The 72,089-nt window shown below is 35.1% G+C and overlaps 3 protein-coding genes across 3 annotated transcripts; 1 reads left to right on the top strand and 2 right to left on the bottom strand.

The window, feature by feature from the left end:
* Positions 1–15,000: 15,000 nt before the first annotated feature.
* On the top strand, positions 15,001–24,761 carry LOC132550781 (serine-rich adhesin for platelets-like). Its single transcript, XM_060214870.1, has 6 exons — positions 15,001–15,051; positions 17,036–17,390; positions 18,865–18,906; positions 19,358–19,464; positions 20,506–20,579; positions 20,831–24,761. The coding sequence occupies exons 1-6, from the start codon at positions 15,001–15,003 to the stop codon at positions 24,759–24,761; spliced, it is 4,560 nt and encodes a 1,519-aa protein (XP_060070853.1).
* A 4,197-nt stretch (positions 24,762–28,958) lies between these two features.
* LOC132550791 (excitatory amino acid transporter 3-like) lies at positions 28,959–43,216 on the bottom strand. Its single transcript, XM_060214880.1, has 11 exons — positions 43,154–43,216; positions 39,145–39,335; positions 38,370–38,444; positions 37,141–37,263; positions 35,850–35,931; positions 35,421–35,587; positions 33,414–33,540; positions 32,323–32,556; positions 30,924–31,118; positions 29,586–29,720; positions 28,959–29,249 (listed from the first exon to the last, which is right to left on the bottom strand). The coding sequence occupies exons 2-11, from the start codon at positions 39,326–39,328 to the stop codon at positions 29,081–29,083; spliced, it is 1,491 nt and encodes a 496-aa protein (XP_060070863.1). The 5' UTR covers positions 39,329–39,335; positions 43,154–43,216; the 3' UTR covers positions 28,959–29,080.
* A 4,787-nt stretch (positions 43,217–48,003) lies between these two features.
* On the bottom strand, positions 48,004–61,279 carry LOC132550792 (receptor for retinol uptake stra6-like). The gene is made up of 17 exons (XM_060214881.1): positions 61,203–61,279; positions 60,077–60,140; positions 59,010–59,095; positions 58,033–58,166; positions 57,601–57,767; positions 56,836–57,038; positions 55,689–55,768; positions 55,364–55,425; positions 54,914–55,085; positions 54,451–54,526; positions 53,199–53,277; positions 52,477–52,525; positions 51,786–51,900; positions 51,167–51,268; positions 49,456–49,619; positions 48,631–48,813; positions 48,004–48,203 (listed from the first exon to the last, which is right to left on the bottom strand). The coding sequence occupies exons 1-17, from the start codon at positions 61,277–61,279 to the stop codon at positions 48,004–48,006; spliced, it is 2,013 nt and encodes a 670-aa protein (XP_060070864.1).
* Between the last annotated feature and the right edge of the window lie 10,810 nt (positions 61,280–72,089).

Below are 72,089 nucleotides of genomic sequence, written 5' to 3'. Positions count from 1 at the left end.
ATTGAATCAATATTTTTGCATTGTATAAAGTAATTCGTGTTGCCGTGAACAGTCTAGTAGCCGTTTCTTGGCTAGAGGCTTCATTCTAGGACGCACCCAATGGTCCTAATTTTCTCACTTCTTTGGGCGTGAAATTTTCTGTAACTTTTCATTCGCTAATTTCTGCTATCGCTTGTGCTGCGAAGTTTATTAAGATTTTCAATTTTATCGATATTGGGTTGTTTATTTCTTTTCCTGCTTGCAAACAATAGGAGCTGTTAAAACGCTTATATAGACAATGAATAGCATTGCGTTGTATTCTTTTGAAAACAAATCTACATCCAATGCAGTTGTTTCTTTGAAATTTCTAATCACAATTTCTAATATACAAATACATAGCACGGATCTATATTCTCCAAATTAGTTTATATAAGTGTTCATCACTTGTTTCTGAATCCTTTTCTTTTGTATACCTAAGTACTCTGTAATATGTTATGTAATAAGAATGAAATAAAGTTTAAACTAATTAGTTTACCCAGGAGACTATCTGTACGTGGCTTTCTTTTGACCCTTCCTCACCCACATCCCACCCCTTTTTTCACCAAGCTTAATTAAGCTTATCAAACCTTTGGATATATCGATCTTTTAATAGCAAGCCATGTATTGACCATGTCTATCGTAAAGGTCAAATGGAAACCAGTGACACAACATACTCTTGTCTCGGTCGTTTTTCATAACCAGACAAACTGGTACAGCCCTCCATCGAGCTGTATCACAAACATCATTATTTCTATTGTTGATTTTCAATTTCTAGAATTAACCAGGATCCCTAACTGATATTTACTTGTCTAAATTGATTCGATATATACTGACATGTTTTCAATATCACGATAGTTGTTAGATGGCCATGGTGAATTTGTCGGTTGCTAGCATGATCCTATTGTCTAATGGTCTTGTTGTTAACTTGTTCTCATTTGAGGAACGTGACATTTCTTATCTGGATGGACCAATATTTACATGGCAGGTGTCGTCGCTGAATCTGAAGACTCTTGTTCTTCCAGAGCACCTGGTCGTATCATTATAGTGTTTATACAATAATCCTCTCGCAAATCTTGTACATATTTGTGTCCCTGATGTTCACATAATTCTCCGCATTAACGACGGGCGGGAACACATTTGGAAACGTTTATGTGTATCTCAACACATTCTTCAACAATAGCCATGATGTTGAAGCTGTCTCACAGCAGGAGGCTTGGTTATTTATTGTTACAGTTCTGAAACATATACATATATAGATCAAACACGTGGTTGAAAAGCAGTGATCATACCTAAGGTACAACACGACCAATGACAATCAGAGTGATTGTCAATGACCCTATTTGGCCACACCAAGAGGTCATTTTAGACAGTTATGTCCACTTAATGTAACACCATTGCCCGCATGCGACATATTACTGACCACCTAGTTAAGGATGATGTGACGAAATCCTATATATTGCCATCAGAACCTGTCTGTCCCCTAAGGAATGACGGCGCGTACAACTGGAATGCTCTGATCGTGTTATTGCCTATCTATTACCGATGCGGTTTCAATTCTTCATAAATTAATTATATAGCTTGCATTTGTCTGTAACCGAGAAATGGTGAACCCGTGTGCTCGTTTTTATTGTGATAGTACACTTGATTTTCAGTGTAAGTTGATATAAGATGATTCAAACTCAGGATCATACATCAAATCTTATGTAACTCTTTTACCAAATCGTGTTTTATAAAATGCAAAATATCTTATTTTCCTACCACAAAATACGATTTCTACAATAAGGCTTAGTGCAAGTCGAACTTTCACAAGATTCACAAGAATGAAATCAAAGTGGTACTGTTTTTTTGATAAGATGTCTGCTTGGATATTTACATGCAAATGTAAATCAAAATGAGATACACTTGTATTTACGTTTTCTAAAAGAATTGTGGACACTCCCAGATATATATTCTTTCTTTCATTCAATCTGAAAGCGAGTCTGACAGGACACACGTATCACTGTTAACATACACGGCAGTCCCACAGGCGACAGTTTCTTAGTCATGAATATTAATTACATGTGAGGGTCGGCGACTTTGATGTTAGGGACTAATTAGGTTGTCACTGACAGTCTTATAAGGCCTGTTAACACACTAACCTGTACTAAACGGGGTTATGTTTTTATTACTGAAGGAAACCTGTCAACAAATCAATACTGGCATTGTTTGAATTAATTTGTGATCTTTCTGATAGGTACTAAATCACTATCCTGTTTGATTGGATGTATAATTGTTTGGTCCACAATATGAAACAACCTCGGAAAGACTTGTGCAGCTATCTCTTAAAAAAATCGACCATTCCAAATTATTTACCATGATCCTAACGTAACACACTTAACATTGCTTCTTTACGTAAACATCAACTTAACAAGTATGACAACGCATTTTCAAGTGATCATAAAACTTTTATTTATCTTTTAAAACCTTACGTCACCTTCTTGGGAAATGTTTTACACCCCTTTTAGCGTCTCGTAATTGCCGAGATATCCACTATAAATGTACTTTTTAGCGTTGACATTAACCACCCATGTTTTTGTGTCTCGGGATTTAGCAGCTTCAGCGTTAACTTCAAACTTCATAAACTACTTTGCTATAAACGTGAAGAAAATTAAGCAAATGTTCATACTTTCACTTACAGCTAGATAATGCGATGATTTTTAAAATCTATGTATTTTAGATATAATTTCTCCAGATTTTTCACTTTTGAGTGATGTCTAATTGGTTGTAATAAGTTGAAAACTTTGTATCTGCGTAGTTTAGCGATCGGAACGGGAAAGAGCAAGGACATTCTGTCGCTGGTCAGACTAATGCAAAGTAAATAACGAACAAAATATATATATATAGACATGATAGATTAGCTTTTACATTCTTACACCTGTAAGAGATCATTCGATGACTAATGAAATCAAACTGTTGAGAAATTTGACACAGTATATCATTCAAACTACGACAAACATTTTTTGATTTAATAAGAAGACCTTAAAGTCAGGCTATACATCAATATCAGAGATTTCTTATGTTTAATTAATTAAGATATTGATGGTGTTGACATTTTATTGAAACCTACGTCTGTGTATTACACGCTAACGTAATATTTCCTGTAATGTGACGTAATATTTCCTGTTAATTTTCTACTTAATATGAAGTTGATACATAATTTACAGAGAAATTCCACATTGATTATGTCATGACGTGGATATGAATTGACAAACAAATATTCATTTAAAGGTTTTCTAGAACAATGTAACAAGGTCAAATATTCCTTTTAATTCATACGATTTCAATAGAGCATTGCGAAATATTTTTGGTTAATAAACAACAATTCAATCAATTGAAATAATCGACCAAGAAAGTGTCATTTACAAACTATTAATACGTACAGCACAGACCTGTTTATCTATGAAAGCCTCTCAGGGCAACAATTATATATACTAAAGATGATTTCAACCATGATGTTATGAAATTATATAAAGCGCTCGCCAAGCCACAAACTTGTATCACAATGTCAACAGCGTATGTGTTAATGGTGTTCGATAATATATCGTTTCAACGCCGTCTCTAACCTTAGGCGATATTCTCTACAGACCAGACTGTGTAATGTAGGTATGGGGAAATAACTCGCATAGGGCAACAGGTTAGAGAGGTATAACTAGCTATTTATAAGTACATAGGTATGTAACATCGAGTCATGCTTCGGATGAAGTGGAAATGCAAACATTATGTAAACATTTCAACTTGTTTGCGAGGCACAATTATAAACATAACCACAGAGGGTTACTAGGAAATAACAACTGAACTAATACGAATTTCAACTCTATTAAGCTTCCTACTAATTAAATGTATCGGAAGTATTTCCCTCGTAAATATAAAGACCAAGAGAACTGATATAATCCACACTAAGATACAATAAGACTAAATTAAATAATGATGTAGAAACAACGGGAAAATCTGTCAAATGAAACGTCTCGCATCGAAAACTTGTCACGTTTTGGAATTTTAATCCAACTGAGGAGTATGACAGATAGTAGAGAAGTTCTTATAACACAATCAGTAGAAGATTTGAATGTGGTGTTTCAATAATTACCAGATTACCTTCATCAGTTTGATGGAGGTAACATTGTTATCATCGAAACACCGCACTTTAATCTTCTACTGGTTTTGTTATAAAAAAATCTATTCTAGTGACATTACCAACCCGAAGAAAATGTTCCGAAATATGACGGGGTTAGAATTTCGGCGCGATAGTTTGGGTTAATTAAGGCGACGTTTGTATCGAAATAAACTTAAAAAAAACTAATTATAGATATGACTCATAATTTTAATACATATACCGTCTAACAAGAGGATTAAACTGACAGGACATCATGTCCTAAACTACTGTCAGATTAACTAGACGATGCTGTATATAGAAGCTCTGTGTCTAACTTAACCGTTAATGTCAGATATTGGTATGTCTTTGTGACACATCGTTTGGCTTCAACTCAATTTTTAAAACAAGGGAAATAGTGTTAACAAGCTAAGCATTTCCTCCGATGACTTGTACCGATTACGTAAGAATAATATCACTACCTCACGGAACTATTCAATTACTGTGGCCAAAAGGGAAATGATTAATCAACTAGCTAGTCACGAAAATTCATGACTTTCTCCCCGACACATTCTATCTCTACACCACGTGATGAAGGGGATACTTCCTATCCTTTATACCATAACTCAATCAAGTATAGGTTTTTTTTATCTTTCGGGTTATTTGATGTGATATACGTTTATGATATAATAAAGCATTTTTAATTGCACGCTGTATGCTAAGAGAAAACTGTATATCACAAATAATGGAATGGAGCGGTTTGTGTTGTTTGAGGTGATGCTTTCAACTTGTTTAATGTGTTACTAAAACCGCTCTGTAATTTGGTCTAGTACATTTTAGCTGTTTAGGGAGTTGTATGTTCATTTTACACTATATTTCTAGCGTTTTTTAGTTTCGTTTTTTTTTATTTTCCACGCGGTTTGTGCATGTTAGTTTCGCTAGCGTTTACTTTTCCAGTACTGAAAAAGCATATTCATTTCAGAACGACGACTGGTGAAAAAAATAGTTGTGAGGCAATGCCCGACTATACTTCACCAATATCCTGAAATGTTTATGTTAAAAGGCATTTTACGAGCTCCCATATAGTCCTTTGGTATTATAGATGTTTCAGAACTATGTTAATATCACATACTTCACGCCTTTCATATCTTGAAAAACAAAGTACAATAACGTCATAGCGTGCAACATGTGAGGATAGTGAGGGAGATCTTTGTTTCATCACTGGAGATTTCATCCTGCTGGGTATTTTATCCTAAACAAAAAGTGTATGAGAACAGTAATTCTAATTCCAAACAAATGAAATGAGGAAAACTGAACAATAAAAATAATACAATGAGGGTATCCTCAGTAATCACCACGGCAATGGACTAGGTACTACTTTACTTCATGTAAAAATCTGGAGCAAATCCAAGTTATGTGACTCACAACGAAACCACAATCTACAATTTCTAGCTTGTTATCCAATCCTACTTTAGTCTTCTTATTTATAATTGTAATTGTGTAATGTGTCAGCGTTGGGAATCACATACTGTTTCAAAAAAAAAAAAGAAAAAAACAAAAAACAACCCCCCCCCCCCATAAAAAAAAAAAAAACCACGGATATCGCCAATAATTTTAACACACAGGACAAAATTATATATAGAAAAAATCAACAAGAAAATACAAAGATGTCAACATCATTAAAATCCAATCTCAAATTCAATCAAACTAGGGTCAAGTATGAACAAAAGAAAGATTTACACGTATACTCCTGAAATGGTACAAAGAGAAAAAAAACAGGTGTTCCGGAAGAGTAAGCGTCTTCTGCTTCATCGACGACACCCGACATGTAAACATTTGTCAATGGAAGTAGGTAATACCACTTTCTCACTTTCTCAAATGAGAACAAGGTATACAACAACGGAACCAACAGGCAAACGTACGAGCGTCAAACACGTCCAGCTTCATGTCACACAAAGAAATAAAATATTTCTCAATCATATCACTATGGTGACCGTAAAACTTAAGCATAATTGTCATCATTTGAAAACCGTTTATTACGAGTTTGTCCGTAAGTAGACGATTTCTTGCACGGATATCGTGATAATGGGAACGGCACTTGGATATAGAAACAACTTCGGCATGCAAACACGTATTGGTATGCAGGAAGATCGCTATCCAGAAATGAAAAAAATCACAATAAAATTGGTTTTGTTGTAGGAAAAGATCGAGACAAGCGGGTAGTGAATTAGAGCCGATCGTGTCTATGATTTCCTATTCTGGTGGGTATAAACGATGGAATTGGTTAATTAGTTTCTAGATATGTAAAGACACGACGTCATCAATATATATGAGAATGAAATCAGTTATTTACCTATACCGGGCATTAAATGTTGCTATTTAAAAGATAAAAAATGTTTATAGAATAGAAGTTCTTATAAAGATAATCCTTTGTTCAAAAGAATAAATATCTCACAATCTATGGTGAGAAATACTCGGACGGTACCAGGTCGGTGAGAGATATTATAGGCTTACGCGTCTGTGTTGATTCTTAACAAGTTACTAGTCAACGGTATTTACGTATCACCAATTATCTGTGTTAACATATCACGATAGATAACTTAGCTCTTGTGACTGTTTATCAGTCATTACACAAATACAGGGTATGACAGATCGGACCTAATTTATCATAATAGATTGGACTTTTATATAGAATAGAATGATGACGATGTTTCTCGGCGTTTTCTGCACCGTTGCCGTGATATGATCAATGATTTCGGGCCTCGCCCCAATTTCCTGCCAGCACACCTTGACATCGGCATTAATGAAACGCTTATGTTACAGGAACTGTGCAATGTTTTATAGTTCAGCTGACATTGACACATGACATCTACATCTGTATAATATTATTTTTAAACCTCACGAAAAATATCTTAATCTGTAGGCGTGCCCACTTTATGAATATTCGTTAAGTGTCCGTTATTTTCACTATTGTATTTGTTCAGGAACGCCAAACAAGAAGTAATGACATCACATTGATTCTAATTAAAAGTCCTATTTGTATGAACGTGTACGTCCAGTCTACATATCACGTTTTAATTCATTCAAATAGGGGCACGAATCAGAATATGTACATGCATTAGAAGGTTTTCTGAAATAATCAGATATATGAACAATAAAAATAACGAAATTGATTAAATTACCTGGCTATATAGTGCAAGACCATTCAGCAGTGAAGAGTCATAGAAGGACGAAATAGCTTTATGATCTATTAAATTCAATGTATAGCGCTACTGTACCAAATTAAGAATTCGTATTAAGACGTGATATTCACTTGCGTGTGTTAATTACAATCATGTAGATTATAAGACGTCACTCATGAACCTCGTCTACAACTTTGTCTCAAAACTCTGACTATTTATCATCACGGTGTATTGTAAACAGGAGGTGCCACATACAGCAATCAGACAGATACAAAATGACCAGAAGGCATGTGTCGGTCATCATATCAGTGAACATGTCCGAAAATATCTTGTTATAGTAGGCACGAACAACCTAAATATCGTAGAATGACCTCCACATATCAAATATCTCTGACCACGGTCGAATAAAAAGTACATGGCAAGACGGTGACAGAAAGAAAGAAAACCACGGTAAAAAAGTACTCCCGAATGAATAAATAAAATGTGATAATTAGAATAGGACTCACTGTCAAACTTTTAAAACAATGAGACTGTGGACATTTTCTACGCTACAGAGTTAAACACATTTTGTCGACATTGAAGACAGTAGGTTTCAACACTACGGCGATCGATTATAAAAGAATATTTCTGTCCGTGAGTAAAATAAATTTCAGCAGGTATTTTTAGTAATTTACAAAAAAGCTGTAAGGGTTTCGATTTCACAGAAAGCGGTACATGTATCCCCGGATGCTCTGAGACGATTGAGTCAATGTTCATGTAGCCAAGGGCTACTACGGAGACTTGTTTCTCATTTTACAAACTGTCACAAACTTTGTATCTTCATGTCTTTTTTACCGTTCGGATAACTTGTTTACGGTATTTTTTTTTTGTTTGTAATTTTTCAAATTCAACTGTGCACCACAATTTATCATTAACATGCAGAGATATTCTAACATGATCTGCTGATAACTCTCAATCATCTTTCTAGACTCCACACTACACATACATTACATAACCGGTTAAAGAATGATATGACTGTCGTAACATACTCTTCAAATTACCGATAAAATAAAACACCGTCGAGGGAAAAAAGATCGTTTCGATCGTCTTTCGTTTCAAAGAACACGAGCAGGAAGCTATTTTAGATAAAGGCTATGTGCTCCCTCTAACAGCGTCGCTGATTTTAGCGTATCTTACAGATGCAGTTTTAAGCTTTTGATATAAGACCATACGTATTCAACAGCAGATGATTTGTTGATTTCGTGAATTGCTCACAAAATGTTTCTTAGAAATCAATTTTACTCGTATCATTTTATTATTTATGTAAAAATAGAATGGGGTCATTTTACATCTTTATCTATTTTTTACTGATATTGAACATTTACTAATTTACAAAGGACAGTGTATCTGTTTACGGCACAGAATGTGTAAAGTATATGGTCATTTCAAAGTTAATGGAATATGAGACGAACGCAGTCAACAGAAATAGTGTAACATATTGCGTAAAGTTTAACAACTTAATATTGACACACCTTATTAATTACACACTTATATATTTGGTATTGTTTATGTTCGCAAATTAAAACTTTGAGACGAGTTTCCTAATATCTCATACGAAATGAACACACATTTTAAGTAACTGTTATTACACAACTCAGAATTATTACATTTTGATATTTAAAAAAAAATCAAAATGTTCACACCAACATCAAATGCAAATTTCCAATCTAACGTTATTTTCCATATTAAGACATCACGATTAATTTCTGATTGGCACAGCCAATGACAAACGCTTCAGGGTATAATACACTAGTAATATATATATATACGTTTTGTTGGAAATGGGGCGATAAAATGGCTTTTTCCTGTAGCAAGGCGTTTCAACATGCCAAGTCATTAGTGGCGTAACATGCAGGTGGTAGGTTACCCAGTGAAAACGGCAGGAGTTGGGGTGACCAGCAACGTCTTACTAAGGAACGACACTGGATCAGCCAATTCCAAACCTGCTACCCACTCGGCATGAACGAGAGATGATCCTGCTACTACAGGGGGGTCCAGTCAGATATACCTTGCAGTCGGTACATCTCAACCTACCACTGAGGCAATGAGTATAGTATCATCAACCTATCCGTCCTCAACCCCCCCCCCCCACTCCCCCCTCCCTCGCAATTTTTTTTTTTTACTAACTTACTAAATTTATTTATTCTAATTTTCATTTAGGTCGTAATTCTGCTTTCCTTCCTATTTCCAATTGGCGCCGATTATTAACTCCAGTCCGCCAATAGAAAGTTTGATTTTATGGTTTTATGGGGGAAACGTTTCCGTGGGCGAGTTGACGAATCTGGAGCCTATCTGACCATTTACAAACTTGTGCATTTAAATGGTAATTTTTAGCAAATTACTTTGTATGGTAACTACAACTACATTCATTATTTCTTTTTACAATAAACTTTCTTATTTTTGATAACACAATTCCTCATTTAGAATGTGACCGAGATGTACCCATATATTACATTCCTCGGAGTGTGACATGTGATGGTTTTCGTTGTGATCACATATAAACCCAGTGCCATGACTGCAAAACATACTGAGATTGATATAAAATATTTTTGGTATTTTAATCACTATCTTCCATATAGCAACTTGGAATAGTTTTTTGTCTGTTATAAAGGGCCTTCGCCGTCCATCGGCCGAACGGATTATCGAGACACCTAAATTTATGTCAAACAAACGGTGCAGGTGACATATGGTTGAACTGCACGTGAATTTCATGACCTAAAAACAGGATGATTTTTATCAAAGTTATAAGCAGCGGTGGTGGTATGGTAGAAAAATAATTTGAATCTTACGTCATCAATATTGATTTCCTTATTAACAAAATCGTGTGTTGCTTTCAACTAAAAAGATAAGTATATAATATATCGGGTCCGTTGATAAGGAAATACTACATATTATGGTTAATTACACAGGAAACGGTAAACATTATCAATAAAGCGACGCACTACCAGTGCTATTAGTACTGATATAGCTCTAGTGTCCCCCGGAGCGGCTTGTAACGTATATATAATTCACATGTCCGATGTCAAGATTTTGCAGATCCGTGATAATGAGTGATTGATGTGTGATTCTGACTCACCTCTTTGTCAGAGATACGATTGACAGGTGTTTACTATACCACTGTTCAATACACATTCTTTTCTATATTTAGATATATTGTGTTCTGTTCTGATATGTATATCTACAGAAGAGAGAAAACTGACGTTTTCAATAACAATGTAATTATGGTAATTACCAGGTATTGACACACAACTTTTAGTACATATGGAATCCTAAATAAACAGATTTTACAAAAGACCGTAATTGAAATCCTCTATCAATACAAAAATAAATAGAAATAGTAAATCCATATTATGAATGAAACTTTATCATACAACTGTTACTTCCTTCGGGGACTCGTCAGGGATGCTACATCATACAACTGTTACTTCCTTCGAGGACTCGTCAGGGATGCTACACCATACAGCTGTTACTTCCTTCGGGGACTCGTCAGGGATGCTACATCATACAACTGTTACTTCCTTCGAGGACTCAATAGGGATGCTACATCATACAGCTGTTACTTCCTTCTGGGACTCGTCAGGGATGCTACACCATACAACTGTTACTTCCTTCAGGACTCGTCAGGGATGCTACATTATACAACTGTTACTTCCTTCGAGGCCTCGTTAGGGATGCTACACCATACAACTGTTACTTCCTTCGGGGACTCGTTTGGGATGCTACACCATACAACTGTTACTTCCTTCGAGGCCTCGTTAGGGATGCTACACCATACAACTGTTACTTCCTTCGGGGACTCGTTTGGGATGCTACACCATACAACTGTTACTTCCTTCGGGGACTCGTTTGGGATGCTACACCATACAACTGTTACTTCCTTCGGGGACTCGTTTGGGATGCTACACCATACAACTGTTACTTCCTTCGAGGACTCGTCAGGGATGCTACACCATACAGCTGTTACTTCCTTCGAGGACTCAATAGGGATGCTACATCATACAGCTGTTACTTCCTTCGGGGACTCGTTAGGGATGCTACATCATACAGCTGTTACTTCCTTCGAGGACTCGTCAGGGATGCTACATCATACAGCTGTTACTTCCTTCTAGGACTCGTCAGGGATGCTACACCATACAGCTGTTACTTCCTTCTAGGACTCGTCAGGGATGCTACACCATACAGCTGATACTTCCTTCGGGGACTCGTCAGGGATGCTACATTATACAACTGTTACTTCCTTCGAGGCCTCGTTAGGGATGCTACACCATACAACTGTTACTTCCTTCGGGGACTCGTTTGGGATGCTACACCATACAACTGTTACTTCCTTCGGGGACTCGTTTGGGATGCTACACCATACAACTGTTACTTTCTTCTAGGACTCGTTTGGGATGCAACACCATACAACTGTTACTTCCTTCGAGGACTCGTTTGGGATGCTACACCATACAACTGTTACTTCCTTCGAGGACTCGTCAGGGATGCTACATCATACAGCTGTTACTTCCTTCGAGGACCCGTTAGGGATGCTACACCATACAACTGTTACTTCCTTAGATGACTCGTTTGGGATGCTATACCATACAGCTGTTACTTCCTTCAGTACTCGTTAGGGATGCTACACCATACAGCTGTTACTTCCTTCGAGGATTCGTTAGGGATGCTAAACCATACAGCTGTTACTTCCTTAGATGACTCATTTGGGAGGAGGGGCAGGGAGATGAGATGATGGACAGGCAAGGTTTCAGAAAAAGTGTAGGAAGATGAGATGATGGACAGGGAAGATTGGAGGAAGAGAGTAGGGAGATGAGATGATAGACAGAGAAAGCTAGAAACACTTGAATAAGAATATGGAAACGAACAAGGTAAAAGGAAGGCATGGGAAAGACATTAGGTGGAAAATGAAGAGACGGAGGTAAAATCAATACTATTATTGAAAAATCGAAGTTCAGTTTGGTTAGATATGCCAAGCTTAAGAATTAAATAGATACAAAAGTTAGATAAAAATCAATAAAATATTAAAATCATTATTCAATCAAGCAAACAAGGACAAATAGCTCCCCTTTATCGTCGACAGCCGCCATATAAATCACGGCCAATTAAAGTAGGTGAAATTAGAGCAAAGCAAATAACAACGAAATCATCTGACATTTTAACGAGCATCAACCACGTCCAGTCGCACAAGAAAACGTTTATTGTTTTAAGTAACAAACAGCTTGTCTCAAAATAATCCGTCAAACCTACTACCTCTCTACCACAGAGGGAAACAAAGCGACCATAGAGAAGAAACAAAATCAATCTATTTGTGACATGACTTTTTTCTCAAGATACTCATTAAATAATCTGATTAAAACATATTTCCACCTCTTTTTGCGTTGAGATGGATGTGTTCGATGCTCAGTAGTATGTCTGGTGATCTCGCTGGTACATTGACCAAATTTTGCGGATCGCCATTGAAGCGGAAAACGTTTACTCTTTATTTCATCGTATTCTCAGAATATTTGTTTCAACGACATCCTGACTCTTATTTAGATTTGTCGTTTTTGAGTTTCAATCATATAATTGGCTCTGTTCAAACGTTGGTAATACCGAAACACAGTTGACTTCATGTTTCGACAGTATAGCGATGTCTTCCAATACTCGGTATACATTCTCTTAGCGTGACACTACGTATCCCTTTGTAATCGTAGGTGGACTGTATTTACTTTGCAATGCATCATATTTATCCTAAACATCAAACACATATTTAATCAAAGTTAACCGAGGTAATATACCTACAAAGGCGAGCTTTTAGTCAGAAAAAAAATGATGGAAAGGTCGAGATTGCTGTCTCCACTTACGTTGTAATTGACCTGTCGAAAGGTCTGAATATACCAAACTGCGTTCCGTTCTAGCAAACATATAATGAGCTGACATGGAAATACTGTTTGGGAACATAATTGACTGTCGTCTCAAATTCACTCATACTTGAAAGTGTTAAATTGTCATCAGCTGTATCGCACTGGTTGTTTATCTACCGTAACAATATCTGGTTGAGTAACAGCAGTATAATGCTGTGTAGTTGTATATTTAGCACATTGGGTACGTAATAATAATTTTGTATCTTGAAGTGCTATTCACATGTGTGCCTTTTGCACAATCCTTTAACCGTCATATGAGAACCTCCTACACGATACAAGCTTAACAAGTAAATTGATAATGTTACAATAGAATTCCATATCGTGATAATATCTGATAAGAACGAAAATGTTAATGAAAATGCAAATATGGCCCTCACATCACACGACGATAACAAACGGATGCGAAAAATTCCAGGTAATGTTAGTCTCCACAATAAATATGATGCCCAACCCGAATGCCTTCTTATTAATAGTGACGTATTGCGGATACCTGTGAACCTTCATAGTAGGCTAAAACTGAGCAATATACATTTGTAATCTATTCATTCTTATCATTTTCAATACATGAAAATGATATAGCAAAAATCAGTCGTATTCTGTGGCTGAGAGCTGTTGTTATCCACGTGAACTGCTTATTTTAATGGTTATGTGATTGTCAATTTTTAACAATATATCATTTTAAACATGTGTCTGTGCTTATCGAACCACATTTTTGCTTATGTATTCGTCACATATCGATGCTCCTGAATGCCGGGCGCCATTTTCTAGACATTGTGTACATGTTCGAGTCATTCGTGTATTCCACGGAGGGCACTTTGAAATATATCCTTTAATTTGTTACATAAAACCCCATTGTTGTAGTTAAAAGAAACTGATTCGTGTCAAATGATGGATCTGACATTAATTTAATTAATTGCGAAATAGCGATACGTATTTGACAAGTGCATATTGATTTATTGATTTTGTTAAAATAAGGTTTAAAGTTATCTAAAGTTGACAATTCGTGATTGCAGGGTGACGTAATTTTGCAGAAAACTTTTTTTCACAGGTAAAACGCAATTCGTACCAGAAAAATGATATATACAAAATAAAAGATTGATACAAATTCCGATTTAGTAGTCGTTTATTGTTTAGGCGGTATTTCAAAGAAAACAGAAATATTCATATTTTTATGTGATCTTATTTCCGATTCATGATATCTTAAAACAAAAGTATTTAAGGGCGTGAGTTTTCTGTGAAGTGATGAATGACGATGAACTGTCATTAGTATTCTAACGCTTGCTGTGATATAGCTCATCTTACACTCCTGGCTCGTGTGATAGATGGCGTTCTACACAGACGATATAAAGGGGTTCGAGATCTACTAGATATCCCCGTTTAACTCTTCACTTTCCATCTGATGGGCGTATCCCTGCAGAGCACTCCAGTTTATAGCCAATATACACACTGACCATTTCCGTCATGTTTCGCTTAATAAGTGTCATTAACGGTTCAGGTGACCAGTAGATTGAAACTGGTGCCACTGGCCAGAGGTCATTTCAGGCGTAGCGCCTTCAACAGTGTCACACTTACCTGGAATATTCAGGAGAAACATGCACGATGTACAAAGCAATTTGTGAAATAGTTTCTTCCTAACAAAAGGGACGGAGATTACATGCGTGTTTTTCTTTTAACCAATGGTTAACGACGATGTGATTACATTTTAAAAACATAATTTGTGATATAACGAGGAAGTATGGCGTATTATTGGTATGATCGGAGATATAGACCTCGGTTTGTGATGGAGGTGAGTGCGACAGGTATTATGTGTCCTAATAGCCAGGGGTGTAGCTAATTACAGAAATGCCGTATTTGGACATCTCTATCTTCACCTATTGCCTGAAGATATTGACGAGTCACCATTGTGAATGTCTTATCTGACACTGGCGATTAAATTCCAGAGAAATATCTACTCTCTGAATCTGTGTAAAGCAACGATTTTATAATTTTTCCCCATTTAAATTGTTCCTCTTACAACATTTGACAAAAAGGCAAACCTGTACTTGGAAACGATTCTTTAAAAAGGTTTTTGTTCAGCCAACTGATATATTATTATAAATTAAATTTTAAAAAAATCTTTTTAAATCCTATGATTTTTCTTTTTTTGAATTTATGATTAAATATCATGTAAATGTACCACGATAACTTACTTGATTTACGATACTAATTATAAGCTTGTTTTATCGTTTAAACACTAGGAACGGAACATCCCATCCTACCAGTTTGACTGGCGTTGATAACCATTAAATATTAACTATATAATGTGATATTTATGACAAGAATTCGTGTTGATGTGCTGTTATTTTTCTTATTTTCCTTTCATGTTGTTGGGCATCAAAGTACTTCTCATATCTCTACACTACAGACAAAATGAAAGTTATGATACGAGGGTACATGTTACGGTTGGAAACTCGTGTTTTTTAGGTCGCTGAACAACCATCAAAACGCTGATCGCGATCTTATCATCTCTCATTACCATATCTATACATGTCATTTAAGTATTTCAGCATATCAAGGTATTTATCTTTAAGAACAGTGTCTCCGTCTTTTACTCGAACTGTTTTCATATTTTGGTTTTTGATATCAAAGTACAAAAATATCATACAAGTTTATAATTGTATACCATACTTCAGACTATTAAACAGCTGTCAATGTTTTTGTAAAATGTGGTGACAATGAAGGGTAGTTTATCAAAAGAAGAAAGTAAATAAACTTTAATCATGTTAGATACAAGAGCTGTAGGCACGTGTAAAACATGACATAGAAACAACACTATTGAATTGGAAACCGAGTAAATGATAAATGATAGCATACGTTTTTAATGTGTAATTTCGTCTTTTTGCTTTCATACTAAATCCGTATTCGCGTAAAACCATTTATCGGGAGCGATTTAAGTTTATTTCAAAACTTTGATAATTCGCTATGAAACTTCTCCGCTTTCTGAAAATCGTTATAATGATTATACTCAAGGTTAGTGTTGACATTAGATCGACAACAAAACAACTTATTGTTATCTAACACCGGGTTACAGAGGTAGATTAAGATGTACCCACAAGTGTGACCGGGTTACAGAGGTAGATTAAGATGTACCCACACGTGTGACCGGGTTACAGAGGTAGATTCAGATGTACCCACAAGTGTGACCGGGTTACAGAGGTAGATTCAGATGTACCCACACGTGTGACCGGGTTACAGAGGTAGATTCAGATGTACCCACAAGTGTGACCGGGTTACAGAGGTAGATTCAGATGTACCCACAAGTGTGACCGGGTTACAGAGGTAGATTCAGATGTTCCCACAAGTGTGACCGGGTTACAGAGGTAGATTCAGATGTACCCACAAGTGTGACCGGGTTCAGATGTACCCACTAGTGTGACCGGGTTACAGAGGTAAATTAAGATGTACCCACAAGTGTGACAGGGTTACAGAGGTAGATTCAGATGTGCCCACAAGTGTGACCGGGTTACAGAGGTAGATTCAGATGTTCCCACAAGTGTGACCGGGTTACAGAGGTAGATTCAGATGTTCCCACAAGTGTGACCGGGTTACAATAATGGTTCAGATGTACCCACAAGTGTGACAGGGTTACAGAGGTAGATTAAGATGTACCCACAAGTGTGACTGAGTAATAATGGTGGACTTTTAAATAGAAATAGTAAATTGCAGTTCATTCACAAAGATATGAAGTAATCTGCTCCAATTATAAAGTAGTTCTAATCTTTACATTGCAGTGGCCTCGTTTGACGTCGATGTATTCCGGAAGTAGTAGTCGATTGGAGGAACATTCCCGAAACGGAAACGGAAATGGAAAATATGCAGACCCTGTGTTAGCATATGACAATGTGTTCGACCCCATCGATAGCTATGGGGCTTATAACTTTCACATGGCGCCAAGGGAGGAACTTGTTATTGGAACAGACCCCCGCTTGTGGCAACGTAATGGACACAAGCCTGATACCAACACTGGAAGTGATTACACGGGAGAAAAAAGGCCAGATACGTCAACATGTCGGCTAGTCCTATGTGTTTTGCTTGTGATGAGTTTTATTGGTGTCGTGGTAGCGTCAATTGTGTTAGCCGTTATATGTAAGTATAATTATGTAACAGATAAACCAAAACAACATATAATTTATCGATAAACATATGACTTAACTACTCCAGAGTTAAATTCAAAAGACCAAACAACTAATAAACATAGCAATAACTTTCAGATGTTATGTTGTGGGAACTGACAAACACACTCATAACACGATGTTGCAAGGGATGCACTTTTATGAAAATGGTGGAATATTTAACAGTTTTCGTAATATTTTTTTCGATATTAAGTTGGAGGTTTAGTAACTTATTTTTGTTTTGTAAAAGTGTGTTGGCTAAGATACGAGATATATGTATATTGTCAGTGTTGTGATTTGGTAAAATACTTTCTACCGGTGTGTCAGTCGTGATGTAATATATTGACAGTGTTGTAATGTACTTTCTACCGGTGTGTTGGGTGTGATGTAATATATTGAAAGTGTTGTAATGTACTTTCTACCGATGGGTCTCTTGTGATGTAATATAATGACTGTGTTGTAATGTACTTTCTACCGGTGTGTCTGTTGTGATGTAATATAATGTCAGTGTTGTAATGTACTTTCTACCGGTGTGTCTGTTGTGATGTAATATATTGTCAGTGTTGTAATGTACTTTCTACCGGTGTGTCTGTTGTGATGTAATATATTGACAGTGTTGTAATGTACTTTATACCGGTGTGTCTGTTGTGATGTAATATATTGACAGTGTTGTAATGTACTTTATACCGGTGTGTCTGTTGTGATGTAATATATTGACAGTGTTGTAATGTACTTTCTACTGTCTGTTGTGATGTAATATATTGACAGTGTTGTAATGTACTTTCTACTGTCTGTTGTGATGTAATAAAATGACAGTGTTGTAATGTACTTTATACCGTTGTGTCTGTTGTGATGTAATATATTGTCAGTGTTGTAATGTACTTTCTACCGGTGTGTCTGTTGTGATGTAATATATTGTCAGTGTTGTAATGTACTTTCTACTGTCTGTTGTGATGTAATATATTGACAGTGTTGTAATGTACTTTCTACAGGTGTGTCTGTTGTGATGTAATATAATGACTGTGTTGTAATGTACTTTCTACTGTCTGTTGTGATGTAATATATTGACAGTGTTGTAATGTACTTTCTACCGGTGTGTCTGTTGTGATGTAATATATTGTCAGTGTTGTAATGTACTTTATACCGGTGTGTCTGTTGTGATGTAATATATTGTCAGTGTTGTAATGTACTTTCTACCGGTGTGTGTTGTGATGTAATATATTGACAGTGTTGTAATGTACTTTCTACCGTCGTGTCTGTTGTGATGTAATATATTGACAGTGTTGTAATGTACTTTTTACCTGTGTGTCTGTTGTGATGTAATATATTGTCAGTGTTGTAATATACTTTCTACCGGTGTGTCTGTTGTGATGTAATATATTGACAGTGTTGTAATGTACTTTCTACTACTGCTAGTCACATGCTGATGCTATATATTATATTTACAGTATCACAGTCCCAGTCAAGTTCAGTAACTCCTTCACCACAAGGTAATTCAGTGCTGCTATATCCCGATGATAACTTTTTTTTAGTTTTTAGCCGGGTTTTTATATATTATAGATGCTTTTTACTGAGATATATAACAGGTTTGCATTCTTCTGTAACACATGATGAAACAGGTTAGAAATATTTGTTCGATTTGACCATTTGAACAAAAAACCTGTTGCCAAAGCCAACACGTATCGTATGTGCCAATGGAAGTAAACTACAATACTAATCAAATGTTGTAAAAAACTGCAATTACTCTGACAAATAGACTTATATTTTGGTTATTTCCAGCTAATTCGGTATCATTAAAATGTGTATACGTTGGTATATTACAACAGACAAAAATACCTCCATTTTATTCATAAATTGCTGATAGCGTTTCGTCAAATGTAAAGATGGCCAAGTAATAAAATGGTAACATGTTTTTGAAAGTCGAATTTCTTTTGGTTTTAGCGACTTTGCAAGGTGTCCTCACTATGGTAAATAGAAATTTTTCGACTGATCTGAATGACCCTTCAAGTGCAGCGTACAAGGCAGCGGCCAAAGACTTCTGTGAAGCAGTGAGTATTGTTTAATGAAGGGACACAAGTGAAAGTTCAGCACATTCGATATTTAAGACCGGCATTTGATTGGCCGATAAAATAGAAATGTGTGTTCTCCGTATGCTTTGCAAACTTCTGTTCCTGACAATCAGAAATATTTAATAAAATATAAGACGACCTGTTTCAGATTTTTAGGTTCCCATATACAAACTTGATCTCAAATGAAATCATTGTAGCAACCTGCAATCCTCATGTGTATATGAAGCTCGAATGGCGATTGACAATATGACGGCATTAACCACGTGCACATAAACATCCAATGGCGATTGTTAAAATGACCTTGACACATCAAATGGATGTTGTTATTAGAGTAAAACGTTAATAGAATTCAACTTTCAAACAACGGAACATATATTATATAAGTATATGATCATTCTTCATTCCAAGCGAAAGTTCCAATATTTTATAAATTGATTGACGTCAAGAAAATGAGGAATTTTATGTTTAATTTTGAGTTGTTTGTTTAATTTGTCTTCAAAAGGCATGTTACATGTAGATAGTGTCTAAAATGTGTTTTCTCTTATCTTTATCATAGTATTAAATGCATTATTTATAAAAGTACAATTTACTATATCAGATAGTATCTGGCATCAGCCAAGCTTTATGATATAGAACCATGACAGTGGTTTCCTCTTGGATACGTCCATATCATTTACACTAAAAGTAGCTGGAATATTAATGGAGACAAACATATGTGGTATTGTGGAACATTTAATTCTACTGGTTGTAATATAAGAACTTCTGTTCTATTGAATTTGGGATTTGAAATTATTATCTTGAAAATGTTTTGATATCAACTTGAAATAAGATCGTAAGATGAATCTAGCGTCGCAGAATCCTGCTCTGCCTCAAGCAATAGACTTAGTTAAAAACACACCAAAGAACCAACTCATTTTCCCCTCGGGATGGAAGTGTATACTTGATAAAAAACTTAAGTCAATAGAACACAGGAGACGATATTTAATTGTAATAACAAAGTGTCATTATTTTGTTTCACAGATTGCAGACATTCAGAAAGCTGAATCATCTCCATTTCGTGACACTTATCACTCCTGTATCGTTCTTGGATTTACGTAAGTGTGTGTTATATTTCAGGTTTGATCTGTCATTGTTACAACATGGTAACACTAGCACATCACTCTCACCAGCGTTACGTATTAACGGCATATAAACGATGTATACAGCTGTAGCCTATCTTTTATTCATCTATTTGTTTGCTTTCATGTAAAAAGCTCTGTATCAGCGAGGTTAAAATACTTATTGTAATGTTTCCACTTATTTAATAAAATATCGAATTTTTAAAACTGATAATGTTTTATTTCAGACAAGGCAGCGTGGTTGTATCATACAAAATCCTCTTTACCTCGGACCCAGACCCCGTCGAGGTGCAACAGCAGCTTACTCAGTCGATAAACAGAAATGGTCAAGTCGGGTTTGGATCTGGACGAGTGGTCTTCACGAATCCAACCCCTCTAACCATCATTGTGTTTAGTGGCACAACACTTTCAAACACGGCCCTTGATACTACAGTCAGCACATCATCGGCTGTTGCTACGTCAACCTCAGCATCGGTCTTGTCGTCTTCTACGGTTGCTTTTTCAACATCATCATCGGAAGCAGAAGGTTTCACCTCAGCTATGACGGATTTAGCATCAACACAAACAACTGTAGCTTCAACACTTATTTCGTCAGCAGCCGTTGAACATTCGACATCATCACCGGAAGTTGTGGTTACATCATCAATGGAAGCCGTTACACCAATATTGTCATCATCAGCAGAAATGTTAACGCCATCCATGTCAGATTTAGGATCAACACAAGCGACTGTAGCTTCAACACTTATTTCGTCAGCAGCCGTTGAACATTCGACATCATCACCGGAAGTTGCAAGTACATCATCACTTGAAGCTGTTACTCCAATATTGTCATCAGCAGCAGAAATGTTAACGCCATCCATGTCAGATATAGGATCAACACAAATAACCCTAGCTGCAACACTTATTTCGTCAGCAGCCATTGAACATTCGACAGCATCACCGGAAGTTGCAGATACATCTTCAATAGAAGCTGTTACACCAATATTATCATCAGTGGAAGAGACAGCTTCAACACAATCATCTGGAGCTGCAGCAATAACGGCGTCAACATCGGTTGGTGAATCGACGTCGACTGAAGCGATTTCAACATCATATGTGTCTATTTCTCCTTCAGGAATTGCCAGTATTGAATCTTCGTCTGATTCCACAGATAACTCTGTTACAAGATCGCCTTTGTCCGTTATGTCATCGATGAGATCACAAGACGTGTCGCCGTCTCTAATGTCTTATTCGTCTGTTTCGCCTCGGATAGAATCACCATCTTCCCTAGCTGATCATTCTTTGTCTTCGATGCCATCTTCATCTATTGCTTCAATAGACGAATTGTCATCTGCATCTTCCTTATCTGATCATTCTTTTAAACCAGCCACATTATCTTCTTTTTCATCGATAGACTCGTCATCTCTATCATCGTCTTTCGATCTTTCTTCGACGTTTGCTTCAATATCTCCTTCCTCTGTTCTATCATCAATTGAAACTTCATCTATATCAACTTCTGCTGATCTCTCTTCAACGTCTGTATCAATATATCCTTCATTAGCTTCTTCATCGACCGTATTGCCGTCTGCATCTTCCTCTTTTGCTCACTCTGTGCTATCTGAATCGTTTGTTTCGTCGTCTCCATCTACATCTACCACTGTTGCTATTTCTTCTTCGTTACCATCAATATCTTCTTCGTCACTAATGGGATCTTCACCTTTATCTTCCTCTGTTGCCCTAACTTCAATGTCTGCGTCAATATCTCCTTCTTCTGTCTTGTCCTCGATCGAATCGTCATCTCAATCATTCTTTGAAGACGTTTCATTTATGTCTGCATCACTGTCGTCTTCAGTGACTACATCGATGCTTTCATCATCTTCGTCCACCCTAGATCTTACTTCTTTGTCTGCATCAATGTTTCCATCATCTGTTTCATCATTAATAGAATCTCCTTCTGTGTTTTCCACTGTTGATCATTCCTCTATATCTTCATCAGTTTTAGCATTGTCAGAAACTCAATCTTTATCTACCTCTGCTTATCTCACTGCTATGTCCACATCAATGTTTCCTGAAATGTCGTCTCCCCATGCATCATTACCTGTTGGACTTTCGTCAATGTCGTCATCCATTTTCTCTTCGTCAGCTTCATCTGTAATGGACTACTCTTCATTGCCGTCTCCTGTCGGTAGTTCGTCTATGTCTATATCGATATCTCCTTCATCGTCTTCAATGGAATCCAAATCTTTGTCATTATATGTTGATGTCACTTCTATGTCTGCACCTATGCTTTCCTCGTCTATGTTGGCATTGACAGAATCTCCATATTTGGTGTCTTCCATCCATCTTGCATCTATGCAAACGTCGATGTATTCTTCGTTTGCTTCAGCTGCATCTTCCTCAATCGATATTGCTTCTACATCGGCATCAATATCTCTTTCATATGTTTCGCCAATGTTAGAATCCTCTTCATTGTCATCGTCTGTTGGTCTTTCATCTATACCTGTGTCTATCTCGCCGTCGTCTTTGTCGTCTATCGAACATTCCTCCGTTGATATTTCATCTATATCTGCATCGATATCCCCTTCATCAGTGTTGTCATTATCAACTGAATCTTCTTCCGCATATTCTTCTGTCGATCTTACGTCTATGTCTACATCAATGTCTTTTACACCGGTTTCGTCTATGATGGTATCACATTCCGCATCTTTTGTTCTTGATCTGTCGTCTCTGACGTCCTCACCTGTTTCATCAATAATTGAATCATCAAACATTTCCTCTGTTTATCTTTCCTCTATGTCTGTATCAGTATTTCCTTCATCCGTTTCTTCTATAATGGAAACATCATCCGTGTCTCCATCTACTGATATTTTGGCAATGTCTGCATCAATATCTCCCTCTTCTGTTTCTTTCACAATGGGCTCATCATATGTATCTTCTGCTGACATTTCGTCTTTAGCTGCATCAGTATCTTACTCATCTGTGACGGAACCATTTGCCTCAATAACCCCCTCGTCTGTTTCATCTCTAACGGGATCCGTACCTTCTTTTGATTCGTCGTCTATATTCGAATCTTTGTCTTATACATCTATTTCTTCTATGATGGAAGCGTCATCTGCATCTTCTTTTGATTCTTCGTTTATATCTGCATCTTTATCGCCTTCATTTGTTTCCTCTATGATGGAAGCATCATCCGTATCTTCTTTTAATTCTTCGCCTATATCTGCATCTCTATCTCCTTCATCTGTTTCCTCTATCATGGAAGCGTCATCGGCATCTTCTTTTGATTCTTCGTCTGTATCTGCATCTTTATCTCCTTCATCTATTTCCTCTATGATGGAAGCACCATCCGTATCTTCTTTTGATTCTTCGTCTATATCTGCATCTATATCGCCTTCATCTATTTCCTCTATGATGGAAGCATCATCCGTATCATCTTTTGATTCTTCGTCTATGTCTGCATCTATATCGCCTTCATCTATTTCCTCTATGATGGAAGCATCATCCGTATCTTCTTTTGATTCTTCGTCTATATCTGCATCTATATCGGCTTCATCTGTTTCCTCTATGATGGAAGCATCATCCGTATCTTCTTTTGATTCTTCGTCTATATCTGCATCTATATCGCCTTCATCTATTTCCTCTATGATGGAAGCATCATCCGTATCTTCTTTTGATTCTTCGTCTATATCTGCATCTATATCGCCTTCATCTGTTTCCTCTATTATGGAAGCATCATCCGTATCTTCTTTTGATTCTTCGTCTATATCTGCATCTATATCGCCTTCATCTGTTTCCTCTATGATGGAAGCATCATCCGTATCTTCTTTTGATTCTTCGTTTATATCTGCATCTATATCGCCTTCATCTGTTTCCTCTATGATGGAAGCATCATCCGTATCTTTTTTTGATTCTTCGTCTATATCTGCATCTATATCGCCTTCATCTGTTTCCTCTATGATGGAAGCATCATCCATATCTTCTTTTAATTCTTCGTTTATATCTGCATCTTTACTTCCTTCATCCGTTTTCTCTATGATGGAAGCGTCATCCGCATCTTCTTTTGATTCTTCGTCTATATTGTCATTGATATTACCTTCATCAGATTCTTCAACGGTAGAATCACTAACTTTATCATCATCTGTTGTCCTTTCTTCTATGTCATCGTCGATATCTCCTTGAACTTCATTATAACAATATTTTCTATAATCGCCTTTTTATGGTTGACCCCATTAGCATCCATTCTACTTGCAGCATTTGTTGTCTCCTCTTTGTTTCCGATATTTATCTTTCTGTTCTTATTTTCATTACCATTGCTGTAACGTCCCTGGCGACTTAGTTAAATCTACCTCCCATTTCAACAGAAAGTTTCATCAGTTGATCTTTGCTGCTTACTCATTAAAGACGGGGTTAACTTTACCTGGTTCCCTTTGTATCCGTGTCCGTGGTTCAGTCGATTTCTCGATCAACTGATGTGTGTGACGGGATGGTCCAATGATCATTGTCCTCTCGTTTGATGATGTTTGTATGACGGGATGGTCCAATCATCATTGTCCTCTCGTTTGATGATGTGTGTGACGGGATGGTCCAATCATCATTGTCCTATCGTTTGATGATGTTTGTATGACGGGATGGTCCAATGATCATTGTCCTCTCGTTTGATGATGTGTGTGACGGGATGGTCCAATCATCATTATCCTCTCGTTTGATGATGTGTGTGACGGGATGGTCCAATCATCATTATCCTCTCGTTTGATGATGTGTGTGACGGGATGGTCCAATCATCATTATCCTCTCGTTTGATGATGTGTGTGACGGGATGGTCCAATCATCATTGTCCTCTCGTTTGATGATGTGTGTGACGGGATGGTCCAATCATCATTGTCCTCTCGTTTGATGATGTTTGTATGACGGGATGGTCCAATCATCATTGATGTTTCTATGACGGGATGGTCCTGATCATCCTCTCGTTTGATGATGTGTGTGACGGGATGGTCCAATGATCATTGTCCTATCGTTTGATGATGTTTCTATGACGGGATGGTCCAATGATCATTGTCCTCTCGTTTGATGATGTGTGTGACGGGATGGTCCAATGATCATTGTCCTATCGTTTGATGATGTGTGTGACGGGATGGTCCAATGATCATTATCCTCTCGTTTGATGATGTTTGTATGACGGGATGGTCCAATGATCATTATCCTCTCGTTTGATGATGTTTGTATGACGGGATGGTCCAATGATCATTGTCCTCTCGTTTGATGATGTTTGTATGACGGGATGGTCCAATGATCATTGTCCTATCGTTTGATGATGTTTGTATGACGGGATGGTCCAATGATCATTATCCTCTCGTTTGATGATGTTTCTATGACGGGATATTCTCATTTTTCATGATTTTATCGTTTGGAATTATTTCGAGGAAACAATTCACTATGTGAAATCCAGAATCTGAGGAGATAATATTGATATTTCTACTTACCAAACATACTGGTTTAGGGCTTGAAATAAATATATTGGCAATAAAACCTAGATTTGGTTTTACAAAATGACTAACTGACTGACAAACCAAGAGAATCAAAAATTAGTACAGACGATTAGCAAATGCGATGATAAAATTGCGATTCTTATGCTTTATGCATGCAATAACTAGATAAGGTTAGAATCTATTAATGCAAACAGGCATTTATATATTAACTGAACTAATTAAATAATCAAAAATATAGAAAATTGCTGCATAATAATTCCGTGTCTTTTTCATGTTTCCTTGAAATATTGTGTTACAGATAAATATCATGTTTATTTTATTTATTTATCATTACAATATATGAATCGAACTTATTTTCTAATGCAATATGTAGCCAAGACTAGTTGTCAATAGTCATGATGATAAGTTACAGGCTACTTAAATACATTTAACTTAAAAAAAATCAAAATGACACATTATTTTTCCAACATGCAATTGTTCATGTGTGTATTTACAATTAATATGTTTATGAAATATGTTATTTTTGTATGAAATTGAAATTAAGGGCTATGGGTACACAATGTGTACATGCTAGCATATAATACTATGATAAGAATTGTATATGATGCCTTTTTTATTTGATATATGATTTTCATTTATTATCAATCACGAATAATATGGGTGTATTTCTTGATGTGTGATAGTTCAGAGTGTCATTGTAATAAGTGTGTCTCTGACACGGCATGCTCGTGTAACGTACTTCATATTTTATTATAAACTATACGCACTTGTTTTGTAATGAAATCGTATGCCGTGCAGTGATAAGCTACACTACTACACATGTTTTTAGAGGTGCCTATTTGTGTGTAAGGGTGTGTGATTGTGTGTGGGTGTTTGTGGTATATATGTAAGTAATTACTAGAAGGAAAGTTAATATCATTGTTACACTATATGATACCTCACAAAATAACAGTATATGTTTTAGTTATCATGCAACTATCAGTGATGCAAACCTTACAAGAGTTGTCTCCCATATATAACTGTTAATTTGTTTTGAGACGCACTCTTTTTCTATGGAAGCATTAAGTACACAGAGAAATATTTTCAGTAAAACATTTTTAGATTTCTCTATATGTGTGCTTTACTCATCGATCTATATATTTTTTTATTTTGAATTAAAAAATATCAAGAAGCAATCCTAAATGAGGATATTGTGCTTGTAATGTTTATTAACATGATTAAGAAATATATACATTATATATTCATAACAAAAATATAACTTTGAAATGATCAAATGCAATTATTTCCGGTGCTGATTGACTTTGTTTTAAATATGTGTACGTGAGATAATTAAGCTGAACAGTCTGCAGGTCGTTCCAGTATTGATAATTTTCTATTGAATCTGTTTCCACTTTATGATAATCAAAAACAATTAATTTGATAGATCACAAGTTAGGGCAGTGCGATTATCATTGTCATGTATACATTTGTTATTCGTTATTTCATAATTTGATATTGATAACAGGTTACCGAAGAGAAATTAAAACTTTCTCATATAAATCAGCATTTCATATGATTCTGTTTATTTTTATATCTACATAGTAAGGCAATAAACGAATGCATCGTAAAATGTGTTGATAAAATGGAATTGTAATAAAACATCAATCACTCAATAATCGGTTTCAGTTTTCTGTATTCGGTTAACCGAAATAAAATTTAGGTGAAATGCAAGGAACTTTGAATACCTGTTTATAGTATGACCCGTTACCAGTTTGAATTGAAAGGAAATCCGAGGCAAAGGTCGGGACATTAGAAGGCACAAACATAATGTTTAGCCATTTTGTACACAAGACACACAGGTAAATTAACATCCAAATATGAGTTATTTCATATCAACATTTTAGACAACTTACAAACATTTTCTGGAGACATATTCACACAACGGTAGATTACTGAAATAACTAGCATTTAAATATATTGTTGGTACAAATAGAATGACTGGAATCGTACCATTTATGTCATGGTGAAGGTCGTTTAAGTGATACAACGTAGATTCCTTCTCATACACATTCCAGGATGCCACAACTTTACAATTTTTCTCTAGTACCCGACACAGACTGATAACATGGACACTTCAGGAATCAGAACCTGTTGTATTTAACAGACGAGTTCAGTTTATGTCTTGACTTCACCAATAGGCGGATCTTAATCATATAGGGTGTATCCCACGCTACAGACAGCTCGATCTGCCAGTACGAAGTGAACAGCCGAGGACACAGCTGGTAACAGCTTTGACAGCAGAATGTAAGGCTTGACCACATAACCGGAAACACAATCTTAGTCTGAACTGTTGCCGTGAATTGTACTGAACTTTACTTGAATTATTGCATGTCAATAACATTCAGAAGAAATAACACAAAACCAGTTTTACACGGTCATTGATATATTTAATAATTGCTGATTGTCAAAACTTCTGATGTAGCAATTGTTTTCGACATGAATTGGTTGATTATCATATCACAATTATCACACGTATTTACATAGTGCGTACTACAACTTTTTAGACAAAATATCATATTTCGTTAATTAGGTTTATAATATATATTCTTTCGAAGTTAAAACGTAAATAATTAATAGAAAAAAATATGGATATCAACACATCATACTGTACTTTGGATCATCAATTGATGTCAAGTTATTGCATTGAAATGTTGCATATAAAAGTTAATTCTTTATCATTTGATCTGACACCTAGAAAATGTCTTCTACAAAATGCAATATTAATATTAGTATATTAATGTAAATAAGTATGATTATATACCTACATTACATATCATTGCGATGAATGAAGAACAATGGAATATATTTAGCTTAGAAGTTATTAAGTTAAGTGACACTTTCATATGTCATTGGTTTATATATACCGAGCTCTAATCCTGTTCAACATATCTATCGTGTTCAGTATCTCTATGAGAAAACAAATGCACCAATATTTCCCAGAAAGTAATGGTCTTTCCTGAGAGGTCCCGGTATCTAGTTCAGATGGTGGTCATTATTCACCAGGTCTATGACTGTCTGCTTTTCTTGATTATTCTTCTTTTCTGATATATCGAACATCTCCAGAGTGTTTTTACACAATTGGTGGGTCACAACAGCACAATGTGTGTGGCTTACTACATTGCTAGTAGTACGAATTCTGTCTCTGTAACGGGAGATATACATAGTATCACACATGATGATATTACTTTGTAACTTTTAAGATATCTCGCTTTATTGATATTACGTCTTCACGTTATTGGTGGGAATTTCTTGTATAATCAAAATTGTTTATTTAAAACACACAACGTTCAAGTGATTTTACTGTTTTGTTTCAGCAGCCTTTTAGAGTTGATAAAATGCAATCTCAATAAATACTCAAGTATGTGACGGTTAGTTTCCGTCCTCTCTTAGGTTAATAAATTATAAATGTCCCCTTATGTTCCCCGTGCATCTAACTTAGAGAATATATTCTTAACTTCAACTAGCTTATTATACTTACAGTATCCACTCAACAGCAAACAGGAGAGAAATGGATTCCGCTGGGATGTTCATAGAAGTCAGGATCATTACCAAGGTAACGATACTAGAACTTGGTACACTAGGTATCGCCATTGAACAAATTGCAGTTAAAATGCTGGGAAAAAAAGAGACAATTTTTATGTTTAAATCGACTAACCTTTCCTTACCGTTGAAGAATTTGACAGCAATTTTGTCTATGCATGCTTAAAACATATGCTATTGAATATTACATTTAAGTGTAACCTAAAGGTGAACACTAGATTAGAAAGAAACAATGATAATGATGTTAATGCGTGCCATTGTTCTTGATGTTGTCCTTGTTAATGAAATTCTTGATGTGAAGACTATAATAACAAAACCAACCATAATGGAAGTACGAACTGGCAAACAAATATTGTTTCAAACTCGTATTCGGTGGAACAAGGGTAAAATTTGAATCCAAGTAAGATTTACGTGAGTATACGCGACAAAATACAGAGGAAATTGACCATGTGTTCTGGACGGTTAAGTAAAGTCTGCTTCATCAACAATACCGGTCATAAAACCGTTTGGTTAATCTAAGTAATGCCACCTTCCAGGTTCATATAATACGTCTATTACAGAAATCATTTTACTCGGAATAACGCCCTGAATGTCGAATCAACGGAGACATATCAAATTCCGTCGCACATTGCCATGATGTTTCGTTAATTTAACTTTCCAAAGTGATGTGAGATACATTTGTAATTGATTAATTAATCAATAATGTAACACTTGTTTTTATACGAATTGTATTATTTCAAAATACACAAAAAATGTTACCAGTACAACTTTGAAGATTAACCAGTTGAATCATGAAATTAATTGATATTACTAGAGTTTACAATCCATATACCACTACTATTCTACTGAATCCCACATAACATTCCTCGCCACTCGTCTCCCGAGACATCTGCATAATTTGAATATTCACAAAAGGGTCGCTACTTCCTAACTATAAAAACCTCGGCGTCTAGGCTCAAAATCTGCCTACCCTCCCTTCATAATGTTTCTTATAACCCAACACTTGAAGTGCTGAAATTTTATATACATTTTGTATATAATTTACTAATCCACTTAAATGAGAAGGTTTTGGATATTCATTCATCTTCTCTGAAAAACATACGCCACTTCGAAGTAACATATTTTGCTATCTTAATGATTGCAAAGGCAATAGTTAACAGACACAGATGAGCATTGCTCAAATACAGATGTATATTTGATCTATGCTATATTCACCTAATACCAATTACTCGTGATAATTAGGTGACACGCTACCAGAAATGTTTGAACGACTTACCCTATAGTAAGCATATCACCAAAACTCAGACTGACCCCTGCCATATTGGCTATAAACATGGCTGCCGCCGTGATATAAAGAGCACTGCCATCGGCGTTCAGCGTGACACAAAAAGGGATGACGAACCGGCTAACCCGTTTGTCAACTTTCTGGTCCTCTTCACAGGCGGACAACATCTCCGGAATGGCAACCGCTCTGTAATATAGAAATTATGTCTAACATTGATATAATGCAAAATATTTAGTTTTAGGAATTTATGCGTTTAAAATCGAAAGTATGGTAAGATTATGTCCCTTTATCAAACATGACATATTTCACAAACATACAACAGGCTATTCCGAAAATACATAAAAAAAAGAGAAGATAAAATGTTTGATGAAACTCATTTGAAAAGAACACTTCCTAAAACCCTTTTATGTAATATATGCGCAAATATAGTTAAGTTGTTAAACTTTTAAACAGAACGAAATAATCTAACACTTTGCTGACGGTCCATGTCCATGATTGTATACTTTAACTGACACTTTTAAACATATATTTTGTAATAATCATATTGAAGTTCTTTCTTCTGAAGTTGTTTACACGTGTCGATATCAATATCGAAAGTATAGTGAATTTACTGAGCGATGATGCAGATATAGAGTGTATGCTCAGGTTCTAGATAATTCTTACACACAACAACTGCATTTAGATGTTTGCGTGAATTTCGTCATGCATAACACATACTGACCACATACCACGAATCTATTGTTAGTACTGTTTCTTAGTTTATCATACAACATAATACCACTATACGATAACAGGTTTATATATAGGAAGGTCGGATAAATCTGAGAGAAGAACTTAAGTTGTAAATATATTTCGATGATTAAAATTCGTCGGAGAGAATTGACTTTCTATTTTCTCCACCCCACACCAACGTGTATCTCCTCTGGAATAGAGGGCCACATAATCAATATTCTATCAATTAAAATTTTTCACGCCTTCATTGGCGATAGATTGAATTTGTCATTCTGACTATATCTAAAGTGAGTGCTCTCTTATATCTCCACCGATTATATAATTTCAAATCTTAGACAAGGCTCCGCAAATTATTTATTACCAATTACAGCGTGTAATATACTCAAATGACTAAAATCTGCTTAACAATGATTAACGCATTAGTAATGCGAGTTTCAAGTCATTTCAAAGGGTTAACTCTACACGAGTTGTCGTTCCTAAAGTTCGCAATGCATCCTGTGAAAATTGATATTTTCACTGCAGTGATCTGATTGCTCAAAAAAGAAGTGAAACTACCAAGACTTCTTTTATTCACTAGAAAAAAAAAATATCACTGATGTTTTAACCTGACATTTCACTGCAAAAATGAAATTAATAAATACATTATAAAGCTACATACGTGCTGGTGGATGCAAATCCAATCATCCATGCTTTACTGATTTGTAACGCAAATCTATATGGATTCCGGCGAGTAAGAGCAAAAAATATCAATGGCATTATAACGACCTGGTGAAGAACAATGCCCGCTATAACAACACCAACGAAAAGCCCTAGGGCTCGAAACATCTCCTCTAGTTGTGTTATAGTGGCTATAGAGGATGCAATCAAACTCATAGTTCCCACTGGTGTAAACCTGTAACAAACAGAAATAATTATTCATAAAATTATAACAATGTTTAGTATCACACATTAAAATGATGGTGAAATGTGCCATAGGTACATCTTTGTCTTAGCTACTGATTTCAGTTAAGATAACATTGATGGTGGATATGCCCATTAAAATGATGGTGAAATGTGCCATAGGTACATCTTTGTCTTAGCTACTGATTTCAGTTAATATAATATTGCTGGTGGATATGCCCAATGAGTTAATAAATGGACACATGTAGAGAGGTGGATGTCAATTTGGCAATCAGTAGTATTCTCGCTTATTCTACAAGTAGCAAACACAGGGCGAAGAAATTCCAGCGTGACTGACCGAAAACAGAAATAATATCGGGGTCGGGTATCTGAGGTTGGTGATTATCTGAGTGCTATGGAAGGCTGGTTAAGGGAGCAAGATGTTTAGTTCTACCGATCGGGTATTAATGACAGAAGGAACAAGAAAATTAAAATGTCGTACTATTCATAAGCCCATAACGTTTTTATATCCTCCCCTAACAACTAAAGGAAATCGACTCGTTTTCTGACGTCATATTCATTTAAACTTCAGGAAAGAGTAAGGACTGAGGTGAAATTACCATCAATTGATAAATTGTAAAGGATTGATTATAACACTAGTCAGAAAACTCATATAAAATCCTCTGTATGATACAACTTTGGCTTACCATCCCTTATTATAACATACTGGTACATATACCTATTGTATCGAGTATAAATACATATGGACCAAACTTATGGACTAAAGAAGTCTTTAGAACTACTTCATACCACAGACAAAACAGTAATATGATATACAAGAATGTAGTTTTTGGTTCATTGTCAAATTACCATAACAACCATCGCAGTATTGTCAGAAAAATGTCAGCCAGTGATTCAAAAAAGTCCAACACTGGTTTTCCTGTTTCCTTTCGTTTGCTCAAAGCTATTCCCACCAGCATGCATGTCATAATTATACCTGCAGTAAGATTGAATGAGAAAATGATTATCAGTAAGAAGATTGGAAAAAGGAGTTTCACAAATACTTATAAATAAGAGATGTGTAATAAGATATTTATGGTTCAAAGTTATCTGGAACTGGAGAAAATGAAATCAATATCCAATATTGTAATTGAAATGATAAAACATGCTTAATTCATAATGATATTAAAGTTAGCGAAAACCGAAAACAATACCGATGACGACGTCATGAAGTCTATAATTACAAAATGGTTAATGGTCATATGATCTAGTCTATGTTCAAGTGCCGCTTCCGGTTTCAACGTTGGTAATTAAGTTACACGTGGTATATGCGGGCGGTACACATTGAATTAGTCTCTGTTGATTTTAGTGATCAACAAGAATATAAACACAATTATAATAAAAAAAACCCAAATTCAGTGCTCCTAGGGCAAAATATGAACAAAGGGAAGATTTACATGATTCCTGAAAAAGTGCAAGTAAAAAAGTCCGTACACCATATGTGAGGGAAGCAAGACCTTGCTATCCACATGGAAAAACCACAATAGGTAAATTGAAATCATCACGCTTGGTGAAAAACTGTTCATGTAAGTTTCGTTGTAGGAAAAGATCGAGATAAGCGGCTGATGTAAACGGAGTCCGTCGTTTCCCTGTTTTTCAATACGTGTTGTTATAAACGGCTTTGCAAAGTCTTTTTACCTGTTTCGATAAGTTAACATCGTGTGAAAACAAAAACAAGTCGGCAAACAGACCAGATGCATATTTGGACGTATTCACGAAATACGTTTCAGTATAGTTCACAGCCATGTATTTGTATTGCCATTCACATTTCTTGGAAAAGAAAGTCCTTATGAAAAAGAGAACGAGTGAGGTATGGTGGTGGTACAGAGTGGGGAAATAAAATGTTCTTATAATTGATTTTTTTTAACTGAGGATGTTGAGGATTGGTCAAAAACTCTTTAGAAATCTTGAAAATCCACATACTATTAGTTCCACATCTTGAGTAAACAGTATCACTATAAGACTGTAACAAATCTTTGATAACACTAAAGGTAGTAAGTAGTTTGGACAAGGGGTTTTGTTGAACAGGGACACAAGCAAGAAATAAAACGATATTTATATAAACGGAGGAAGGTAGGATTTGTATCATTAATTAAAATGATTATAGTACTGAAACATGCTTTTGCCACATCACCAACAATTTTATGAAGTCCCCAAGGTATATTTTCCGCAGGTCACCAGTAGTTTTAGCTGAATCCAATTGAAGCTTTTGTAACACACAGAGGAAGAGACTATAACGTAGATCGAACATGATAGTGTGAGGTCATTTGTACGGTGGGTAATTCCAGAATACTGACACTCAATGAAAGTATAAAATTGTCAGGGAGGATGAAATGTTGATTTTCTCCACGGTTCACTGCTGCACGATGACAATTCATTCGTTGTCTTAACTGTCCTCTTGGGTCTTTTCACAGAGCACATTCAATTTCACAACATTGGAAGTTTTACCATTTATTTGTTCATATTTTCAGGCAGTGAAAACGTCTGGTAGTACGTGATATGTTTATTTCTTTTCAGTAATTATTACATTGCAAATGTTCAAGTTTTAAGCTCCGCATATCGAAATATTAAAAACTTTATGATGTGTTCAATGGATTAAAAAACTTTAAGGTTAAATTTTTACGTTTTTAATTGTACTGCAGAGCCATCATTTTTGTATCTGGCCCTTTGTAAAATTAGGTATGTTCATGAGGACAATGCAAGCGGTAATCTGTATTCCAATAATAGGCCCTGTGCCTTAGGGAACTATTACGGGAGTCCTTTTTATAATGTGTGCTGACTCATCCAGTATGTTGTTATTTTCCTATCCATACGTACCGAGTAGATTGGTCCCTGATGTTTTCCCTACACTTTTCTGTATTGTCCTGGTGCTCTCCTCAACAGTTCCGTTTGTTATATTCCTTAAATATGTCTCATATTTGACGTCATTTTGAGTAAGCGTTTGTCGGAACGTCATATCTATTATGTTGTCTGGCATTATATTTCTGAAGTAACAACATTCAAAAAACATTCAAACAGATATGAAAAATGTTGATAGGAAATGTGATATCTGCTTTAATTGCAAATAACAGTTAAGTTTTTGTGATTTTTTTTAATATATGATTTATAAAGACACTGTAATATAATTCTGGAAGTTTCCTACAGTATATTTAAGACATTTGAACGAATTATTCTTCAAATTGACTTAATGTATTAATAATTTAGTTATGACATATGTAGTTATATATTGATGTTATAGTGGTATACCTTAGTAAATCAGCGAACACATCCGACGTCTCTACAAAAGCTGTGGATTTCGCTTCTGTTGTTTCTGGACTCGCTCCAACACCTTTGAGGACAAAATATATAACATGATTATAACAAAACCGAACGATAGAATTACAAAAAATAACTTTAGAGTCTATGCAAATCAAAATACCAAAATATTTACTCAATACTCATCAGTAACCAGATCACTGATAGTGAAATTGTACTAAATACAAACAGGTAAATAACATCTTTCAATACTAATTTAGAGTTAGAAACACTAAAGCAAAATAACAAATGAAACTGCATCATATAGCTGTTTCATCCTCTCAAACTCGTCTGTGATGATGATACCATCCATTTTGAAATACCATACCGATAAAAAGAAATGGAAACATTCTATATGGGGAGATGCACTATTTCACAAACACCAATCTATTTCTTAATTTTCATGGATCTGAAAATTTCTGGAGAACGTCAAAAACATGTGTATTCCGGACCGTGCCGCTATTCAAATGAACTGAAACGTTATGAAATATGACGGGGACTTACAATCCGCCGCAGTGTACACTAGGATTTCTAATGTTATTTAGAACGAAGACCTTTACCTAAATCTCGAAATAAAAGCGATTGCGGAAATTGGTACATTTACCTACAAAATACGATAAATCAAGTTCTCATTCACAGATTATATGCAATAAACTAAAGCGTCAAAGTATACAAAACTAAGGTTTGTGCCAACTAGCATGTAAAACGATTACGTCGAAAAACAGAGGTCATCAAGATTATGTTGTTAATAATTAAACATTTGTAGACAATCCAAATTGAACGGATTATTAACAATAAAAATAAACATGATTGTTTTGAAAAAGCAAGATAACACCAACATCACAACCTAATGTAAACTCAAATTCCATAAAACAAAATATGAACATTAGAAATATTAAAATGAAATAAAATAATAAAATAAATAATAAAATAAGGCTCAAGATAGATTACAAGGAGATTAAGATCATGTGTTCCGGAAGAGTAAGCGTCTTCTACTACATCGAGAACACCAGCAAAGTAAACCTTGGTCATTGCAAGTAAGTAATGCCACGTTCCCAAATGAGAAAATGGTATACAACAAAGTTACCAACAGGAAGACTAACGAACATCAATTATAGAACTGGCTGATGTTTCCATGACACAGTGTCGGAAATAATCAGCCTGTAATTAAGTGAGAATAAGTGTACAATAAAAAATGTCTACACGGAAGTTATTTTTTAATCTGATGTAAATAAAACTGTACCTGGTTTCAAAGCAATGGCAAATATGATAGCTATGACACAGGCGAGTACATTCGTGATGTTGATGAAGATAAACGCCACAAAACTTATGCGACCGTTACATTTGGCGTCCAGAGATGCTGAGGCTTAAATGAGAAAAAGAGGAGAATATATTCAACTTTATTCTTTTGAATTAGTAAGCACAAACAAGAAATTAATATACGACGGAATAGTCTCATATCTACTTTCAAGTTATAAACAATTGCTTGGTCACATACATGTTCGTAGGTTATCAAAAAATACTTAGCAGAAACAGTAGATCACTGACTTGGGTCAAAGTGGGTGATTTCGAAAAAAAAAATTAAGCGATCACAGATCAAACCGTCATCGCCGAAGTATTTGGTGAATACTAAATCAAAACAACGTTTAACGGTCCTCGAAAATTCTTAAATGTTCGTATAGTAGATGACTTCACCTGGAATTACACTAATGACAATTAGAGGTATGTCATTACTTTTAATTGCATTACCGACAATGAGAATGATGTCATTACTTTAAATTACACTATCAACAAATATAAGTATGGCCTTACCTGTAATTAGACAACTGTCAATAGAAGGTATGAACTTACTCGCAACTACACTACTTGCTGTGAAATGAGATGTGTGATCTTACCTGTAAATACACTATGACAATGAGAGGTATGATCTTACCTGTAATTACACTACTGACATTGAGAGGTATGACCTTACCTGTAATTACACTACTGACATTGAGAGGTATGATCTTACCTGTAATTACATCACTGATAATGAGAGGTATGATCTTACCTGTAATTGCACTACTGACATTGAGAAGTATGACCTTACCTGTAATTACATCACTGATAATGAGAGGTATGATCTTACCTGTAATTACACTTCTGATAATGAGAGGTAAGACCTTGCCTGTAATTACACTACTGACAATGAGGTATGATCTTACCTGTAATTACATCACTGACAATGAGAGGTATGACCTTACCTGTAATTACATCACTGATAATGAGAGGTATGAACTTACCTGTAATTACACTACTGACAATGAGGTATGACCTTACCTGTAATTACACTACTGACAATGAGAGGTATGACCTTACCTGTAATTACATCACTGATAATGAGAGGTATGATCTTACCTGTAATTACACCACTGACAATGAGAGGTATGACCTTACCTGTAAGTTCACTATGATGATGAGGTATGACCTTACCTGTAATTACACTACTGACAATAAGAGGTAAGATCATCAGCTTTAACATCCTGATGAACAGTTCCCCCGGCATACCTGTAAGTCCGAACAAACGAATACATATCATACATTTTGACGTATTTGACGGCATTGGGAATTAAAATGACAAATTGAGCTGAACAAATAACACAAACTAACAAGGTATGCTATCAATCGGAAGCCAAAGGCGTTAGAAAGTAGAGCACACATACAAATCTTCTGGAATGGAATGTGAGTATGTGAGAAATGTAAATAAATGTAACTATAGAACTATGAATGTGAACAAGGCTATGAAGAAGAGATCTTGCTTAATAACAAATATATTTCACAAGTGTGTGCAATATTTTCGTATTTTTCACGAGAGTGCAGGATTAGTGAAAGATGCAAAAAATATTAGACATACGAGTGAAATACATTTTTTTGTTACCGAAGACACTATCAGATATTCGATTTATTACATTTTTACAAGCAAAAAAGCCAAAAAATTCTGGCATGTTTAATACAGATATAAAAGGAGAAAGCTGACTAGGCTTTACGCGGACACTTCTCACTCATTATAACTTAACAAGTGGAAAATAACAAAAACGTTTTATTTTTTACTAGTGAACAAACTACACTGTTATCAATGATATTTCATCTACCTCATGTCTAAAGCTACTGAGCCTTCCGTGGACTTTATCTTTGAATTACAAACAAATCACACCTCAGCTCAGAACTATCGGTAGCAATATCTACAGGCTATAAAAAACATGCATACCAATCCAGGTGAGAAGCTCGGGAGAGGCGTTTACCTCTCGGATACCGAACCCTACAATGAAACCGATGACAATTCCTGCGGTAGTTAGCAGCAGCAAAAAGTTATCGTTTACCCATCGTCTAAGAGGTGAAATCCTTCTGTTGGCAGTCATATTGTCGTCTGAGTCGTCATCGACATCTGCCATTGGATTACTGTAAAAGACAAAGCAGAGGTGAGATACCAAGAAAATACAACATGTCAACATAATCATAATCTAAGCTCAGATTCAATTAAACTAGGGCAAATGTGAACAAAAGAAAGTTTTACACGGAGACCCTTGTATAAGTCCAATGAAAACAGACCAGGTGTTACGGACGAAAAGCGTCTTCTGCTTCATCGAATTATATGTAAACTAGCTAATATGCCTGTTTGGGAAATACAAATTATGCTAGATTAATGAGAATGTCTTAGAGAGAACAGAATGTCTCATATATGTGTATTGAATATTTCAATATTGAAAACAAAGGTATATTATCGTTTATAAACATTAAGTAACCGTTCTCTTCATCTTATATACATCTTACATCTTACATACGAACATACACCACACTTAAATACCAAGTAATCCAGCATGTAAATTGATCATAGATTATTGTATTTTTTTAAAGTTCATCAGAGATTTATTTTAGACTCTTAATAGGGTTTATACAAATACAGTGGATTATGTCTAAACCGGTCTCTATGCAATCCGAATGTCTGCCTAAACCAGCCCAATAATATAGTCCCAATAATATTATACCAATTAATTCCCTACAATCCAAAAATCTGTACAAACCGGCCTGATTAGCTGGTCCCGAAGAAGCTCGGTTTTGACAGAGACCACTGTACTGTCCTCAACACTCCATTTGTAATATGTATTACCTATTGAAAATCATAGTACAAATAATCTCCTACCTTATTACTGTCAAAGTAAGGTTAATATTAAATATGAATGTATATATTGTTATGTTTTTTAGGGAGAAGGCTAATATAGGCTTTGCCTATTGCCCAATTCCCATTGTACATAAGTGCAATAACATATTCTGAAATGAAATAATAGATTTTTATTTTAAAATGACCTCTTGTTTAAATAGTTTTGAATTAGAAATTTCTTGGTTGAAAATCTAGCCTTCAAATTGGCATAAGCTCGTGGCCGGTGCGGACTAAATGGAATTAACGTCGTATTTCTAGAAGGACGAAACAGCTGTATGATGCAGTTTAATTCATTAGTTGACTCCATTGTGTGTTTTTGTACAATCTTTTTACAAATAAATTAACCATTATTTAACCAGTAATTGGATAAAACATTTAAGTTTCACATCTGACACCGTATTTGTCCGGAAAAAGGTCACAAACGTGACGTTGTAGCCAGATACTATGCATTGTCATCAATGCTCAGTATATCACAGGGGTAAAGAGCTATTCACTTTAGGATATTACCATTACCGTTCCGGTCATCTGACAAAAAGAATCACATCTTCTCCTGTTTCACAAATGAGATCGGTCGCAAAATTGCCTGGATTGATCCTGAATCGTCAGGATTTTTTTCAAGTCGGTCTGATTTACAATATGGACGTCATCTTAAAAGACATTTAAAATCTCCCTAGTTCCGCTACAGCCATCACGCTATAAATTGGCGAGAAAGCTATTGACAGATAGGCGACAAAGTGTGGTTAATCTTTCGTTTCCTTTTCAACATGGCACCGACGGCGTCCATTCTGTAACATGATTTGACGACAGCAGAGATTTTCTGACCAACACCTATTTCAAACCTTTTCAGCAGTGGAAGTCGCCTCAGACTAACAAAATTGAGCTTCAGATAGTCTGAATCATGTGTTTTACTATTCGGGTCGGTCTGATATCAAATATGGCCGCTGTGATCGCCATCTTGCGAAAACATATTTATATTTGTTTCTCAGTTAAATCTCGTCAAGTTTGACATAGCAGTCGCGGCGGCCATTATGTAATATGATGACGTGATCAGGTCTTCCCTTAACAACATCATGCTTTAAAACTTGTTTTGAAGTTCCAACAATGGAGTTATACAATCCTTTCATTCGGACGACCATTGAGGTCCAAGCGATTCTTGTTGCTTTACCTCCTATAATTGATAAGTCAAGCTTAAACGGGAACAAATAGACCTTGAAATGTGGACAAAAGACTCGCAAGACTGCAACGCCGTTCATACAAATTTAGAGTTAGATAAAATAGAGCAAAACAAAGAATGAAACTAAACATTACAGCTGTTTTGTTCTCCTAACATTCGTAGATGATGCTAAAACTACATTAACAAAGAAGTATGACTAGTATAATCTCTGTCAAGTCATGATATACCAGTAGATAAGCTTAGTAAACCCAAGTGCTATGACAGAGTTACACCACAACAGAGGGGGTGGTGACAGCTTGAACATACACGTGATTTATTGATATTTTATCATTGATCATTCAGTAGCAATATTTTCCCTTTTATTCAATTCAAAAATAGATTTATAAGCTTAAAGTAATAACACATGCGAATATATTAACACCAGCTGGGTTTTTTTTTCAAATCGAGGCGAAAAGCGTTCCTGAAAAAGTATTAAATGTCTTAACAACGCTTTTTGAAAATCAGATCAAGCAATAATATATATAAGTAAACTACAGTGTTTGTTGGAGCATAAATGTTATGTGATTAAAATCAGCATTATGTGTCTACAAAGGCAGGTACTTCAAACTGAAGTGAAAATGTGTGCATTTAACAGCTTATGGCACTGGCGTTTTCACCACATCAGTTGTTCGGTGCTTTAAAGTTTTTAGGGATTCAAATCGATGAACAAACATGCAAATATATATGCGCTGACGATATATGCTTACTAAATTTTTAAAATAGTTACTGATAAAATGGTGAGTAATAAGAATATTCTACGTGGAAAGTTCTTTTTCTTTCTATTTCATGTCACATGATATAAAGGCCACTCCTGACATGACGTAAGAAAGCTATTTAGGGTGCATTTACGTTTTAGGTAAAGTGGATGTTACCGATTAAATATTGCGTTCTTGTGTAGTCGTAGTCATTAATTTGAAATTAAATCTAATTTATAATGAATATAAATATAATAAAAAAAACATGAAACTTATCATTTTCAATGGGCGGTGAGCAGAAGACGTTAATTGAAGTTTCGCTATTTAAAGGTAGCGCGATTTTGTGATGACCGACATGTCATCTCTCTACATTTAAATGGCTAACATAAAGTATACAGTATTTATTTAATGGGTTTTACGTCCACTCTTATGGCCTTTCGGTATATAGTGTAGTAAAGGAAATATTTATCCGTACTTTAAATAAAAAGATTAATGCTGTACCGTCCTAGGTATTTCATTTTAAAGGTTAACTTTGGATATTGGTTTATTTTGAATACATGTACTTCTTACAAAAAAGGCACAAGAATCACGTGTCGATATTACATTGATTTTCAGAAATTTATAAAAATTATCGAAAGCGAAAGCCGTCAGTAGACCAATCATAACTGTAGTCTACTTTAAGTACTTGGTAAACCAATTATAACGTACTACAAATATCAGTGCGTGCTGTATACATAAATCATTTATCATAGGTGTATATAGTTCATTTCGCATTAATCATTCACCGCTCGATAAATGTTTAAATGTCTTACTTTCCCTGTATTTTGCTACTTTCCTTTGCCCAGTGAAGAATATATATATAGTTATGCTCACCATATATCATCGAGTCCGTCTATCATTCTTTGATGGTAAATCTCTACTCCACCTTTCACACTATATGTATGCTATGTACGTTCTATACAATACATGAAGTTTCGCTATCTAACGGTAGTGAGATTTTGTAATACACGATGACCAGCATTTCATACATGTAAATAGCTAGAGTAACGTTTACAGTGTAGGTAGGAATAAAAACAAACCACACGATCTGTAACACACACGCGCGCACTCACACACCCCAACACGAAGGAAAACGTAAGTTAGCACTTACCTCTCAATACACGGTGTCTCCAGGTTGGTCAGTTTTGAATATTTATAAAAGAAAATGATATCGATCTATACGAGGTATTCAGCTGTTGCCTGTGTGTGTATAAAGTGTAAGACACTTTGAAGCGGAATGAGAAGGTTTAGTACAACCGGATGTTTATGTAGTGTTTTGTCATGGTCTATCTATTACCCTCTTATTTTTCTGATGTACAGGAAAAAACCTAATTAATGGCGGCAAACTTGCGCTATCGCTATATCGGACTGAATGACAAGTCCCGTGATGTTTATCAGTACAATATCATTACCTATGACGTCTTAGACATACATCTATTACGTAACATATATTTACTCTAACACTGCCAACAAAGGACATACACTTCAAAATCTGTTCGTGTATTTGTTATTTAACACGGCTTAGAGAGGCTGAGTTGTATTTAGCATAATAATATTTTCCACGACACACGAACATCTGTTTTTCCAATTATGTTTAATACCATTTTTATTTCTAAAATGATATTAGGTGTTTCTAATTCCTGTTATTGACCCGGATATAGCAGTATATGTCAAGAGTCATTCCTGAAAAAGCACTGGGGATTCGCAAATAAATGTTTAATGAATTCACTTATTCAAGAAAATACCACCACGTTAACAGAGTTATAATCCAAATCCAAATTCAATAAACCCAGAGCAAATATGAACAAAAGAAATTTTCCTTAAAAGTAAAATGAGGATACGATTTGGTTCCGGCAAAGCAAACGACTTTTCCTTCATCGATGCCATTCGTCATTTCGAATAATTTATGGTGAGCTAAACTCAATTGTATATCACTGTGGTATCAGTCGGTAGAATAGATAACACTTATTGATCATTTAGAATACCGATAATTCATTAAGAGGGCATCATCATTTCTATCTATGTACTCCTGGACATATGTAGGTATGTATCTTTTATTGTTTTATGATCCATATGTTTAAAATAACTTTCATTTTCTGGATGTTTGTCATTTGTTTTCATAACTTCATCACTGTATTCGATGACAATATCACCTGACACGCTTGATTTTGTGAACATATATGCACATCAATTTCGATCATTTATGTTCTAATATGAACGTTTTCATATATATAAATGTTCTGTTTTTCTTGATTGATGAAACAAAATGGGGAACACTGGAATTTAATGCAGCAAGTTCTTATACTTATCACATATGAGGTAAAACGTCACCAACAGCAGTGTTGTTGAAAGTGACGGCTAACTTGCTAAGTTGCTAAAGACGTTTTAAAAAGGCATTTCTTACCCAAACAAATTACCGCATTTGATAAAACTTATTCATGGACGGCAATATTTGATATTCCGTAACGTTATTCAACTAATTTAAACATTATGAATAGAGCAAAGGTTATAGAATGTTCTAACCATAGTCACTATGTCGTATGGTGTAGACACTATCAGACTCTTGTTAACATTCGGATGTCTTAGGAATACATAGCCTCAACATTAACCCACCTACGGAACCATCGGGTTGTCTTAGGATTGTTCTTATGTAAATGTTAATTGTCATTGTTAATCTAGGAAAAGAAAAGGAAATAATGATTGGGGAAATGTACATTGTACATAGGTATATACTCCCTTAGGTCTCTTGATATCATTATTGTTTTGCATACGAAATTTCATTGGAATGTCATCTGTTTCTTCACAGGATATCGGGTATTCTCTGAATAGCAATAAAAAATTAAAGACAGAATCATACTTGATTCCTTACACAAAAAATGATGCAGAAATTAAGCAACAATCTTCTACGAAAAAAACAAGTAAATACATTTAAAAATTAAATATTTTATTATAGTGTTGTACATTTAAACGTGTATCATATAAAATCCGAAATCAACAGCTACGAGCGGCAAAGTACAATAGTATATTTAGGTTCGTTGTAAACCCTAAGCCATTTTACAAATATTTTGTAAATGCTATCACAACAGCCATCATCAAAACATATAAACTGGAAACAAACATTTGAATTTGACATTGTTTTTCAAATATCAATTTATTGTTTCCTCGAGTTAAGTTTAACGATCAAAACGTGATCTTCATTGTGTAAACGCATGTCAAAACAAAATAATCAAGGCACGTGTGTATTAGTAACGTAAAGGGAGCGATAAACACCTGGCATTACTTACCAGTCAACAGGGAATGCAAATAAAATAAATATAGAGAACATTCTTAATTGATGAACGAGTCACATTTCATTGATTAAGGTGGAAATTCTAACTGTTGTTTGTCAAGCAACAAGGTATTTATCCCGTCGAATTAATCGCCTTTAATTGATGCCAATTTGAATATACCATTTTCTCTAAATACACAATAAAAGTTGATTATAATGTCATATTTCACAACATTTAGTATAGTGGAAGGGTGTAACATGTAACATGTCCCTATGATATATATCTTAGTGAATGTTTATATAACATGACGTTAATAGGTTATCTAAAATACAATATCGTTTAGTTTATACATGTACTAATCAACCGGGCATCATTACCAATCAACTAGATATTGATACAGTGTTTCCATAGATCAAAATATACATAACTGCGCGATTGATAAGGCTGGTGGAAATAAAAAATATGCAGATGAAGACATTAGCTGATTACCCTCGCGACCAAAAGTGACAACAGCGATAGAAACTCATTCAAAAGTGTCTGGCAACATACCAGATAACAGTATATCAGTTCATATCCGTTTACATTTCAGCTACTTTTCTTATTAGGAAAATTTATCGGATATATGAAATGGCATTCCGAGGAAATCAAAATCAATATTGTTTAAGAAAGAGCTGACCCCAGTCGGCCGGGAAATGGCGATAGTAAGATCATAGTGATGGGTCAGATTAATATACCTGTCTATATACTATCAGGCGCATCTTAACGCACATTAAAAATAATGTAAAATGTTGATTAGGACATACAAATACACTTATAGCGGCAGAGAAACTATACAGATTTAAAGGATCGTGTACTTGTCAGTTAATATCAATAAGAGAATTAATAATGTTACCTTGGAAAATATGAGTAAGACAGAAACAAAACAAAAACGACACCGAGAAAAGTTTATACAACTCAAGTACAAAAGAATACAATTGATCAATATATGAAAAAATGTATTTTGATCCAGTGTTCACCACAATGAAAATGTACCGAATGTCATCGACTAGGGCAACTAGGGCAAGATTTCATACAAAGTCAACACTTAGGGATAAAATGAAACTAAGGATCTCGTCTAAAAGACGTGCCTTATCAGCAACAAGGGCAAACTGTAATACAAAATCAACGTTTATGGATAAAATGAAACTAAGGATCTCGTCTTAAAGACGTGTCTCATCAGCAACAAGGGCAAACTGTAATACAAAATCAACGCTTTGGGATAAAATGAAACAAGGTATCTTATTCAAAAGACATGTCTTATCAGCAACAAGGACAAGCTGTAATACAAAATCAACGTTTAGGGATAAAATGAAACTACGGACCTCGCTAAGGAGGACATATCACCGGGTCAACAAGGAACGCAATGTGAGATTTCTAGCCTACAAAACCAAAACGGTTAGTAATGTCATTAGTGAAGGATTTATCTCAGTCAAAATAATCAAACACGAAAGAAATCTATGGTACGGTGGAAATATGACACCGTGTTGTAGAATACAGAGGTAGGATATCATTTCCGGCCTCACACATGGTACTTTACAAGCTTGTCACAATGTTATAAGCACCAGGTGAAACTTTGATTTGATTATCATGTTTTGCAAAAACAAATTGTTATGCATATCCCTTAACAGAAGTGTTATTACACAAATTGCATCAAACAAATTACCAAAAATTAAAAAAAACTTTTGTACTTGTCTTGCATTTAATTTAAAAGTGATTAACTATTTGAGATACATAAAATGTTTTAACTCATATTAGAGTGAAAACCATTTACCGTATATAATTGATAGGTATGCAACTATGCAAATTATCTTTCAAAGTCAAGTCTTTCAAAACATTAATGAGGTGATAACTGAGATCGTTTCAGAATATGGAGTTTAGGAAAACTTGGATTGTGACAGGTTAGATCTCATCCATAAGTAATATATACAATAATGTTACATTGAGGCTGGAGGCAGAGATAATAAAATAGTGTCTGAAATGGTAACACATTGAAACGTGAGTTAACAACGGGGAAGATTGTTGCAAAATTCGAAATGATAATAGAGTTAGATAATAAAATAAAATGTGAAATAGATCTTATCCATACATGTAAATAAAACTTCACAGGAATGAATTGCTCCAGAGAAGGATTGCTATAGCTCTGATCTAGATCTGCTATAAACATGATTCGTACTTCAACTTCAAATAAGTTATCGACAAATGTCATTGTGCAGGAATATGAAAGTCGAAAAGGAGAGGGTGGTTGTATGAAATTGTAAGATGAGGATTGTATCTAAACAATGATTGTTAGGGTGATCTAAACATTAGTAGATATGGTTGTAACCCATTGTATATGTTTACAACCTACTATGACAATATCAAGGACAGGAATAGTTTTCGCTTTTTCCTTTGTTTATACATAACAACACACACACACAAGCTTCAAACATGTTCGGAAAGAAAGTAATAATAATAATAATGATAATAGTAAAATATTATGAAAGCACACCATTTAAATGCAGTCACCAGTAAACATTTTACTGTATGAATGGTCATTAAAAATATCAAATTCCAAAATGACATTGTATAAAACATTATGAAAAAGCTGTCCAAATGTTGAAACATATCAATTACTAATGCTGACCAGTAACATTGTAACGGATAAATATCGTTTTTACACCATTGCTTCTGCCTCTTTGTCTGCTTTTTTAATTGGTTCATTCAACTTTCCAAGGAGTTCCAAACTTCTCATCATGTCGAACTTTCTCCGTACCATAAGTTCGGGATTCCTTATCAGTGTGTACGCTGTTTGCCATCGAAATAACGCCTGTCTAGACTTGCGTTGGGCATCTAAGTTGTCAATGGATTCACCATCTGGTAATATCAATAAAGACAAGTTTTGATGTGACTTATTTTTATAATAGGTTGTATATCAAACTAAATTCATTTGCCACAATAACGTAATAGTTATTTGCTCGATGTTCGTATCATAACTGGGAAAACGTTATAATGATTAAACCTATGTCAAAATTTATGAACTTTCTGTTAAATAATTCGGATTCTGGAGCAACGGTATGATTGGAAAGAACCCAATGACTGTTACTAGGTGTTCATATACAATGTTTAATTTTTTCCTGAATAGATTTTCATTGCCAAATATGTGAGTAAGGGACAAGTATAATTACATCGCAATGAAAAGCTTACAATCTTCCTTGCCGGGGTTGTCCATTAATTTCAAGAACTGAAACCGGCCAATCACAAAATTTAAGTAATTTCATTATTACATAAACGACATACTCACTTCTCTCAGTTAAATGAATATATTTCGACTCTACGCGTTTTCGTCCAGTTCTTGTTATCGTAGTTCCAGCAGCCAATTCCTTTGTTTTTAGTGTTTCTATTTTTAGCATTTTGATGAAAGTAATCGCAACGGGATTTGTATGCTCACTTTCAACGTACATAAACCCACAATATGCAGCAAAACCTAAAAAACAAAACAAAAAAAAAAAAAAAACAAAAAAAAAAAAAAAAAAAAATAAAATTTTTACAAGTGGACCTCGGCGTTCAGTATTCGAATGTCTGAAATTTCTACCTTAACTCCTTCCACATTGTATAAAATAAATTTATTCCACCTGGCAGTAGCTATCTAAATTATCTATAAACAATGAACTTCATTTTAGGAAAGCAAACTATTACAATTAAATCACTACTATTTATCTAGATTAAAGAGTGCGGGGTCATACAGTGGGATGAGACAGAAGTGTGTATAGAAAAACCTAAGGGACGGGCAGATTACCGCGTACGTTTTCACATTTGATCAGAAGAATCAAGCCACATCCTCCTAGATAAGAGTCAAGTGAATTGAATCTTCAACACTCGACCCCTTATCGAGGAGTTGCTATACATTTAGAAAGCCGAAAAATCAGAAATGTCAATACTCTTTGGGTTGATAAAAAAGAAACATCTCAATTTTACATTTGCAGTAAGCTATTCGAAATTCAGAATAATAAAGATATTTAATATGAAAAGACAATGCAATATTATAATTTTCTATAAAGGCTGACCTTTTTCGAAGTCATATTCCATTAACCTACAGATTTTTCAATCAGTGAGAAAATGTTCGTACCTGGATCAAACCACTGGAATCGCCTGGGCAGTGTGCTGTGGTCCAGTCGTGGGAGAAAGAAAGCCCCAATTGCTATGGCCTTAAGGATCCTCAATAGGCACGAAACCAGACCCAGGAAGATGTTGTAAAAGAACATAAAATACACCACGACGAAGAACAGGCGTCTGAAAAAACAAGCGCATCAGGACCGTCAGTACACCACAATGAAGAATAGACACCTGTTAAAAATACCACATCAGGACCGTCTGTATATCACGTTGACTAACAGACATCGGAAACAGAAAGCATATAAAAAGTATTAGTGTATCATCATGATGAAAACACATCTAACGCAGTAAGTATATCTGGACGGTCAGTGCATCACAATGAAAAACTAATATACAAGAACGTTCAGTACAGCCAGATAAGGAACAGCGGTCTGAAGAAACAAACATATCAGAACGTTAGTTACAGCCAAATGAGAAACCGACTTTTGAAAAAGCAAGCATAACAGAACTGTTGGTACATCATACTGAAGAACAGAGGTCTGAATAAGAAGTATTTCGGAAATATCAGAATATTAAAATGAAGAACTAAGATCTGCAAATACAACTAATTGCACAGCTCACGAAAGAATTAATATCTGAAACCAGAGTTAGATGTACAACACAATAATGAACGAATGAATGAATAAAATCGGTATCGTTTTAATACCCATATTATTCACTGTTAATATTTCGACACAACTTAAAACAAGATGGTCGACTATGAGTAATGCCAATTCTCTGCTGACATCCTATATATCAACGGATATAAATAAGTCGCAAAATACGTGTCACTTAGTGAAATTTTGAAATACCGCAGAAAACCTAGTGAGAAATTATGAATAAGTATTTTAAGAAGCAGTTGAAATTACCTCCCCTTTTCCACTATTTTTTCTATATATTGCGATGGCCGACAAGCGCCTGACAAAATACTTTTTTCATTTTAATTTGTACCATTCATGGCACAGAAAGATATGAAAAAAGTGCACATTATTATACTTTTTTTGTTCCTTTCTGTACCGTAAAATGATACAAAAAGGAAGGTATGAAAAGATATGACAAAGTGTAACGATGTAGAATGGCATCGGAATGTTATAATATGAAGCTATATCCAGAATGACCCTGAACAGTAAATCTGTGTTATGACATCCTTATCAGGGTATTGTGATACTTGGCAACCTTTCATTCTGGTGGTTTCACATGTTTCTGTACCATGGCTGTTTTCGGCCGTTATTCTGGTACAGAAACATACAACAGCAATGAGATTTTTTCCCTGCTTTCAAATCAGTTTGTACCAACAAGGATACACAAAGAGGTGAATTTTCACATCTTTTTGTGCCATGCAAAAGTGTACCATGGAACAGAATGATATAAAAATTCAATTAATTTTGTCAAGCTCTTGTTGGCCATCGTTATATATTTATATACAGTACTAACTATACATGTATCCTTAAGGTAAATGATGTTCATAATCATTATTTCGTGCATCTCTATTTTTGTGTATATGATACATATTCCAGTTTTACTGCAATTGTGTATTGTTATTTAATTAATAACACGGATGAATTACTTAAAATGATATCGTACTTTGCAGATATTTTGTTTTTACAATATGACTTTGCAAAAAGTCTCGATTGTCTCGATTTTCATTTAATCAATTTACAAGATACAACATACATATATCTTACCTGTTGTTTAAAGCCAAGAATTCTCCTCTTTTCTGAAGGAACACACATCTTGCCATTAACAGCTGCATGATGTTAACAACCAACGTGGTCAATAGAACGGGCCTGTTGTGACATGAAATCATGAGATCATTGTGACATAGCCATAACATTCTTTATCAATGGTTTAGATACAGTGTATCAATCCTATTATGTAATTAGAAGTTGTGTCAATGTTAAAACATTATGAAGAAAAGAGTGAAATTATTATGAAGTCTGGTATAATTTACAAGCAATGTGTTATTAAATACGGATGATAGACAAAAACTGGATCAATATCCAAACTAAACGCCTTACATGGAAATAGTTTTGACTCCGTGATATCTCTACAGTACATGCTTTACAATTACATTGATATGGAAAACCTAGCCATATTAACGTTCTTTTCGTACTTGTTTGTCTACAAAATAACTGAAGACATTAGGTGTATATTATAACAAACGAACCCCATATTTTAGTTTAAAGCAAGGCTGCAGAGTCAGCTTGTAACATTCAATATAGCTTCATATCATGTCAACTCGTAACGACCAACTGGACATCGAAACAAGAAATGACCCTATCTCTTTAATAAGTGTTAACTTACCACACTGCATGGATTTTGTCAATGATCCAACCACCAATTCCGAACTGGAACATTATGACAACTGAGGCTATCACTATTGACACCACAAATAGAACAATGATCTGCACAAAGTACCCTACAACACAAGAGACATCAATTGGCATCAGTTTGTATTAACAGAATCGTAAATTTATAACAGAAACCACGTAGTCTTGAAGCATATTCAGTGAAATATGTACAGGCAATTATTACTCCACATAAAATCTATGAATTATAAAGTAACAAATGAAAGGCCCTTCCTTGTGTGGGATCCAAAAAAAAATCGTATATTATTAAAAAGACACAAAAGATGATAATAGTTCTCACAACAAGTTTAGACTACATGAGATACAGAAGAGTCAAATAATGAATTACAATGTACCACATAGTTGTTTCGTCCATTTAAAGTTTGCCAATTATTCTAAAGACTTAAATTTTGAAACCTAGGGGCGACGGAGGAAAATGCAAAGTGATCGAAAGATTAAAACCTAGATAGGGATGTTCAAAACTCATACATCTATAAGGTAAGTAATTTTATGCATTTGATAATTTAAAAAAAAACATGTACTTGTGTTTATTATGAACCGTGTCATTATTTGAACCAAGAATTCAGATTCATATTTGGCGGTTCTGTTGATACTTATGACAACAAACGTTTAGACGCTTCACTTACCCCACCCTATATAAGCCACTTGATATCCGGCATATCGCATGAATCCTACCTACAAACCAGAAGTCAATGCGTATACATATTTGAAAGAGAAATACCATGTAACTGATGTAAAAATGCAGTCTAGAAAAGAAACATACTTTTATCAAAGATATCGAGAAAATGAACATTCATGGCAATTAATGGACGATAGAAAATAGTACTATTCCATGTTTGTATATTACATGAATATTATATCATGTTTTAATTGATAACACTTTAGGCTGTGCAACGAAGCGGAAGCGAAAATTCTTCTATGCTTTGTATGAGGTGTTGATTTCAGAATGCATGTGTATATTGGTGTATTGTATGTGAAGATTAGTGTCATATTGATAAGTATAGCGTTCGTCTAAAATATGTCTCGGGGATATAAGTAAACATCCATTATCGATTACTGGAGTAACCAAATACTAGATGTTTAAACTTAAATAATAAGGAGAGCACTCTTCCATTTCAAATTTCGATACATAATATAAAAAAAGAAAATATTAACTTCAGAAAAAACGTCCGTATGTTTTCTGTAACATATAACAAACAAGATGTGTTTATGAAACACTATGGCAGCGGTTGCAACAAAAAAATTCAAGTGGAACATTGTATCTGTACTGTGTAAGGCAACAAATAGATAGCGCAAAAGCAAAAGTACCCAGGACCGCTCAAAACAGCGTGAACATTGAAATACTAACTAATTTACTGGCGTTGCTACTGTCTTCTTTCGGTATCAAAAACTGATGGTTACCCTTGTAGGAATCCAAGAGGAACATTCTGTATAAGGAGAACAGAATTAATTGATTAGTTTTCGTTATTTTGTTTGAAAAAATATCATCAAGAATGTACGCCTCTGAGACGAAAAAATAGTATTAAACATTATTTTCTGATGATGATTATTTGAAAGGTTTGATTTTAGAAATTAGATTAAAGCCATAATAATATGTTGCCGCATTACTTTTTATGTAAAGACGCCAGAATATGTATGACAGGAATGTATCCACATAATATTTTTATTTTTTCTTGAATATCAGCCATTCTCTGTTATTTTAGAGGCATTTTATTTAAGATTAATCTTCTACTTTAATTCCAATGGTATGATACTTTGATATTACGAAAAAAGAATAATAGGAAAATGCTAAGTTTTCATTTGATTTAACGGGCTTTAAACTGCATAACAACCCAAAAATGAACATGTTCCAGAATAACTCAAATCCTTTGTTTGACTATCTTTTAGTAAAAACCCATTTGATAGGTCGACATGTTTAGATAAAGCAAGTTTTGAGGATTAAAGGGAGGGTATCTATGTGTTTTGCAATTTTCGCCAAATAGCAATTTCTTTTGAGATCAAGAATTAAGTCCACAGCGAATTGTTTTTCAAAACGTCATAAAATTCGCCCTTTTTAAAGTTATAAATACGACTACAGATAACAAATTATATGAGATCATCAAAGTTCAAGATATTATGCTCGAATTATATGAAATTAAGTTTACTTCAGGTCAAACGTTAAATTAGTATCTTTAAAATGATATCTCTGTTTTATCTTTTAGGGTCAAATTCACAGATAATGGCATTATCATCGATATGTTAGCAAAAGTATAATGTTAAGTTAATTATCATCTGCACATGCATACTTTGTGAAAGCAGAAAAACATCTTTTATTGAAATATCAAACAAAAATGAGAAGAAACTCGATCTTTTTTGGCTGGTACAAGATCTATTTTAGAATTTCATCTTTCTTAAAAGGCTGCCTCCATAACACTCAAATGCTGTCTTCATAACACACAAATGATTCCGCCATAACACACAAATGCTGCCTCCATAGCAAACAAAAGCTGCCTCTATAACACACAAATGCTGACAAAAGAATATATATTTACTGAAACACCTTGTTTTCCTTACAAATTAAACATTACTTATACAGAGACAATATATTTTTTTTGTTTTACCTGTATGTGCAAAGTGAATGCAGTATCAGAACACATCCCAGGACGAATCCACATACCACCGCGGTAAGAAAACAGCCTGGAAAATTAATGATACAAATTATAGTAGTCAAAATCTAGATGGGGAGGTGGAGCAGCCCCACATAATAATAGTTTTACGAACGTACCGTAGCAAATATAATACGCAACTAGAGAGTAAATAACTGATATTAAAAAAAATCATTTATTCTCAGATTTTGTACCATATCTTAATTCAAAATATTCAATCAAATTGTAAAACGATTTAATTTCTGTTCTAATTAATTTTGATAATGTATTATTAAATTTTGTAGATTTCATAATATGCTCTGTCTGGGATTTCATACTCAACTTATAATGTTATCATTTTCAAATCATTATGAAAATAATGTTCATTCCTTCTTGCGATTAGACGAAAAATGTCACATTACATCACTATCGTGTTTACCTTTAACAGCAGAAGAAATATAGAATAGAAGCATAAGTATTTCTCTCATCGATGTGATAGCTTCGTCTTCTCCAGGGACTTCATCAAGTCCAACTTCGACAAGAGCTATTGATAGGAACACCTCCACCCATGAGAAGAGGGAAACAGCCGCAACTATCAATTCCACGGTTACCTTGGCAAAGACAAAGTTGTAAACACAATTAGCAGATTTGATCAGATAGATATCTTGCTTAAAAACTATAACAACCAGAATATTAACTTTAAAGTAGGAACAGCGAGCAGCACATTAAGTCTTTATACTTATGAAAAGTGACAAGAATACTTGTTTTTATGCTATATGTATCGTTACTATAACATTTGTTGTGGTTGATTTCAATTATTTAACTTTATTACTAAATTTAATTGGAGAATGTTCATCTTCCGTTCTTTTTTCTAAATCCTTTCACTCACCTGGTACATAATGATGAAAGCAATAGCAAAGACAGAGAGAACACGACCGGAATAACGAAATTCTGGAAATAGAACACTTTGTATATACATAATATATTTCTTGAATACATGTTGATAAGCATGTAGAAAACGTAAATAAACAAAACAGAGAGTATGTCTGATAATTGGCTTTTCTCAATTGTAAATATTTGAGAAGTCTGCACTGTTCACACAAAATCTGCATATTTCGTAATTGCAAATGTAATTGTGGATATGGGGTTCACGCAATACACAAGATATTGGTGTTATCTTAATCACTGATATCGGCTGTTAAAGTTTTACTTACTCGGAATGTTGAAGTAGAGCAGCTTAGCAGGCAAGGATTTTATTAATACGATGATTTTTTCGCGTATCGTGACAGGCTCTCTGGAACAAAATGGGTGTATAACGAATTGGTAGATTTAAATACAAAACTTCAACGTTTGCCGAAATATTGCCTGGCACTCCATTTTTGTTGGAATAATATGTCAGTATCCTTACTATCAGAGCTTCGCATTCGTTTAAGGAAACCCATTATACAAAATTACGAGAACTGAAACAAAAACAAACAAAAAATGCCAACATATTCCCGGAATCATAATCCAAACACAAATTTAACTAGGGCAAATATGAATGAAAGAAAGATGTACATATAGACTCCTTTTGGCGTTTTCTACGTCATCGACGACTCCCGCCATGTAAATCTCGGTCAGTCAAAGTAAATAATGTCCCGTTACCAAATAAGAAAAAGGTAAACAACATTGAAATTAACAAGTATACCAACGAGTATCAAAAATATCCAAATAAATATCGTACACGGAAATAGAATATTTCTCGTTTAGATCATTATGACGGCTGTAAAACCTCCCTATCATTTCTATTAACCTGTATCTCTCTAAACCTGTTTGTGAGTTTGTCTGTCAGCTGCCGACATCTAGCACAACACTTGTGTTATTGAAGACATGCCTTAACTTATCGAATCCGCTGCAATCTTATCTTTTTCGATTTTCTAAATTTCTGGATTACTAGATATTTGACCCAAAGAATCACCAAAGAGCCAAACACTTGCAAGCAGCACTATGCTGCTGATTTTGTCAAAATTTGCACTAGAAGATTTTTCTGTGTATACTTGAAGTTGTTTTGAGACCTATAATATGGCATCATTTTTCAACCTAATATAACGTACAAGTGATCGATATTTGTGACTTAAGTTACAAAACATAACTGCTATCCCATGATATAAATGACGTCCACCAAAGCGAAAACATCACTATAAAATAATATAAGGTTTAAAAACGTTAAAAGGTTTCAATATAAAAAGAAATATTTTGACAATACACGCGATTTATTTTTGTGACTATTACATAGTCTTTCCATTTCATCAAAAACAACAAAAATACCAACTTGTGTACATAAGCCAAATAAATTTCGTAAAAGTAGAGAAAATTTCTTACGGCTTTGGTGGTTTCGGTTTCTCAAAAAGTTTTCGAACATGAAGTCCAGAGTAACATGTTCTGGCTTCCTCTTGTACATCCCTTGACGTCACAATGTTTCGTCGACGAATCCGCAGGACCAATCGAACCGGAAGACTAAAACACAGGTAAACCTGACACACGAACTCAGGAAACCCTCTGATAACTAGAAGCCCAATTTCCAGCTAGAAGAGCAAAAGGGACAAATATTTATGTTAATTCCGTAAACATGTAGATCCAGTAAGTTCAAGAACTTCCGAATAAAGCTTTAAATTGTTCTTCCTTGAACGCGATAATGGTTAAAAACCATGGTTGTATTATATAGTTGTCTATGTTAACTATGTTCCTGTCTCATGATAATTATCACCTAAAGCCACATCATTTCCGCTGTACATAATAGCTTATATTCTCTGTATTGCAGTTCCTGTATCGCGAAACATCTTTAAATCTATTGAAACCTATTGTGTAAATATTTCTACTTTTCATATTTTCTCTACAATTTCTTAGGCTTTTTTCAGAACCAATCATTAAGATCAAGTCAAGAAAGTCACATTGGAAGAGATTTTCTTTAAAAGAGAAGTAATTTAAGCAAGAAAATTATTTGGGTATTTTTGTTATTTTTTTATTCCTTTTGCGTTTACAACAGTAACGTGTTCAATTTATTTGTTATTTCTCTTAATACCCATATTCATTATATCTATTTCCAAAAACAATATCATGAAATATTTAACACTTATTTGTACTTACGGATGTCAATAAGGGACAGTGGAAGGTTTTGGCGAAGTTCATACCCGTAATAGTCCAGGCGTATAAGATACCAATAATATATCCGGGAATGGAATCCAAGGCCAAGGACAGAAACAATGGGTAATATCCGATACCATAGATCAACATAGACAGCAACAGGATAAAAACTAGAACAGCAACGACAGATAAAAACTGAAATAGTCTCTATATCGTTATCAAGATAGAAACACTCGATTATGGTACCATGAACATGAGAAATATAATTTAATAACAATCAATTTCAACAAATCGAAAACAGACATCCATTATATTTACATAAATAGAAAATGAAAGTCCAAAAACGATCAAAAGTATGTCATTGTGTCATTGGAACAGTACATAAATTTAAATGACCAAGTTAAAGGTTAATATGTTAACAGCATGGTTCCAAACCTTTCAGATAGAGTGGTCCTGAATAGTCGATCGCATACCTCCCCTCAAACACCACACCAGAGCAAAGGTAGGCTATGGAGCCAAATGCAGCGGCGTACGACACTCGATTTGATCGGCCAATGACATCCTGAGGACTACAAAAGTCATCTTATTACAAAGTATTAAGGCTTCATCATCACGTTTACATGTCATTTAAGTGACTTTACTTACTTTGGTTGGCCAATATTTACATGGAGGGTGTCGTGGATGAAACAGAAAAGCTTCCGGATCATATTCTTATTTTACTTTTTCATGAGTCTGCGTGTAAGTATTCTTTTGTTCATTTTAGCCATAGTTTTATTGAATTTGAGTATTAGATTGGGTTGCCATTTGGTATTTGTTTTTCTATTGATTTAGGAATTCTCTTTGTGGCATTTCTATCTACTTTACAAGACTAAATGTGAGTTTTAAACCTGATTACATGTATGTTGGTGGATTTCCAAACAGTCTGATCATATATTCCAGTTTCTGTATGGTTGAATTGTATTAAAAAAACAAATCGTAATCGAATTTTCGGTTTATCCGTCTCCTTAATGTTTCCAAATTAATTGTGGACCTTAGCACCACTAACGAATCCTTAAGGGATGAAACAGCTGTATGATACAGCTTATGTTATTGTCGCCTTTATATCTAATTCTAACTTTGGTTTTGGTTGTGTGGCTGTTATGCAAGCCATTAGGTCAGAGCTATCATGATATTTTTGAAGCCTAGGAGGCGACTGAGGAAAGTCCAATGCTATCGAAAGAAAAGTAAAAGTACGTTCTGAAACGTGTAACTATTCGAATTTATCTAAACGTGAAATGTAGGTTAAAATCAAACAATTTGCCACAAAAAATAGCTTGAATTCTAAAATGAATTGTCATCTTAATTGTAACGTTCTACAACGCAAGCTACTTAGCCCGAGTTAGTCTATCTAACACTGGTGATGTGTAACTTACTACACCAGGCCAGGTCTCCCTCCGCAACAGTCTGTCTTTTTAAATCTCCTTTTCTCTGTGAAGGACAGCAACAATGTAAACACAACCTGCGGAGAAACATAACACAGTAACGTGAATCTTTACGGAATGTATCTCTACATCGATGTTTCTACATCATCTATATCAGTATTTAAGGCTAACAAAAAGTGATAAATATAAATCACACACTTATGATTCCACGCAACCAGCTCAATTTCCTACATTTTTTCTATAATCTTTGAACATGCCCTTTTTTAATCGTCTGCAAAACATTCAAACACGCAAGTGTCCCATCCTACAGTAAAATAACGGTGTTCGATCCTAAAACAAAACAGTGCAAATAATGACATGTGTAATAACCGCAAGAATAAGACTTAGAATATGGTTCCAGTAATTCATTGTGTGGTACCATACGTTCCGCAATGATAAAAAATGGGTATATTAATAGAGGGGCTGAGAAAGTTACGTAAAGGAATAAGATTGAGATATGTTATGAATAATGGCTGATAATTGAAGAAATAAGGATAAACACATGAAAATAGAAGCATTATGATTGGTAAATAAAGAAATAAGGATAAAGACAAATAAACAGAATAAGGATTGGTAAATAAAGGAAAAGGATAAAGACAAATAAATAGGATAAGTATTGATAAATAAAGGAATAAAGATAAAGACATAAATAGGTTAAGGATTGGTAAATACAGGAATAAGGATAAAGACAAGTAAATAGGATAAGGATTGGTAAATATAGGAATAAGGATAAAGACAAGTAAATAGGATAAGGAGGAATAAAGATAAAGACATAAATAGGATAAGTATTTGTAAATACAGGAATAAGGATAAAGACGTGTAAATAGATGAATAAGGATAAGTAAATTAAAGAAGAAGGAGAAAGACTTGGAAATAGAAGAATAAAAGTTGGTGAATTAAGGAATCATGATAAAAACAAGTAAATAGAACAAGGATTTAGATAGGTACATTGTAAATAGGGGAAATAAGGTCTAAGATCGATATATGAAGGGGAATTATGAAGGGATGCATCTACATACCGCTGGACCAAGGACAGCAAGGTAGTACGTCTGATGGTCCACAAGCTCCTCGCATGATGAAGAACTGAAAAAATAGCAAACATTGCGAATGTTTCTACGTAATTCTAAATTGTGTTTAAGATATCATTATCCCCGTGCCATCTTACTAGAGAGTTTGCAGAAAATCTGAGTATATTTCATTGATAGAATTGTTTGTGGACTTTCTTATGGAATCGAATTTATATATTTACGAGACATGACTAAGTTGATGTGAATTGTATCAACTGAAATAAGTGAACGAATCTATGATTATTTTGCACTAGTTGATACCGGTTTTCCCGGTTTTGACACTCCAACTGCTTTTCTTCCATCTTCTCAGGTAAATGCATTGGTGTTAACAGGACAATTTCAGTACATAACTTACAGAGATGCTTTTGTAAACCGTCCCACTTCCAAGATACAAAGTATGGAACAATATTGTTGTACATTGCATATGGAAAGAGCTCTATTCAACGGAATATGAATATTGAAATTAAGTATTAATTATTCGGCTGGTTCTACGACAAAGAAGATTATAATGACGTTCATGGCTACGGTAGTTGCTCATATAACTGTTTTTCTTCCATCTTCTCAGGTAAATGCGTTGGTGTTAACAGGACAATTTCAGTACATAACTTACAGAGATGCTTTTGTAAACCGTCCCACTTCCAAGATACAAAGTATGGAACAATATTATTGTACATTGCATATGGAAAGAGCTCTATTCAACGGAATATGAATATTTAAATTAGAGTAAGAATGAAGAAATAATTATTCGGCTGGTTCTACGACAAAGAAGATTATAATGACGTTCATGGCTACGGTAGTTGCTCATATAACTGCCTCTGCTAATTGAGATAGTACATTCTATGAATGTCTGCTTTGACTGAGACAAAGGCAGATTTTTTTTATATGTATAAATCAAAAGTGACAACATAAAATATATTATGTGTGTTGCATGTCGAAGTTCAGAATTATTATTTTGTCTACTTCCGGATACGTAAAAGACTTGTTTCATGCTTTATAACTGAAATAAAAACGGACGAGCTATTTCCTCCGACACTGGACCAAAGTTAAAAAAAACTACTGTTGGATGTGTTAAACTCACTCAGATGATTCAGTACTATTGGTTTCTTCATATATGCGGCCGAGTTCACCGATTCCAGATAAAAAAGACAGCGACATCTTTGGTATTCAATGGATCTCTATTGGATCTACAAAGTGAACAAAAACAGAATAAAAAAACGGATCTTACATAATTATTACATGGTGTTATCTTGTGAGTTTTTCTTAGATTATTCCATTCCCGTCTTCCATTCAGACCCCACACCCCGTATAGTTACATCCAGGCCAACAAGATATTATTACCATTAGTTTGCGTCTTAAATATTTTAACAACAAATTTAATGTGTATGCAATTCAATTAATTTTATTCTGAAATCATCGAACAATATATAACAATTTAAATGGTACAGAAATACTGATGTAGAATCATGCTTCGATGAAGCAGAAGACGCTTACTCTTCTGGAGTACTTAGTCTTATTCTCCTTGCATTGTCTCCGAAGTCTCCGTTTAAATCTTTCGTTTGTTAAAATTTTGCCCTAGTTTTATGGAATTCGAGTTTGAAGTATGTTGCCGTGTTGGTATTTTCTTTTTTTAGCATCAATGAGACTGTCATGATAAACAAACGTCATTGTGACTGAGGCCTGTTGGCGTCGTTCGCACAAAAAAATACAGGCATTAGGAAAACAAAACACGTCTTCTTCTTAATATGGTCTGATAATTGATAAAAAGCCTTCCAAATTAGAAAATAACGGTAGAGTTCGGTTGGATTGTATCATTATGTGGGAGTACACACGACAAGTGTCTTGGCTTGTCGATATACACAGCTATACCACTTATCGTCACTTCACAATGAATAAAGGATGTATTATATCATTCAATAGTAGCCCGGAAGTGCGAAAGAACCACATCTCCTTCATTATTTGATTGTCGTGGTTTTATAGACAAAATAAACAAATGTACACGTCAGTCAAAAAGTGAAAGAATAAAATTAAATATTGTTAAATAATATAGAAATATCCTCGATTTCTTATAATTCTGATACTACCAGAAATGTTGGTATCAAAATATCACTTCAAGAATAATCTGACACGGTACCCTGAATGAAGAACAAGACAACGCAGGTTGTCATACTTTCGGAATACCCTTCCCCTCCATGCACTGTTTTGTCCGTTGTAAACAGGTGCCTGCCTATCTTCTACCTATCACGGTCATGGATGTTGATACCTTCTGAATACATCTCTCTGTCTCATTAAGTTTCACTACATACTGCATCTCCCCTCTGCGTCTTTTTTCATCAGTTTTGACACCCACTGTCTCCCTCTCCCCGTCTCATTTTTGTCTGTTTTGATTCCCCCTGCTTACATCTACCCAGCTGACCTTACTGTGTCGGCTTTGACACCCACTACCTTCCTCTCCCTGTCTCCTTTTCGTCTGTTTTGATACCTATTGTCTACATCTCCTTGCCGACCTTACTGTGTCGGCTTTGACACCCACTACCTTCCTCTCCCTGTCTCCTTTTTGTCTACTTTGATACCCATTGTCTACATCTCCCTTGCCGACCTTACTGTGTCGGGTTTGACACCCACTTCCTTCTCCTCCCTGCCTCCTTTTTATCTGCTTCGATGCCCTCTGCCTAGATCGCCCTTGCTGTGTCAGGTTTGACACATCCTCTTCTAGTCTCCTTTTGTCCGTTTTATACCCCTTGCCTACATCTGCCTTGCCGACTTTGATTTGTCGGTTTTACCACTAAAACCACTCTTTCGCTACCTCCATTATGCCGTTGGTTTACCTACCCCATAATATTCAATCCCTAAATGTACCTCATTTATGTCAGTTTTGGAACCAACACATCAACCCCTCTCCACATCATTTTTGTAGGTAATAATATTCAATCCCTAAATGTACCTCATTTATGTCAGTTTTGAAACCAACACATCAACCCCTCTCCACATCATTTTTGTAGGTATCTATGACACCTGCCTCCCCCTTTCTCTGATCCCCTTTTGTCACCTTTACTACCCCTGCCTACACCCCCTTGTCTATCTTTGTTTTGTAGATTCGACAACCCCATCCCTTCATTTGTTCTGTCTGTTGTGTCATCCTTACGGACATAGTCACTAACTTTCATACAAATGGTTTCATGGTATTTCACCCCTCTGCCTTTCCTGCTTTTGTCTATCTTACCTATCGCTTACGGAGTAATGATCTGCTGTAACTTTCCCCATTGAAATCCACGATAAAAATCTCAGGCTAAAGAGAATCGTAAGTCAGACACAAGTTTTTGCAATGGTTTACATACTGCTGGGGTAAGAATATTTTATGTACATATACAATATGTGTACATACAATAAAGGGATAAGGCTTTAATAAGTTGAAATAACTTGGACCAAATCTCTTGTTTTAGACAAAAATATGTTTCAAGTCAAGATTGATATCCCAACCGTGCAAACACTCGTAATAACTCACGTTTACACTGTAGTAAACCATCTAGGACCCGCATACCGATACCTATTAACGCATGTCACCATGAAGGAAGCTTTTCAAAATTATGACAAAGAAGATGGTGCGAGACACTGTGTATAATTCCTTCATTTGTTTGAGTTCTTTGTATTGTGGGCAGTAATGGTCCAGGTATGGTATTTTAACTATGTTATCAGGTTCCTTCGCCAAGCTAACCAGTAATAGAACCTAGCACTGAAGTGGTAATATGGGGTTGTACAGATCATTCCACGCCCGTAGAGCTTAAGTCAGCGATGTGGACAAGTGTCATGGGAAACCGCACCGCATCCTGGTCCGTCCAGTCATCGTATTAGGAGTCTAAGTTATCATATACATTTCACACACAATCGTTTGTTTAAAGCTGACAATGAAATATAGGGCAACTGTTCCAACAGAGTTAGCATTAGTCTATTGCAAGAATATATGTTATATAGATAACGATCTCCCGTAAAATGTTCAATGTGAGACGACCCATTTCGTTCCTTTTCGTTTATTGTAACATCGGATGGTGTGCCGTACAGTGGAAATAGTGTTATGGTTAAATAGGTACGTGAAAGAATGTACAGAACAGAGTAAATTGTGCACATATTTCAGCTCTATTTACTACCGTACAACGCCCAATGATTCTCTACATTCTCCCGTCAGAACTGTAATACATAAACAGTTATCGTGCCTTACTCACATTGCTTCGATTCATACATAGAAACGATACGAAACATCACGGACTTACTTGTAAGCGTGGTCAGATCAGCGCCATGTTGTTCGTTGATTGCCCAGAGTAATATAAGGTTGGTTGGGAAGGCAGACTAGGTCGTGGTTATGGGTAGGTAGATCTATAAATAGCAATTACAGAATAGGCTCATTGGAGCATAGCATCGATCTTCAGAAGACTGCCTGCATCTACGTATAATCCACATTTCACCAGTATTAACTTAAATTAATCCGTGATAGCGATGCAGTTTTTAAGATTATCATTATTATTATTTCAAATGCCGACTGAAAGCCAAAAGACCGTGATAGTGACGTAAACCCCATTCATATAAATGAATAATTCAGATATGGCATTAAGCCATACAAAAGTATTGATTGAAACATATATGTGTTATAGAGTATCTTTTTTATAAACTTATTACACCACTCCAAAGTATTAATTGAAGCATATACAGTGTATGTTATATCGTACCTTTTGATAAACTTGTGTCACAATTTCAGTGTAGCATGGACAGTTTAAGATGGAAGTACTCTTCCACATCGTTCATATCATATAAAGCACATTATCTGTTTCTTCCTAACGATATTGGCCACATTCACTATTAACCTTAAGAGCAGATAATCGTATTTTGTAGATTTGTTTTACGTTAACTGTAAGTTGCTTTAAATCAATAAAATTTATGTCCAAAATGACGCATTTATTTATACAGTTCTCCCATTTAGGACTGAAAAGATCTAAAACACTTTTGTTTGGATATCACAAATATGTTCCGGAATCATCTATAAATCTTAATTAATTCCTGTTTAACCATTTTTAACATGTAATCATTGTTAGCGAGCATCTCGACATATATATATAGTTTGAGAAATTCTGAAACTACACTGCATTCTTACATTATGCTATTTCAGAATTTCTCAAACTTGTCCAATATAAAATTACAAATGTGCGAACAACGTACATAGGATATGTACCCAATTCATAATACACTGCATCGTTATTGGACTAAAGTCCTAATGTACGTTCACAGAAATACATGTATTTTTTCTGTATCTGACACATGCAGGAAACCCCTATCCACCCAACAGCTAGTGATCAGTACACTGTTTACATAAGATTCAAAGACCGCTAACTTGGTTTCCCTATTTTTAAAACATAACACACTTTCAAATATTCTAATTTAAAAAAAAAATGTTTTTCTCCTATGTCACCAGTTATGATTTTGTGTTCATCTGAACTCTTCATTTAATTTAAAAAACACTAAAAAATAATTCAATCTTTCCATCTTTCTGATCTGTTCCCCTTACACCGCCATTTTTAATTTCCTTTGATCTTCCCTGCCAATCCTGAATACAGCAATTTGATTTTCATGGTATTTACTGCCAGATTCCACTTTCCCGTGTTCTTTGCCGGGGGTTACTATTATGATCACCGTATCACCCGCATACATAGGCAAAATCATATCAAAGAATATAGAATAATACAGGTGTTGATATGTCTGAAGTATGACAATAACCTCGCGTATATCAGACTGTTATATATACCCACATCTAAAAATAAAGGACCATATGAATAAAGGACCATCACGTTAGAAATCCTAATTATACAAAGAACCATGGATACAAATAAGACTATGTTAAACATGTTAACTAACCAATTATGTTTAGGTATATTTAGAGTACCTGTTGATCCGCATTCTCCGCATGGCGTTAACAGACCAGGTATTTACTGTAGGTGGGAGTCCCTAGTCTGTTATACATGTAAAGGTATAACGAGCGTAGATCTAGACATCCTCTGTTTGTTTACATAAACCCTTATTTTGGTAACGCAGACTTTTTAATCTTTGTTCAGGCATTTCGACAACAATACACATTAAATGCTATACATATATGGTACAGATACAATTATAATGATAGCTAGACTGTACATGTACTATTTTTTTCATGTTTCTGAAATAAAAATGACATGTTGAATTAACCATACCATCTACACATACACAGGATCTTCAAAACGTCGTTGATTGAATAATGAAATAATAATATTGCTTTGTTATACTGTATTTAACTAACTCCATAGTTGCATTACAAGGTGTTGTTTACTTATGTGTCTTCTTTTTTTCTTATAATTTTCGACACTACACCAAATTTCAAGTTTAATAAAAACCCTGTGTGAAGTCATTCATGACTCATTTTCAGTGATGTAACACTGTACAAATATATAATGTAGAAGTTTAACATACGTGTAATAGACTCTAACACTAGCCAAGTAAGGGTTCCCCGTGAGCCTTATGGTGTAGTCCAGAGAAGACACTACACTTCTTAACATGTAATTCAAACCCTGGTTCGAAACTTTTTTCATCCCTTCCTGTTATAAAGCACACTTTTCGAGGCATTTTTAAGGTAAAAAAAAACGAACCTCCCGAAGTTCCAATACGTTAGATAATGATTTATTACTAGATATCAATTGTAATAATTGCTATTTCACGTGGGTTAAAAATTTCCTAAATTCCATAACCTGTACATAGAAATCGGTAAAGTTACATGTATCGTAAAAACAAAGAATTTGTAAAATGTTAAGAGAGGAATGTAAAAGTAAAATGGTAATGCTCTCAACAGAAATGCGAGTAAAGATTTTTATTAAGACAGGTATCCTTGTCCCAAACACCTGCAGATGTTGTTCTTCCCACATAGTGAATGGTGATTTCCCATCTGATAGTCTATCTTCACTCGCATATTCCAGCAAAGACACTGAACTGGATTCTTCTGAAATATCAGAGATCCTTTTGACACTTAGGGCAGCTGCTTCAAAGAAAAGTTGTTTAGACTTTGATTCCTCAGATGGATTAACTGATCAAGATTACTACCGTCTCACAGGTCTGTATAAAAATCAATTTTCTGACCTTTTACGATCAGTTAATCCCTCTCTTTACTCTACAGAAGCGCAAGGACTGCATTAGCCATCCTGCTTGTAAAGTTGAGGACTGGCATGTCTTTATCAATATTAGCTTCTCTGTTCAACATGACAAAGAGAAAATGTGGAAAATGTATTCATTCAGCTCGCCAAGCATTGATGACCCACTTCGTTCCTTCACACCTTGGCCTGCAACACATCACTAGAGAACAAGTAATTCAAAACCATACAACGGTATTTGCAAGGAAGATGTGTGCCTCTGGTGAAGATGTCGCTATAGCTGTTGCTGATGGCACATATATTTATGTTGAAAAGTCCAGCAACTATGCTTTCCAACGACGCTCTTTTTCGATGCACAAAGGACGCCCTCTCCTGAAACCAATGCTTCTTGTGGCCTCAGATGGCTATATACTGTCTGTCCTAGGCCCATATTTAGCAGACGGTCGAAATAATGACGCCAACATTACAAAACACATGTTGAAAACTAACACTGAGAACATCAAGGATTGGTTTCAAGATGATGATGTTCTTGTCGTTGACAGAGGCTTCAGAGATGTGACAGAACTGTTGAATGATGCTGGCATCAAAACAGAAATGCCATTTTTCTTGCCAAAGGGGCAGAAACAACACACACATACTGAGGCAAACGAATCTCGTCTTGTAACAAAGGTAAGGTGGGTTGTGGAGTCGGCAAATGGGCGGATTAAGCAGTGGAAGACCTTGGGACATGTTTTGCCCAACACTCTCATTCCAGTTGTAGGTGATTTTGTGAGAATTGTGTGTGCAATTTGTAATGCTTTTCGCCCCCCACTTGCCTCTGATTCTCCCAATGACCTCATCATTGCTGAGCGAATGTTGGCTCTGTCAAAATGTCCCAATAAATTGCAAATTCAATTTAAAAAAAAGGAAAAGAGCCATATGGGTCAAGCTTGATGAGGCCAGTTTGCCAGACTTTCCTCAGCTGACAGAACCGGAGTTGAGAGATCTTACCATGGGAGTATATCAGTTGAAGCAGGCAAAGTCATATACCATGGAGCACTTGTCTGAAGATGGCCAGTATGAATTAATGGCATGCAGGGAAAAGCCTGGCTTAATTAAAGTTCAGATTTGTTCCAGACATGTTGCTTCGAAACTGTACAACCTGTGGATTGAGTATTCCCCTGGTTTGACTCCTATATCTGGTTGGTATTGCCAGTGTAAGGTTGGTGCCAGGGTAGTGGGCTGCTGTGCCCATATTGCATCTGTTCTCTGGTACCTTTCTTATGAGCGACACCAGCCTAGGATAGCACACCCAACTGCCTCATCAAGCTACCTCAGCTGTGCTGATGACGCAATGATGATTGAGGACTGGTCTGAGTCTGACAGTGACAATGAGTAACTAACTATGTGTACGACCATTGTATGTATAGTGGAGTGAAATGCAACACTAGAGGTTAAGATTGATATCTTTCATTAGCCATTTCTGTGTTAATACTTCGGTAAAACCACTAGATACAGACATATGGTCAAAGTTGTCGAACTAAAATTCAAAGCACCGCCTCTTCTTTGTTTTCTTTAAAGTATGCAAACATATTTCTTATTAAAACATGGTACATGATAAAGGTATTGTTTTTATGTGCATTAAGGCAGAAAATTAAGTTCATCTTTAATATAATTAGCAATTAATGAGCTTAATTACCATGACCTACTTTTCAACAATGGAATATTTTTTTCAATCAATTTTACTAATGAATGTTTTGATATGGATTATTACATGAAAATTAAGAAGAAAAAATCCAAAAATATAATGTAGGTTTGTCATAATGGAGCTGTTTATGAATTTTACCCCCCACTTTACCCCCCCATAACTAATGAATGGCTCAGATCTGACCTTAATTTTATGTCATATCATGACCGCCTAACCCCAAGGAATTCCTACACAAGAAATAAAAAATATCGGTCATGGCCGCCAGAAGGCCCAAATTGGCACTCCTCCTTTAAACACCCTTCTTTGATAAGTGAATTGTTTGGTGTATATTATAATCTATTGGTAAAGGTAATTATTATCATATCTTAACTTCTTAACTAACACAGCTTATCCCGATCTTATGGAACCAACAGGCCAGTTTCTCAAAGTGCTGTGTATCATTGGAAAATTTATTTACAATATCAATTTCCATCTCTAGATAGCTGTCCTCCTTCCTATGTTCACAAATTGTTACTTGTTGATTCCTGCGATAAATGTTAATATATGCTCTCGAAGGAAAAAAACATATCTTCTTGATGCTGAATTTTGTGATTGTGATATTTTATGTGTTTCAGAAACCCATCTTAATAATTCTATGACTGATAATGATATATCGCTTGAAAATTACGAGAATATTTTCAGGAAGGATAGAACTAATTGTGAATGTTATCGAAGACTTGATCTCGAGTCTGATAACCTCGAACTTCTATGGGTCTATGTAACCACATACAATAAGTCTATTCTTGTTGGTTGTATATGTAGACTCACGGGCTGATTATTGAAACAAACTTGAAAATAACCTTGATGATATTGCTGATTTACAAATGGAAGTAAGCATGGAGGAAAGTAAATGAAGACATGTTAATCCTCAATCCCAAATCGGCGTCACCTTAATCAAAACATTTCATTTTTTAAAAATATTTTTAACAATAATTGCCCTGCTCATGTTTAGGGTTTAATTTAACCTTACATCAATAATAATACTGATCAATATCCTCTTCGTCATCATGGATTTTTTATGTTCCACTAGCAAAATATATATTACCAGCTTTTCTCCAAAAATTATGTCAGAATGGAATAAGCCATCTCGTCTGTTCCCCACGATGTCGTCCATTAGTGCAATAAAAAATATGTATTATTTCAACCTGTTGCAGATGCTGAACACCTGTACACTTCTTTTTTTAAAAGTTGACGGAGGCAGGAAAATTACTATAACTTAATGTCAATTAAAAGACCCTGTTAGTAACTTGAACGCCCATTTATTTAGTTCTCACTTAATAAATAGCCCTATCAGTACCCGTGGCCATCCAGTTGAAGATTGTTCTCATTTCTTTCTTCATTGTCCTCTGTTCACTAACCAAAGACAACTCCTTTTTACTTTCCTCTAAATATTCCAACATTTCTAAATGGTTGCCATGAGCTAGATGCAGTTACGAATAATTCCATTTTTTAGTTGATTCAGGGATTCATTACTGATACAAGGCGTCTTTTTAAGTAAATATTCCGTTTATACATTGTTGTGTCAGGTTTTTGTCTGTTCGTTGTCTGTATGGATTTAGCAAAGGAGAGTGAATATGTATGGATTCAGCAAAGGAGAGTGAATATATATGGATTCAGCAAAGGAGGGTGAATATGTATGGATTCAGCAAAGGAGGGTGAATATGTATGGATTCAGCAAAGGAGGGTGAATATGTATGGATTAAGCAAAGGAGGGTGAATATGTATGGATTCAGCAAAGGAGGGTGAATATATATGGATTCAGCAAAGGAGGGTGAATATATATGGATTCAGCAAAGGAGGGTGAATATATATGGATTCAGCAAAGGAGGGTGAATATGTATGGATTCAGCAAAGGAGAGTGAATATGTATGGATTCAGCAAAGGAGAGTGAATATATATGGATTCAGCAAAGGAGGGTGAATATATATGGATTCAGCAAAGGAGAGTGAATATATATGGATTCAGCAAAGGAGGGTGAATATATATGGATTCAGCAAAGGAGAGTGAATATATATGGATTCAGCAAAGGAGGGTGAATATATATATGGATTCAGCATTCAGCAATATATATGGAGGGTGAATATATATGTATGGTTTCAGCAAAGGAGGGTGAATATATATGGATTCAGCAAAGGAGGGTGAATATATATGGATTCAGCAAAGGAGGTGAATATGTATGGATTCAGCAAAGGAGGGTGAATATGTATGGATTTAGCAAAGGAGGGTGAATATGTGTGGATTTAGCAAAGGAGGGTGAATATGTGTGAATTTAGCAGAGGAGGGTGAATACGTATGGATTAGCAAAGGTGGGTGAATATGTATGGACTCAGCAAAGGAGGGTGAATATTTATGGATTCAGCAAAGGAAGGTGAATATGTATGGATTCAGCAAAGGAGGGTGAATATGTATGGATTCAGCAAAGGAGGGTGAATATGTATGGATTCAGCAAAGGAGGGTGAATATGTATGGATTCAGCAAAGGAGGTTGAATATGTATGGATTCAGCAAAGGAGGGTGAATATGTATGGATGTATGGATAATTTACTTTTGCTGCCTTCCATGCAAGCTGACTTTCGGACAGATTCATGTCCCCGTCATTGAGTGATATTATTACCATTAAACATGTTTATATTTATCATTTATCACTGGTTGACGTGTATATTTGTTTATAACAGCACGGAGAGGACTTTTATATGCTATGCCTGTTGCCCAATTCCTTTTGACAAGAAAATATTTTGAAATGAAAAATGTGAACTGATGATGAAATTGAAATATACAACAAAGGAACTCCGTCTCCAGGAACACTAGAGCCTAGTCTCCTTGCTCTGATATCAAGTTTCTCCGTATAAAATATCTTTGTGAAATGAAATGAACGACAACCGAAAATGCATTGAATTCAGCATAGAAGAAAGTAAATAGATAAATTAGTTATTTAATTAACAAAAAGACGTAGTTGTTTCTGCAATCACATGTTACCTTAACAAACACCCGCAGTCGATTGAAAGTACTTCAGGTCGAATTGCTTATAAGCCCGAGTCCGAATTCACATTCTCTCAGTCACAGTTTCGAGTTCAGCATGGTCTCAG

Source organism: Ylistrum balloti, unplaced genomic scaffold (assembly GCF_031769215.1).
Source record: "Ylistrum balloti isolate Yb309-2 unplaced genomic scaffold, AGI_CSIRO_Ybal_v1 Utg370150, whole genome shotgun sequence".
NCBI classification, from domain to species: Eukaryota; Metazoa; Mollusca; class Bivalvia; order Pectinida; family Pectinidae; genus Ylistrum; species Ylistrum balloti.
The sequence above is the reverse complement of the archived record's forward strand: the minus strand, read 5'-3'. Positions and strand labels throughout refer to the sequence as shown.

Coding starts and splice junctions, on each gene's coding strand:
- LOC132550791 (XM_060214880.1), bottom strand. CDS start 39,328: ATGGCAGATGTCGATGACGACTCAGACGACAATATGACTGCCAACAGA. Junction 37,264..38,369: donor TGTCAGTAGTGTAATTACAG/GTAAGGTCATAC, acceptor TTCTCATTTAAG/CCTCAGCATCTCTGGACGCC. Junction 35,932..37,140: donor TGCCATTGCTTTGAAACCAG/GTACAGTTTTAT, acceptor TTGTCCTCAAAG/GTGTTGGAGCGAGTCCAGAA.
- LOC132550792 (XM_060214881.1), bottom strand. CDS start 61,279: ATGTCGCTGTCTTTTTTATCTGGAATCGGTGAACTCGGCCGCATATAT. Junction 55,426..55,688: donor GCTCTACTTCAACATTCCGA/GTAAGTAAAACT, acceptor TTCTATTTCCAG/AATTTCGTTATTCCGGTCGT. Junction 55,086..55,363: donor CTTTCATCATTATGTACCAG/GTGAGTGAAAGG, acceptor GTCTTTGCCAAG/GTAACCGTGGAATTGATAGT.
- LOC132550781 (XM_060214870.1), top strand. CDS start 15,001: ATGGCGTATTATTGGTATGATCGGAGATATAGACCTCGGTTTGTGATG. Junction 17,391..18,864: donor AATTGTGTTAGCCGTTATAT/GTAAGTATAATT, acceptor TTATATTTACAG/TATCACAGTCCCAGTCAAGT. Junction 20,580..20,830: donor TGTATCGTTCTTGGATTTAC/GTAAGTGTGTGT, acceptor GTTTTATTTCAG/ACAAGGCAGCGTGGTTGTAT.